Consider the following 60,948-nt stretch of genomic DNA (forward strand, 5'->3'; position numbering starts at 1 on the left):
ATTATTTTGCTATACTATGTATTTTGATATGTGGTGATTACTCAGCTTTTTGCTGACGTGTGTGTATTTTTGTTGTGCTACTTGTGTTTGCGGCCATGTCTTTTTCTTATGGTGGCCCTGCGACGATCTATTTTGGAATTTGTCCTTAATGGTGAGCAGTCAAGATTGTAACAGGTTGATCAAGTGATGATCGTAGCTACAGGAGCTCAAGTGTTTCGATTAGTTTGTTATAACGAGTTTATAAAGTTGTACAAATAGCTCACTTAGATTTATTGGGTTGTAATTATTGGAATTTTGTAAACCTTAACACTTGACAGGTTATCGAGTGTGGCGGTAATACCTCCGATTTAAGTGTATGCTTCCGCAATTTTATATTAAGGTTGTTTATTTTTCCTTTATTTATTGTTTACAATTGGTTAGTGAATCGGGGGTGTTACAGTTATTATAGGAGGTGGAAGGGCTAAAATTAAAGAGAGAATAGGAAAAGGTTGAATTAAAGGGGAGAGATGAAAATGAAGAGATGAAGTGTGTATGAAAGGTGAAAGTTTAATGAAAGAATTAAAAAAAAATGGGATGATAAAAAATTAATAGTGTAAGATGACATGTGGCACTATGGTTAAAGAAGTGTAATAGAATGGATGGGGACATGTGTCTTTCTTAGTTTCTTGGTTATACTTTTTAAATACTAATAACTAAGTATAGATATAGATATAGATGAGTCATTCTTTTTGGGATTGAAATAAGGCCAAATGGGTCGTTCTTTCGGGGACGGAGGTAGTAAAATTATATTGAAAATATAAATTTACATGGGGTTTAAAGAAAAATAGAGAGAGAAAGTATTAAAATTACATGGAAAATTAAATTTTAGTATGGGGAAGCTAATTTTGCACAAATATTGTTGCAAATTGGTGGGTGTTTTAATGCAAATGGTCATTCTTTTTGAGACTAAAATTAGGCCAAATGGGTCGTTCTTTCGGGGACGAAGGGAGTAATTATTACTATAGAGAGAAAGTGGACATTAATAAAATAGACGGACCATGAGAAGTAAATTAAATATATACGGAACACATATTAATTAATAATTGTTATATACTTGGAAAATAATTGTTGATTGGGAAGTAATATACTGCCTCCGTTTTTAAGTAATTGCTTCATTTTTATTTTTTGCACTATTCATTTGTTCTACTTTGACTAATGTTTGTGATTTATACATAAGAAAAAATATAGTCTTGTGGGTACTTGTTGGAATCATCTCAATGAATAGATTATTTATTTTTAATTGTTAGAATTTATACTTATTGATAATTAAAGATATTAGTGATCAAAGATTAGCATCGGCATGCGTGTCCAAGAAAATGGAACAAGTATTTAAAAACGGAGGGAGTAAATCCTTGCATGAGAAGCAGTGGCGGATCCAGGATTTTCGAACTGGTGAGTCGCCATCAATAACTGATCACTTGTTTCAATCCAAAAATTATATATATATATTTCACCAAAATGATTTCAATTCAAAAATAGGACATAAAAATCCATACTACAATGTATTTAAAAATTCAATCTTACAAGTCGAAAGTACGTACTCTAAATAAATAACATGTTACAAACAAATAGTACGTACTATGAAATTATTACATTAAATTAACTTTATGATTTTTTACTTAATTGATAAGGTTTGTGGGAAAATATTAAAATTGGTTGCGCAAATATAGTATAAATAGAAATAAGAATTATTAAAAAATTATACGAAGTACAAAAAAATAAAATAGTGAGATAACTTAAAGAGACCTGTTATTAAATATAACAGGTCTCTTTAATGAAAAAAAGAAATCAGCGCAACAAAGATTCATATTCAATGTCAGCAGAAAAGAGACCAGTTATCTAAATAACAGGTCTCTTTGTTATTTATAAAACTCTGACAAAGTGTTAGGCAGCAATAGCAGAAAAGAGACCGCCTATCTATAATAGGCGGTCTCTTTGATATTTTTTTTTTTAAAAAAAAATCAATTTTTTTTTTTTGCTGGTGAGTCACGTGACTCACCATGCACCTACATAGATCCGCCCCTGATGAGAAGTAAATAAAATATACAAAATACGTATTAATTATTTACTGCTATACTTAAAAATAAAATCTAATATATATATTTAAAGAGTTTATTGGAAAATAATAATGCATCCTTGCATGAGAAGTAAATTAGTTGAATAATAAGGTTGATAATTGTATGTTGTTAGAGCCACGTAAGAAACGTGGGGCAAGGGTGTGTAAAGGATTAAGGTTAATACTTTTGTTGGTTGCATAGTTTTAGCAAAATTTATTGTTTTTGTCTACTTGATTTAATGGTATTTTGTGACGACTTTGAATCACAATACCTAATGGTATATGAGAAGATATGGACTCTTTCTTGCTAAGTAAACAATGGGTTGTTTGTATAGTATACACTTTAGGAATTAAGACGTTGATAAATCAAACATTAATTTAATGATGATGTTGATGTTTATCTATTTATGATGATTTGAGGTTTGAATCTTTTTTTTTTTTTTTTTTTTTTGACAAAGGATTGAGGTTTGAATCTTATGGAATACTCTATACTCTATTGTTTTGTTATTCACAACAGCTATATGTTGCTGAATTGAAATAATTGATAATTTGCATTTTGTTTACAATATATATTTTCCTAATGACTAAATTATTATTTTCAACAAACTATGTAGTCTCACCGTGCAACTTTTGCATGAGATGAGATGGTTTCAAGCAAAATTGTAGGAGTTAAGTCATTAAAATGGTTGCATTATACGAAGTATTTTTTGTATTTATTTTCATAATTGCTTGATCTATCGATTTTCATAACCACCGAACAAATATGAGATTATAGGACAACCATTTGTCAAAATACATACGTTTGTTGTGATTAACCGACACTTACAGTTAAGGTCTTACGCTATATTAGCGGTCGAAAACATTAGATTTTAAGTTAAACGAAATAATGACATCTATGAATTGTCTTTAACAATGATTTGACAACAACAAATTTTTAAAAAATTATTGAAATTTGCCCACATTCATGGATTTGGCTATGTTACCTAATGAATTATTTTCAAAAATAAAAGACCTTTTAAAATCTTCATAGCCTTCTTTAACATAAAATTTTCTAATAATAAAGAAAAGGTAAGTAATTAAGTCAAATTAATTAAATAAGAATTGCCTTGCACAAGAAGTATATAAGCTGAATAATGATCGTACTTTTTTGTGGCCAGTATGGCCACGTAGGAAACGTGGGGCTGGTATTCAGTGGGTTTGCGACTTTGCGTTGTTCGTTTATTTTGAGCTATTTTTAGGGTTGATATATTATTAATGAAGGTTAGCTTTTACCTTTTCCGAAAACAAATAGGATTGCAAATCAAGTAATTTGACGTTTAAGAAAGCCAGTTAATCGTGTAACACAATTGGAGCCTTGGAGGAAAGATGCCAATAATATATTACTCTGCAGTCCGTATCAATCGTATCACAATTTATCAAAACATTTACATTTAAATACAAAGTATTGTTACAGAACCAATAAATATTATGACATTATTTAGTCTAACAATATCTAGCTGACTACTCCGTAGCTTGTAATTTAATACATACCCCGTATTGTAAATGAAATACGAGTAATATGTATTTACGATATGTGAATACTTGTCTCATATTGAAATAATAGAAGAATGATAGTGAAAGCTTACTATCTTATTGGACTACGTATACTACTCGTATTACCCATTGTTTTAGGATGATAACTGTATGGGGTTGTATACTTGTATGTGATTCGATGTTCTTTTGGCATGACCTTCATCACATAAGTTGTCAACTTCATAGATCAAAAAAAGGAAGGGTTAGCTGTGACTTAACTGTTGCAATTTGGAGTTTTTGTGCAATTGAGCCGTTGAAAATCCTATTTTAAAGAAGGATTAATAAGTATTAAGTGCTTTATCATGGCCCACATAATGTCTAGGTTTGTTGATTTAACATGGTAGTAGTTGACCTTACTTACAAGAAAAAAAGTTCAAAGTCCCATGTAGGTTTCGTGACATGGTGAAGTCACTTTGTTATATTATTTTTTAATCTTTATTTGTCATTTATTGATATAGTAGATTAGTAATTGATAGGCATGATAGCTAGGGCATAAAATATGTAAATCTGATACTTTCCAAGAGTAATCTTTGTTCTCGTATCATTTGTATCTTGTATGTATATGGTATGCAACTTATCTTATAATCTCTCCTTTTACCACCGACACAGTTACAACTGCAGTCACCGACACTGACACAGTCACTGTTACAGTCACCGTCTGATCACCGACACTAACACAATCACATTCACCGCCACTGAACCTTAATCCTTCTCAATCTCTATCTAGATTGCATGATATTTTGTTATACTTCAGATTACAATATGAATGAAGCTAGGAAGATTGAGAAACAAACTAATATAACACAAATTTCATTTTTTTTACATAAAAAAATATACACACTCGTAATTAATTGAGCATTGCTTCATATATATACTCGTACATATTCATTTCAAGTAAATTTTGATTGTTATACTGTACTCTGTAATATATAATTTTCCTTTTGAAATTTTTGAAAAAAGATTCAATTATGAAAATACTTCAAAACCCTATTCATATTAATTAATTTGATAGTTACTTCAATTTATAAAATAATGCAAGCAACTTTTATTGATTCTCGAGAAAAAAAATATACAAGCAACTTTTACTTATTTTTACGAATAAACTTTCATGCATAGTCATGAATGAAACAAACAAAGAGATAAACCAAAACGTTACCGCATGACTGCATGAGGGTCTTGCATTATTTGCCTCGATCCTTTTTATTGCAACAGCATTTTATCATATCATCACTTTGATTACGAATATGTCCACTGAACCATCCATCACATTATATCAAGATTTATAAGTCCATTGATCCTAGGAAATTAAGCCTTTAATCCAAATTTTAATTTATGACAAAATCACTTGCCAATATTAATGTTCAGCTTGCTCTTCCTAAATTAGACATCTTCCAAAACAAGTTATAACGTTCTGACTTTGCAATAAATTTCTCCCCTTAATTTCTCTAAATTAAAAGTGAACTAATCTTTTGCTAAAGCAAGCTTGATCAACCAAATTAAAGGTGGAAGGTAGGGGACAAGAAATTCCCAAGTGAAGTTAATTTCCGAAATGCAATGATCTGATATTCACCCTTTCTTATTTTTTTTTCTTCATTTAGATGGATGATTGTTGTTGCATACCAACCGTAACAAACAGTTACTGATTTAGGCTTGAGTGGACTTAAAAGGTCTAACATACAATCATAATATAGTATACTTCGTATATGCATTATTTCTTCTTACATCTATTTATTCTTATTTATTTTTTTTAGGATTATGATTAGATAATTTAATTAGCATCACTTTTTTCACCACTTAGAATTGTTAGCCATAGACTGTACAAGAAAAATATTATGTTGAATTGACTCACTAAATTTTAGTCAAGCTAGTACAATTATATTTTCAGGAAGAAACTAAAGCTCATAGAAACGGAGTAATAATAAGAAATGTAATGTAATAAGCTCGTTGAGGAAGATAAATTAATCTGATTTCTCTTTTCATAATTACTCCTTAGTAATTTTAGTAGGTTTAGATTATTATTCATGTCTAAATCTTAAACCTTTATCTTTACATTTTAAATAGGATTAAGGCTCTTACAAGCTTGTTCTGTAAGTGTTAAAAGTTTAAAACTATGTACTTTGTCCATACCTAATATCTTTGGTAGTCAAAGAACCTGATTATTCATATCACACAATTAATACTTTGAAAGTGACTTCATTTCCATAAATGTATGTATATCATATTAGGCCACAAACAATAAACTTCATTTTTTGATTCCAACATCCTATCAATAGTGATCGATAATGGTAGTATATGTATCAAATTTGTATCTAAAATATAATTTCACAATCTCTTAAGCAATGCGATTATGTTCCTTATTTTTTTATTTTATTTTTTTTTTTTGGAAAATTTCCATTAACATAACCTATTCATATTTACTGAACTGAGCTGAAGTGAAGTGAATTGATTGGAGCTAAACCGAACTAAACTGAAATGAAATAAAAATTCTACGAGAGAAGGAAGTTAGGAGCTGAACTGAACATAAATTAAACTGAAGTGAACAGGCTCGTAGTATAACCTATGAGAGAGAGAGAAAAAAAAAAGAATAAAAAAAAAACCATCTTAACATTATCATAAAACATTTCTTATCTTATAAAAATATTATGACCAATCAACTTATTATCTTTACCATAAATTATTATGACCTATCAACCAACCTCCAATCGTACCAAAATAATCAGAAATAATAACGAATTTGAAAAGCTTGTAAATATCGCAATTATTTATAGCCAAACCTAAGCCAAATGCGCTCATTGTTGGATTCTTAGGATGGTAAGAATTACAAAATAGACTTTATCAAAAGCCAAATGTAGGAGAAAGGAATAATAAAGGAACATCAAATCTTCATCCCCCTTTTATTTATTGTATGTGTTTCTTTAGACATTATAATAATTTTCATAGCCTTTTTCTTTCAAAACAAAATCTTTTTAATTGGTCAATATAATCTACTATTCATTGTTCTAGTGAGTTGGATACTTCACCATTAAGGTGTTTCCTACTACCATAAGCTTCATCCAAAAATATTCCAAACCCTCCTTTTTAATTTTCTTTTGCCAACTATATATATGTATAATATAAATGTATATATCATGATAACCATATAATTATTGAAGTATCTTATTCTCCAAGAATGTTGCAGCTCCAACCATCTAGAATCTTCCTTTTTATCATGGAAGATTCACATTTTTTATATGTACAGTATATTAGAGCGTCAAACTCACCGTTCATGAAGATCATTCGATACCAAAATGAAGAAGATAAAAGGGACGAATGTCCAATAAAGGTTATGTTATAAGTGGAGTTTAATTATGCAGTATTATAATGTCATTAACCAAATAAATATTTCTTTTAAATATTATTGGGTACTGGGAAGGTGAAGGCTGAATGAATATGACAGCTTAGCTTAACAAGTAAAATTAGGGCAGTTCATCCATCACGTACTACCTCCGTTACATATTATTTGCCACGATAATAATATGTAACGGAGGTAGTATTTTGCCTTTGATATCCTCTCAAAAAAAAAGTAACAAGTTACAAAAAAAGACAACATTCTTGAAGAAACTAACTTTTTATTATTATGCATTCATTTACATCTCAGATACAAGATTTGGACACAAAACTGAATGAGCCTCACTGTACAATTCTCAAACATGCGAGCACGGCACCTAGCTATACATATAGTCATGTACAGCCTCAATATGGACACATTTGCACAACAAAGGATATACAGAGAGAGGGAAAAAAAGAGAAGGGATAGGGCACAAGACCAACTATACAAAAAAATTATGAGGGCTAATTACTTGTTTCTTCACATCCATGCACCCCATCCAGGGAACATATTGCATAGCCTCTCTGGGTCGATCGCATCTTGTATCAGCTGTTGAACCTACAACACAAAGACAGGATGTTAAGATTCCTAATAGACATAACCATCTTAAATTGACCTAATAAGCTAATCTTTGATTTCTGTTAAGCATACAGGTTTCCAAACATATTCATTAAAATCTAATACAAGTAGCTTGTAAACAAAGCCATCTGCGGGTCAGGAATCACATAAATATAAACTACATTAACTGAGGCTTGAGCATAACGCATGATGCAATTTAACTTGTAGGTTTCTGATGAACTGTATCAATTTAGCAATACATTTGTCAGTGACAGTGAGCTAATGAATTCCTCTGATTAATTTCACACTTAGTTACAAAACATAAGATGGTATAATATTTATAAAAGCACAAAAATTCAAAAACAAAAATCCTGCTTGGTGATTGTTCTTGTACTAGCCTTTGTTTTGTTAGTGGTAGTTCAGCATTACGGATATAAAAATAATAAGATAATCAAAGGAATTTGACAGTGCTCTCAATCTCATTAATTGTTCCATCACATAGAATTATAGAAGAAAGACTGAGAAAATGGACAAAGGAAAGACTGAAAGATAGGGGCATAGGCTCGACAGAGGATGGATGTAAATATATACTTGATCGTCAATCTACAGAGTCAATTATTAATGGATCAAAAAACAGAGTCAATTATTACCAACTCAATTTACCTGTCCATGCACACTTCTCATTTCACCATCCTCATATCCATCTAGTTTTTGTTTAACACGCATCAGTGCACGTGCAGCATCCTTATTCCCTTCACATTCATCTTGTGAGTCTTCCCAGCTAGTCTCTAAATCTTCATCTGTTTCCTGTCAAAGGCAAAATATATGATGGATGAGCATCACTTTCACATTGTAAACACTGATGCACAAATTCTTCTCTAATTTATCAATATTTTACAGTTCTTTATACTTCAGCACATGCTTGCGCAAAGGGGAAAAATAAATATATAAAAGATAACATTATACAAAGTATAAAGGATTTCTACTTCACAATACGTTAAATTCACAAAAGATGATAACTTATGTTACATGTGGTCTCTGTCAGAGACTCTGAGTGTTAGCTAGACCAGAAATAGCAGCCAATTACCTCATGTCTATCCACTCGATATCAGGCATAATTCCCAGTTTCCCACCCAGGAGGCCAGAACCAGAACATTAGTCTAAGGTATTTAAGGAGTGGGCATCTATGATGAAAACTGTTGGCTGTGCGCATGATGCATTTCAGGTTGGGTGGGTGGGATGGGGGGTATTCTTAAAATGGTCTTTTTCCAGAGCCGGTGAAAATGACCCATGCACAATTACCCAATTTAAACTTTTGAATCACACCCAAAACAAATATAACCAGATTTTGACTTAAAACTGATACGATGGTTTTAATATGGCATAATCCTTATTAAAAGGCCTAATATTTTACTAATGTTTTACGATGGCAATAGAGTGGAATGTTTGATCATCCCAGATATGACCAGAATCAGATAAATTGAATTAAGCCCAGTATGACGACTCTGAAGTCTGAACGACCCTCTTGCCAGTTTGCCATAACTGCACTGGCAAGTGTGATCTTGATGAGGTCCACGAAATATCAATTGCACGTTTAAGTTAGCTGTGGAAAGTTAAAAGCTATTACATATTCCTCACTTGATTAGTTTTGGACTGCTTTCTTAATTTGCACAAGAGAAATTACCTTTTGCCTCTGTAGTGCCTTCAGTGGAGATAGAGCCCATTTATAAAGAGGATCATGAATGAAAACCTGCATGGAGATAAAAAGGTAACTACAAAATACTAAATTGCTTATTAAGATCCATGAAGACTAGAGACTTTATGAGTTGGCAGTACTTCAATGATAGTCAGGAGAGCTTCTTTATTTGTTCGCATCACAGCAAGTGTTTCCTCACAACATCTTCTGAAAACACCTTCAACACCGGTGACGCCCATCCCATCTATGATGTCTCGTGTAAGCCTGAATGGTACCTGGAAAAGATAGTTGAGCTCACACAATCAAGCAGAGAATATTAACACGGGGTACACCATAGTAATGAAAAAAAGCAACGAGTTCAAAGACAAACCCTCTCTGGTGTTTTAAGCATCAAGCCCTGTTCAAAAGCTACACCAAGATCAATATGAACAACTTCTGCAGTAGCCTGATCAATTAATATATTCATAGAATGTCGATCTCCCAGTCCAACAATGTAGCCTACCTACAAAAGACAGACTTTTTGAGCATGGAAATTCTCTAGAAGACAAAACTCACTGTTTGCAGCAGAAGCAAATAGCAGCCTAGATAGTTAAAAATACACTCAAGTACGTAAATGAAGAGAAAATGTAAGGTGCACTGCAGCACTTGCAGGGGAAATAATCTCCTTAATCTTTTAATTGGTCTAGTGGAAGTTTACCCTAAAAAGTACATAGAAATTTCACAACTAAAGGTATTTTGAAGCCAAACAGGTCAATGCAGTTAAGAGGTTGATTGAACATATAATAACCATTTTTATCAGCAACTCCACTGGTAGGGCCCAGGGTTAAAACAAAAATCTTGGTGCGTACATGTTTTCATCCAATGATGTCACCTTCATTTCAACTCTGTTAGAATCTTTTGAAAATTTTCCCATTTCAATTGATTTTCATTAAGGTTTGAAGCCAAGGGCCAACTAAAGATAGTTACTATGATGGCTTAAGTTATTTATACGGTAAAGATTTATGTGGATTAAAAAAGAGGTTAATTTTCTCTACTACAATCAGATGATCTGACAGAATTCATCTTCACTGATACAAAAGATCTGTAGACCCCCTTGTTGAAGAAGCAATAAAACACGACATGAAGGAGGGTATGAAGAATGTTTAGCAATGATTGTAGCTTTGCAATGATTGTAGCTTTGCAGAAAAGGAATTTTTTAATTTGATTTGATTGATATGTATTTATTAGATTATCTCTTGTTGATGTCCACGACTTTTTATCAACTAATCAATTTATTTAAATGTCGAAACGAGAAACTGGAACCTCAATTCCTCACCATTGAGCTGGCTGCCACACTTCGAGTGTAAGCCAATCTTTTCTCAAACCAATCAGCTGGCTGCAAAAATCTTTCAAGAAAGAAGAAATGCATGACAGGCCTGCAATAATAGTCACGTCAGCCAGATAGAGCCCCCAATTTCTAAGCGGATTATCTGAAGGTGACCAGTACCTGAAATTTTCAGACACTTCCTGAAATGCCTTGCGCTTATCTTTCACCTATAAGAATCAATTATATAGGTTTAATCAAGATGTTCAACTTTTGAAAGTTGAAACTAGAGGAAAACTTAGAAGAGGATGCAAAAAAGACTTACATTCATCATGTGGTCCCGACATTTAGAAAATGGCCAATCTCCTGCACCATAGCGCCCATGTGCACCTCCATTACGTGAGCTGACCAGCAATAAACATTTGAGATCTATCATATCTCAAAACATACATGGAGTAGGATTATCTATTGCACATCAAACTTACCTTCCTATAAGATATTCACCCAGGGGAAGAGTGCCATCTACCCACTCAATAATACCCGCACTAGGAGTAAAAGGGACAACCTGCAGAGCCCTCTCAATATTAGTCAAAGAGAACCTCATCTTAAACTTTTGCGCTTACAGATACCATTAGCCAGATACTTTGCCAACCACATTCAACTTTTAGTCATATTATGAGCTTAAATCACCTTCATGAAGAGACTCACTATGAAATCATTGATTTTGAGAAGAAGAAACAACCTTAGAATACCTTAGAACAGAAGTACAACCTTAGAATACCTTGTATGTGCGTACTCCTAATTTTCTTTTCCACGTGTCTTGATTATTATGTAAAAATGTGTTGACCAAGCCAAAAAATTGCTCCATGACCTGTTAGCCACAGAAAAAATGATGTCTAACAATAAAAAACCAAATAAAAATATAAAAACAGGAATAAGAATAGTAGCAAAGTAAATGATATCTGCAGCAGAAACTTCAGATTCCATGATTAGTATCAAAGATTGCTTCAGCTAAGGTTTGCCAATATGTTTCTGGAACTGAAAAACTTTCAAGACAAAATGCTCCTGATTAAACAGGAGATTGTTTTTATTCAAATTACAACATCGAAGAGGAGAGCTAAAAAGACATCTATACTATATATTAAAAGGCGTTCCTAAATAAGTTTAGGTGCCACGTGGCACCTTCCTCAATCAATCAAGTATTTCATTTTATGTGCTTACAAATATGGATTGAACAAGGTTTGAACACAAGACCTCAAGTTTAAAACTATATTGCTAGCCACTAAGCTATACCATATTAAATGTCATTTCATTAAAATTAAATATAATTAAGGATTTTTAATCATGAAATTAATGTAGTAACCCGAGGCATTGCCTGAGCCTTAAAAACTAGTTTAGTTATTATATATTATGTTCCTTTGATAGGAAATTATATACTTCGTATGTACTTGCCAAAAGCTCATTACAATTTTGCAAAATTAGAGAACACCCATACAATAAAGGACTACGAGCAATAACATAGTATTTCCTGAGGGAACCGAAAATTAACGATTTTCAGTCCAACATTATCTTCATCTTCATCTACACAAAATCACAAATTATTTTTTGAGACAATGTCAGGGAAAGCATATGCTAAATGCATAAGAAATGAGGACCAGAACATCATCACATATGCAAACAATTATGAACGAAAAAGAAAATTAAATAGACAAATCAAGACTTAAGAAGCAGATAAGATAACAAGAATTTACAAATGAAAGATGTACAAAAGATGAGATAAAGAACTGAAACATCAGGTTGAACAAAATACCGCATCTTGTCTCAAATCATCATTTCCAGATTTTGCCAATTGCCTATATATTTTACCATCAGAACCATAGCACTCAACCACTTTTGGAGCATTGATACCATTCATCACTCTACACAAGGCAAGTTCATCAACTTGACGATTATACACATTGCTCAAATACTGATCAGAAGTAACAGGAACAACAAACTTGAGATTTAAAGTTCATTGAACATACACAACAGAATCACCCAATCCTTTGAAGTAGGGAAACGTCCCTTCACTATATTGACAACTTCGGTCAACAGAGACATTGGATGTCAACACTGGTACCTGAAATTCAGCGTAGCAGATTTATTATTAAGCAAACTTATAATCACATAACGTGCTAAGACTATGATATTTACTGTGTGCAACCAAGAATTATGGTATTGGTATTGTTTCTTCTTCTTCAAAAAAAAAAAAAGGAATTATGGTGTTGAACATACAAGTTCAAGTTCCCGGACACTTCGAATATCTCTTGGAAGGCCAACCTTCCTGTTGGTATCCTGTAAACAAAATAAGATTCAGTAATCTTTCAAAAAGCTACCATTACAATTTATATTCAGATTGTTAGAGAGCTTAAAAAATTCAAGGGTTTAAATCCAGGATATCAAAGGGAAAGAAGAAGAACTAACCTCTCTCTTTGTCTCTAACTCGGCTAGTCTAATATAAATCTCCACCAGTTGTTTCATCTATATGACACATAAATAACCACATAAATCATCAAAAACAGCATGTCAATATTGGGGAACCCATACATATAGTGACCATCAACATAATTGTACTTTAATCAACTTTGGAGCTCAAACCAAACTGGCAACTTGAAAGGGTCAACAATAAAATGGTCGCCTACATTACTTAATTACAGTACATGTTTACCTGTCTAATAATGTTCCCATGATGTGCTAGTAACTCTTTCAAAAGATTTTCTGCGGCAACCTTTTTATCTACATCAACCACATACGAGTTTCTACTGCGTTGTTTGTCCTTTATCCGGTCACCATTTGCAAGAGCCAAAAGCTGATTCCAAGAGATAAATGATACAGTGGTGAGGTGAAGGGAAATAAACAAGGGATCACCTTAAGTGGAAATTATTGAACCTCCTCCCCCCCCCCCCCCCCCCCCCCAACACACACACACACACAAAAAAAAAAAGGTATAGTATACAAAATTCAGAATATGCTTTGAAATGGGAAGGCTGAAAACAACATTGCCCTTTTCCCTGAACCTAAATAATATTATTACAGAGAATACTGGATACAATATACCTGCAGTAAGGTGTGATATGGGTGCTCAATGGCCATTTTCTTCACTAGTGCAGCCAAAGCAAACTGCATGATGGATTAGGTAGTCAGTCAGCTATATTGTAAAAATTACTCTCACAACTAGAATTTATTAAGCCGACTTGTATTTGGTTGTTGAACAGAAGCATATACTTAGACTTAACTTGAACAAGGACTGTTCTAATGCTAAACAATGCTGCGCGGGAAGTGTAAGATAAGTGAAAATAGAATCTACAAATCTATTAATTTTTAAATTTATATGAAACTAAGAGCATAACAGTAGTTTCTATCAAATCACATCCACCATCGCCATAACTATTCCAAACTCTACCCTGTACTCTCTCTTCTGCAGATTTAAAAAAGCTAACATTATCCTCTTTTTAAATTTTTTTTATTTATTTTTATTTATTTTATTTTTATTGATTGAAACAAAAAGTAAGGGCCCATATACATACTGTAAGGTGGTGATTAACATACATACTATGTTTCTTGAGTTGACATTATACATATCTTCACAAGGAACACTCTCAAAATAGCACAATATTTAAGATCTATGCTAAAAGCTTATTCACAGTGAATGTGCCTAGTAATGGAGGGGTCAAAAAGAAGGAATCCATCATTTCCAAGTAAGCTTGGAAAGGGGAAACTGGTGGCATATAAAGACAGAAAAACATGAAGTTCTCATTCGGTCAGAGAAACAAAGAAGTTCAATATATTACTCAGAATGGTGGGCTGGGCAAGGGTGTGTTGCCATTTGCAGAATGGTGGTTAATTCTTGAAAATTATTCCGTATGTACATGAACGTTGGTCATAATTCAAAAGGTAATCAGGAGAAATAGACACTCTTGAACAAAGTTATCAGGAGAAAGACCAGCTACTTTAGAAAGAATGCAGGATGCTACTGCAAGAGTAGCATCACTAATAACATGCGGTAACCCAAAGATGCCATTTATGGAACCGACTCAAATGAGGCCTTTTCTGTGACTCAACTCAGCTGACTTTCTCTCCAAAGGTTGGATTGTTTCGTTTTGCAGAGAATAATTCTCTCCTTATGATGCTCAACCCTAGTACGGCGGGCATGGTTCAAGCTTACAAGTCTCTAGAGGTAATCAAGATGGGCCGGGATTTTGGCAGGCTATGGACATGCATCTTAAACATTTTTATTTAATACCTTTGGCTGGTCCAAAATAGCCCAAAAAGTCCGGTCTAAATTTATGGGTTTTGGGCAACCATTTTCAGCCCAAACCCTAGACCGGCCCAACATAGTGACACGATTTTTAATCCTCTGGCCTGCCCTTTGATCACCTCTACAAAGATGCTTTCCCTTAAAGTGTTCAAATCTCTAAATAAATCTAAGATATCATATATCCTTACATCGTAGGTCTCTCCAGGACTTTTGGCATCAATTATACAAAAATCTATCTGCAAAAGCCAGAAAACTAGTAGACAGTGTTGTTGCTGCTGAAGTATGCATTCTTGGTATACCTGAAAGCTATGGGGACCTTGAACTTCTTTTGTGCTGCCCATCCTAGATGCAATCTGGTAGACAAGTGGTATAAATTTGTACGACTGAACCTACAAAGATGAATTTCAAAATTAACAAATATGATTGCAAAATTATGACAGATTAAAATTACACTGAAATACAAAATAAAAAAGCTAGCAGTCAATCACAATGCACATGTATCATGACAAGAATGATCCACAACGACGCAAAATGAAAATGTCTTTCTTTATATCACTTTCACGCCATGTAGGCTTTCTGCCTCCAGGTAGCAATGAGTATAGGGGATGGGATGATTTCAGTTGGGCATAAAATACAGGATAAGGCTTTTAGGATTCACTTGCAGATGAAGCAAAGGAGCTAGAGATTAGGTAATAAGAGAATATATTTTATGAGAAAGCCAATAAACCATCATGATTTGAAGCAATCCATTTTACAGACAAGCAGCCATCTCAGATCATTTTTGTATTTGTTCCCTCTAATTTTCTATGGGTTAATTAATATTTACCTTGACAGCCTATCGATAGATAATAAAATGAAAACTAATGATTCTAATACATTTTAAATTAACCTTTTGAGTTTGAGATATTCATTGGAGAATTCTAAATTGTTTCAGAAAAGAACTAGCAAAGCACGTCTAAATCCCTCATGATTACACTATTTGCAGGCCTTGGAACTTAGGAAGAGAAAGCACAAATTATAATACCAGACCGAAGAAATGATTAGAAGTCAAACAATCAAACATTCACTTGTATAGTATTGAGCTTTTAAGCACTGACATATGACTAATACACTAATATTGCTTTGCAATAACATTTACATACCTCATTAACAGTGTTAACCATTGCTTTAATAACATTTTGCCTAGAAGAGAGGCCAAACCAGATTGAAACAAGTCGGAATACCTGAAATAATGATAAAAACTAGATAAATTACTGCTAACATAAGAGTCAATCAGGCATACGAGAAAAAACTAAAGTGTGTGCCTCAACACAACATGCCAGCAACTACATAAATAATTTGTAATAATTTTGAATTATTTGTATCTTTAAATTCATTTAGCAGATATAATTTCTACAACATATATCATTGATTCATTTGAAATGTATTTAGAAACATAATTTATTTATGGTATATTTACTTAACAGATCTAAATTACAGGATCAAACTTTCAAAAGAATAGAAAAATAATGATGTGTTCATTTCTTACTTTGCACGAGAAATAAGGAAAAGAAAGATCCCTTTGTTTGCATTTATGACAAGTACATGTGCTACTGCTTTCGCATTTAGTGAGAGAGAGTGATGACACTGAATAAATGGGAAAATGTGCAATGGTGCAAAAATCCAAAAACATGTCAGCATCTTTGTTATAGTACAATTTTTGGTACAAAAAGGTAGGACAAGATTTACAAGGGTATAATTGTCTAAAACCACATGACAAAAATGGAATGATTCACAAATGGGCACAAATTTTTGGGACACCTAAAAAGGAGTACATTGACATCTTTATGGGACAGAGGGAGTATCATTTACTTCCTCCGTTCTATTAATATTGCAACAAGGAAGAAATTACGCATCCAAATGCACATTTTATATGCTAAATATCTATAATTGAGTTAAAGTAAAAATTATAAAAAGTTGATATTGTGAAAGTATTTTTTGAGATGAATCCAACAAGATCCCACAAGACTATATTTTGCTTAATGTATAAATCATATAATATGGTCAAACAAAAGTGATGAATAGTGCAAAAAGTCCATTGTTGTAATATTAACAAAAAGGAGGAAGTATAATATAAAAATGATATAGATAGCATTTAAGAAAGTATATTTATAAACAAATTGTCCCTATCTTTTGTTCTAATTGCATCACTTTGATTGACACATTTGCCCAAGACACAACATTGACAATTGATAGCTTTAATAGTCTATTAATAAAATACAAAAAAGTTGAAATCATGAAAATAACTATCGTGAATAATCAAACAATAGTATATGACTAGTAGACTAGTAAAAGCATGCATTTGCAAGAAAACAAAGGAATGCATAAACAAATAAAAATACATGATTATAGTAAGTAATACTCCCTTAAATTCAAACTAATTGCTACGTCGATTTATTTAGTCAAAGTCCATAAGATTGGACCATATATATTCACCAAAATACATAAGAAAAGCCATTATCTTCCTCACTGAGAGAATATTCACCTAAACTTTCTTAGTTAATCCTCATCACATGGGATTTTGTCATATTGTTCTAAAGTGTATTACTTTATCAGTTTTTGATGAATTGCATTAAAATAAATTAAACAAAAAAAAACGAATTATGGTGGAATTCATAGCAAAGGCGTCATATTTTTCTCACTGTCCCGTTGTCTCTTTCTCCCGTTTCTCCCAACTTTCTGTGCAGAAGAAATTCAGAAACCATCTCTCATCAACAATTTAAAAAGCATCACATATTTTCAGCTTATTCCCCCCACCCCCCTTTCTTACCCTCTCTCTACAACTAAAGACATGACAATAAACTGGCAAGCTCCAGCATCAGAAGTTCCTCTAGGGTTTGATGTGTACATAGAAACGTCCAAGCATTAAATACCAGAGCACAACAAATTGAAAACTAACCACTCTGACATCGTATTTTTCCCCTAAGATGAGGCAATGTTTATATCCATCAAGTGCCAGGTTCAAAAATTTATCTCTGTCATCCTGAAACATAAAACAAAAACGTCTCAGAAGCTGGACATTGAGAATGAATCACACTTTCTATACAAAAGTTTATGCTTATAAAGGCAGAAACAAAATTACTACAGAAGATCAAATGGTGGAATTCATAGTTACAACCACCTGTTATATGGCTGATTAAGTAAAACAGTGAAAATATTTGAAGCAGAACTTTCACATTAGACAAGCAGTAAAACTACTTATGTAATTTTCCTTTCATCTCATTGCTATTGTCAATACATCCCTTTTTTCTGCCCAGTACATCATCAAAATTGCACTTAACAAGAGTGTTTGATGTGCTCTAATGGAAAGTAATTTTAGCTCCAAATGAGTTGTTAATCACATTCAGCATTAACTTCCATATATCCTTAAGCTCTGACTATAAGCATGGGATGCAGGAAATACTACAGTGCATCTCAACCATCACCTTCCCTGCAAGCACAAGTAGGCAGCCCATACCGCCAGATATACCGAACATCAACTTAAAGTGCAGATATAATCCAGCATGCACATGTTATGCCAGCATACAGCATTTAGTGACAAAGAAGAAACAAAAATCTGAAAATTTCCGGTTACAAATTACCTGTAATTTTTCAGCAACCTCAGTGTCCAAAGCAAGTTGCTTTTGCAAATCCTGTATTTTTAGTGAATAGTCTGTTTTCTCCCCCTATACAGCAGAAAAAATAAGCGTTGAGGAAAGGGATGAGGAACGAATATACTCTATATTTATCATATATATGTACAGTAGACCAGTAAATAGTGCTAACTTGCCTTTGTTGAACTCCTGAATCTCTTAATGAGAGCCTCCAATTCCATTTTCTGCATTAAAATAAATTTCATGAAAATAAATTTCATGAGTTAATTCACTTTGCTTGGTATAATGCATCTAAGTTCTAACAAGATTAAATTAGTACCTTGTGTTTCCTCAAACGTAAACCAGCTTGCCATTCGCTGGAATTCAGCCTTTCTTCATGACTTCTAAATAGTGCATCTGCATAATGTGCAAGATGGAAATGTGCCTGGCATTTTTTGTCCACAGATTGCCTGTTGACAGCTTTGAGCTCCTCAGCAAATGTCACAGCACGCTTCAAATACTTTTCCAATATAGTCCTCGAGCTGCATCCAGTTCAACTATAAGATGCCTACAGAATAGAAAATGTTCATATAAAGGAGACACATGCATGATATTATGACCGACTTGCTAGATCGAGTTTCTGCAAGCCACTTGCCAACCAAACGATGTACATCTGATGCATCTTCATTTGATTGGTTCTCTTCTGCAATATATTTTGCAAGGTTGATAGCCATCTCTTGCCGACCTTGTGCTCTCAGAAGTTTGGCCTCTTCAAGCTGCAAACACAATTGTAGGTAATGACCTTTCAGGTTTCAATGACACTTTAGATTTTTGGTATCAGACTCCACACTGTTCTCGAATGTAACATTGTGACATTGTATCACATTTTAAATCACATTTTACACTTCAGTTTAACAAAGAGTAAATTAAACTTTTTACCCTGCCATGCCAGTACAAACTTGTATTTTGGCCACCCAATTCCATGCACATGAATTTGAATTCATGTAAAGATGCAGCAGCTTGAGAGAACATAGTACCCTATCAATAAATAAATCATTAATAAACAAATTGACAAAAAATCCTAACAAGAAAACATGGTATTTTATTTTAAGAGTAAAACCTTGCGAAGAACAGATGAAGATTGCAGAAGATGCTGAACTGTACAATCCTTACAACCCAAAATTTGGAGCAGGACTTTTCTGAATGCTACAAATGGCTCTAACAAGTTCATGTGCAGTTGTGTCTGCTTCACAATGTACTTCCACTGTGCATTCAGACTTGATAGCTACATTACAAGAAAGAAAAGTGTGATCACCAGTTTTATGACCATATATATGACTACAGCCCAGTAGAAAAACGATCCCCCTTTTCTTACAAAGAAATTATGAAAGTTAAAAAACCTCCTCCAAAAGTATGCTACTCCCTCCGCCAGTTTTCATTCTTTACGCCTTAACTAATATCACTTTGACTTTAATAATTCACTATAATAAATATCAAAATTATATCATGTGGGATCTTGTTAGATATGGCTTGAAATGAATTTCCTAAATATCAAATTTTCAGAATTTTTACTCATATCATATTGAATAAATACGCGTCAAAGATGAGCATTAGAGACCACAGACTCCAAAGCGTGAAGAATAAAAAGTTACGGGGAGAATAGTTCACACTGAGTGTCCTAATATGAAGGCATTGTTTCATAGTAGCTAATGATGCTATGAGGATGAAGAGTGGGGGTATAGAGGAGAAAGAACCTAGGTGATGTTACAAGGCAAAACATTATATTTACTGGAAATATGTTTGAATGCAAATGAAGATTTTGTAATCCATCCAAATCTATTGCAGATGCATCCTTATTGATTCTTTCATTCACAATTCTCATGGATAGGCGAGAAGCTATAATAACAATTGTCTTCAGGAATATCTTACTACAAAGAACTGACGGAGAGTGTAACACATACATTAACCCTTTTGTCTGAGAGAAAACCAAAAAAGAACAATAAGATAGCCTCAAGTACCTCATCCAACACTGGAAAAGTGGGTTCAGAAAGCACATTACACTTATCTTGCCAGGAACTTGTACTGTTACACATTGGTCTCCATCTCAAATCCCATGTCATGCTCAGATGATCAAGGATCTGCATAGTATGAATAGGTAATACATATATTAGGGTTTATCCAATTGTCCTCTTCAACTACTTCTGATAAAAAAAAATATGGAATTTTAACTCTGCGATGTACACAACATAGTTGAAGGTTCACAATAATACGAGGCTAAACCTTTGAAGCAACATTGGGTTAAGGGGAAGATATACAGCAGTGGAACTATTGTAACTGCTTTTCTATGATGTGCAGATCTTAAATCAGTAAATTAACTTTACCAGAGCATATACCTGTAGTTTAACTATTGTCGAGTAAATGTACTCTGTGCTCTCCTCACTTGCATGATAAAGAGACAATGCAAGCTCCTAAACACATAAAATCGTAAGTGAGTTGCCTATGTTCCTATATTACATTAATATGCTGCCTGTGATAACAGAAAATCAGACATAATTATGACCTGTTTGGAATCCTTCAGTTCTTTATAATATTCACGGGAATCCCCTTCTTGCAATGCCCTTAAACAGCTGATCATATAAAGCAGAGGCACAATATTAATCAAGAGAATGAAAACTCTTACTCTTTGTTTGCAAAGTCAGGTCACCCCATCAGTGTAAATAGGATACGGTTGTGCAAATCTTACATTCCAGAGTCTGTTGGGTTAAAATGTAGCTACAACAAACACATGTACATCGAATAGAATAATTGAGTGGCAAGTGGGTGTGTATGTACAGTGATGAGTGTGTGCATGTGTGGGAGGGTGCACAACTGAATACATCAAAAAGAGAAATCCATTTGGCATGCATTGATGAGCAGAAAGATAGTTGAAATTTAAATAATAATAAAAAAAAAGGAATCAAACCATTTCAAATATTCATCAACTTTTTAGTTAGGTGGAAAGAACCAAAGTAGTAAAAAAAAAAAAAAAAAATAAATAAATAAACAAACAAACAAACAAACAAACAAAAAAAAAAAAATCTTAAGATAATAAATATTTATACCTAGAACTTTATCAGAAATAATATGTGCTTATAGAGGGGCCTGAGTTAGGTTTTTAGAGAGTACTGCCTAGACGAATCCTTGTACCAAAAAAAAAGTCTCACATGGAACTCTACATGGTACCTCTCTAGTTTTGGCAATTCTATTTTGTAACTGAAATACATTGTTCTCATGGTACCCCTTTGAACTGTTCATCTTTCCCTAAACAAAGTTCAATTGCTCACGGAGCGCTTCTCTTTCATCCATCAGCCCATCAATTATTTAGGACTGCTCAGTCATGTACTTATCGGACGATGCTAAGTTGCAGTGCAAGAAGATTGAAGACAGACACAGGGGCAGAGTTCAAGTAGGAACTCAAATACACAATTATACCCAGAGAATAGAGACTTTGTTGCTTGGATGAAGTTGTGAGAGATCTGCCAAAAGGGCACTGTTAGCTACTATGTGAATGAATATTCAGCAATAATGTTGGCCATCCAATACATAATGAGGACTGTTTGTTCAACTTTATTAACAGTTTGAAAAATAGGTGCAACAAGAGACTTTGAGTACCAGCAAAACATGGTGAAGCCCAAATCCAAGTGTACCATGTGAAAAGTAATAATCATTGGGTGTCAATTAGCCAAAACTAGACAAATGTCATATAGAATATTCAAGTACCTTCACATTCATTGTCAGGTTTGTTGAAGAGTAGTTACCTATGCAGGTTTTGATTGAAACGGTCACTTCTAGTAAACTGGTTTGAAGCTATTGAAGTGTCTCCTATGTTAAACATAGAGAAGTCCCAGTTGCCAGAACGCCAAGCAGCCTCATACTACATATAATTAAAAGAAGCAAATCAATTGAAAGAATTAGCATTAATAAGCAAAATGAGATAACAACTTTAAAAACAATCTCAAAGCTCATCAAGTTTCTTCATATAATCAGACAAACCTGCAGTTCCACAAACTCCAAATCATGTTGGAACTCCCCTCTACAAGAAGCCAACCCTTGACAATACAAATCAAGTGTATGGGCACACCCGATTTGTTGCAGAGATTTAATGACCCCTTTGTATGGCTTTCTTCGCTTCACCCCTAATTCTGCTTCCGATAAAGACGCACAAGAAGTTGCCCGACAGCTTTCATCAGTTGAGTACTTTGGATAATTCTCCAACGATTCTAACCTCACTTGTAAATCATAATATTTGAGAGCCTTGCTCCAGTTGCCCTCATGTTCGAAGGTCAGAATTTGAGAGGTCAGCTTCACAAAATCCCACAACAGGAAATATTAATCAGTTCTAAATATGAGCTAATTGCACTCTTTCATCAGTATTTGAAATTTACATTGAAGGCAGGGTGGTAGAGATTTAACTAGAATTCAGATAATCAAAAAGAATTTCATCATAGCAATTTCTTCAATTTCTACCACTATATATCTTGGATTCTTGGTTAAAGGGAAGGCCAAAGTTTTGTGAGAATTGTGACAAAGCTCATTATAAAGAAAATGAGCATTCTCCTCCTTTTTATTTTAGAATAGATGCATACGTTGAGCAATATACTCCATTCAGTTGAAGATAAGTGCACTTTTAGGATTACTGCACAATCTAAGACATAATATGAGAGGTTGGAAAGGACATATTTCCCTAATTCAATCAGGTCAGTTTTGTGTGTGTGTGTGTGTGTGGGTGGGGGGGGGGGGGAGGGGGGGAGATCATGCTATGAGATTGTGTTTGAGGTTAAAAACGTAAATCTCTTAGAAAATATGAACTAATTTAAACAAAAGAAAAAGATCCTAAAACACAGGCCCTGTACTCTTCAACTTAATAATATCACTGCAGTAAAAAAAAAAAAAAGTTTCAATCAGTAAGTTTAAGTTTTTATCAGCAATAATCAGTTTGGTTGGTATAAGAAAGTCTTGATCAAATCAGTTTGGAATCAGTAAAGCAGTACATGTCATACAGTTGTAGATCAGTTAAATTTAGTTCTACTCTATGAAACCCAGTTCTATTCAGCAGAAATCAGTTTTTTTCAGTTCAGTATAAATCAGGTGAAGAGAACAGAGCCTTACATCTGAATGGAAGAAATAATGTATAGCATACCTTTTAGTATGTATGAGCTATATTATATACTAACACAATAAGCAAAAGAGGCACTAGCCATATAATATAAATTATAATTTTGACAAATGGATGAAGAATTTTGCACTAAAGATTAGTGGAAGATCATCAGTTGCCTCCAACGATTCGCTTGTAAACCTATAATCTAGCATGATACTAATACAGCTCAAGCTATTTAATTATTAACGATGCTCTAAACAAACGGCCACACTATTTGCAGTACAAACATTTTCAGAATTAACAAGCTCAATTATAAAAGTTTCCAAAATAAATAAATAAATAAAAAACAATCAAAGGCTGCAGCATGCTGTGCTTCCTTCAAACCAAATACAACTCAAAGACAGAGACTTTATGCAACCATATAGTTTGTTGACAGACCTTGTGGGATTGAATAATTCCATATAAACCGTCAGGTTCATTTATCCGTGTGAGAGCTGAGAGAAGTAATTCAATATGCTTGGGCAACTGCATGTCAAAATATTAAAGAGGTTAACATTAAAGAATTCTTCCTCATCCCTTTTTTTATATCTAATTCCTGCATTTCACAACAAAACTGAAAGCAGTATCTGAATAATATTCACTCACCGTTTCAACATGGGAAAAGTCAGGCTTTCCAAGTGTAAGGTTCTTGAAATGGTCTTCACACCAGTGTTCAACATAAAGCATAGCGGTAAAGTAAGATCCGCAGAGCTGTTTTTTATCAGCAATATTAGCTAGGAGAACAGTTAAAAATAAAAATAAAAAAGGAAACTGAAAAGGCTTCTGTAAATTGTTGTATTGGTACTCACAATTGCTGACTTCGCCACAGTAAGGTAATCAACATTGAGCCAGTATACCTACCAATATCAAGAACAATACTTCTCAACACGGAATCAAGGGAATGACGTACATAATAACCATCTAACATGATCACTTTCCCCACTTTTTCTTATTTTCTTCTATTATTCAAATTGAAATACAACATTATCGATAATATTTGTTTCTACCATAACCATTATTACAAGTATTGGTTTAGTAATTTTAATCAGATAAACAATTATCCACAAATACACAATGCACCAGTGGATACATCAGTTCTTCAGTAAACCAATATGAATTTTCTAAGGCCATTACGTATCAGTTACCAATAGTCAATAGGATCCATAAGAAGCCAAAACAGACGTTTTCATCCTTCACCCGGTCTTTCTCTGAAGTATCCAAGCCCTATCATCTGTACTTAAAGTTCCTAGCTTTCCGGATATTAGAAACCATAAGACTAATTAAAAATGCATGCCATGTCGGGTTGTCCACTGCAGTCTTATCAAACTATATAAAAATAGACTACACATTTTCAATGGGAAAATATTACAGCAATCATGGTCTCCTCAGGACCTTCCCAAATTCTGTCATGACCAGAACAGAATCCATTCAGGAGAGGGAGGGGTTTCTTTGACCATTCTTACCAGAAAGGCAAACGACACTTTAGTTTAAATTGTAATTTATAATTCTGAAAAAATCTTGGTTAAAGCTAAGTCAATTGACTCACAATGTCCATCAACATGTATGTCGTACCTTGTGCCACAATGCAGTAGATGATCCTTGGGCCTTCATAGATGCCCGCGATTTTGCACCTTGTGCAGAAGAAGACCGAGAAGCCTGCATGACATCAAATACTTGCTACATTAAGATGCCAAAATTAAACACTCAAACATATTCTCCTTTACCACCCTCCTTTGATGGTCGTCCACTAAAAAATGTGTGTGTGTGTGTGTGTGGGGTGGGGTGGGGGGGGGGGTGTTAAATAAACAAAGAGTCAAAAAGTTTACCTTTGAATTTTCTTGTTTATTAGATATTGAACCTGTACTGGCTCTCTCCATAACATGACACAGTCGTAATTCATTTAATACTTCCAACATCACCTGAATAGACTTGGTCAGCTTATTCGTCTCAACAAGTATATGCTGCTCTACCTGCATGTTCAATGGGAGATTATTGTAATCCAAACAATGTACAGATATGGAGAGGCCTAGCGCTATTGGGTTAGAAGTGGCCTTTAACACAAAAACATGCTTTAGTGAATGAATAGGAAACCTTGACAGAGATAAGATAGCAGAAATCAGTTGCCAAATCCTTTCTTCCAGCAAGATTGATCATTATACTTGGCAGTAAAAGTTCAGCAATTTCAGCCTTCAGCAACACAATATCTTGACATAACCTGCCAGCAATCAACTCATAGAAAATGACTTAAAGCCAAATATACAGTACCACAGGTCAATGTTTTGGGTAAATTCAAGCCTTAAACATTGAAGGCCCAGAAAATTACCTAAGGGTGATATCACTGCAGTGACCAATCAGTGAGTAAACAAGTGGACATATCCAGGATTCAAACGTTTTGTCACTTGTCTTCCATAGTGATGACTCTTCTAATGATTTTCCTTCAGCTAGTAATTTCACATAACAAACAAGCTTTAGAGTGCAAATTAATAAATAAAATAGTATCATAGAAAAAAAAATAGTATCATAGAACAAAATATATGGTGCTAACTATAATCTACCAGGTTCTAACATATGCAGCAGCACAGCAGAAAGTGCAAATAATAAGAAACGCAACCTAATCCATCGTCACTACTCACTGTTCAATAAGGAGGCTGGGGATCTTAAAAATTACTCAATTGGGAGGCTCAAAGAAATTGGGAAAATCTGTAACAGCTTGTCCTCGTTCTATATACTTCTCTTTTCCGCCAATAGTATCTATTCTTTTTTTTAAAAAAAAAAAAAGTAAAAGAAGACCCGCCAAGAGTGAAGCATACAAGTAAAGAACACGTAACCACACAGCCAGAAAATAAATGATAACATATTTCGTTTTCTAGGTTAATATTTAGATGCATCAGATAATCAATCAATAAATTTAGCACAATCCCTATGCATTCATTAACAATCTACAAGTAGATATTTAAGAGGTATATGTTTCATAGGAGGAACTTAGATCAAAACCAACCAGTAAACTTCTTTTGCAGATCCAATAATATGCTTTCTACCAGCTGCATATTGAATCCCTTCGAATGAACCTACAGCCCAATATAACAAAATATAATCATCGTAAGCTCTGTTATACTATTATCTGACATATGAACTTAATCAGCGATTTAACTTAAGACCAGAGTCCATATAAACTAGTACAAATGTAATCAGACATTAAACCAAACAAGTTTTAGCTCTGCACTAACCTCAATAAGAGACCTTTCATAAGACTCGAAAGAACCTAAAATTCTATTGCCTCTTTCCGTCGAAAGTAAACCCTGAATAAAAAAAATAAAAAAAAAAAAGAAAAAGAACCAGAAAAAGAACTTAATAAACTTGTAAGATTCAAGTGGACAAACAATACATCTTGTAAACAATCAATTACCGGATCAAAACTTGGAGGGCAAGTGAAAAGGATGAACAAAAAATTATATTCAGAGAAACCCTATGTCAACCAAGAGACGACTGATAAACTTACACGGAGAGTTCTAGATGATAAATCAACTATTTTCACTGAATCATCCATCAAGTATTTCTTCAAATTCCTTATTAGAGCAATCAACAGTTCTTCAGATGTGACAGCATCCAACTCAAAATTCATCACAGTGGCATAGTTTCCATCAGATGCTCCACAAACATGTACATGGCGTAAGTTACCAGGTAGATGGAAAACCACGGAACGTGGATCCCCAATTCCTACCTAAAAGCGGGGAAAAAAATAAAACGATAAAATCCAGATCAGCTTAAAAAACAGTATGAAGCTACACCAACCAGAATACCTTAGAAATCAGATCAGACACCAATGCCCGAGCATCTGCATCCTGTGAACCGCATATCCGAACAAGTGACCAGACAGCTTGTACAATCTCTATGTCAGATTGCCAACAATTATCTATAGATTTACTTCCAGCATTTTCCTCGACACAGAAACTCTCCCCACCTAGTAGCTTCCTGTGAAATGCTTGGAGACTACAAGTATTTCAAACAATTTGAAATTAGCACAGGATTGCATTGTAACTAACTCCACTGTTATTTCCCTTTCTTTAACTCCCCCTACCATCAACTATATATATCAATCAAGCAACAAACAAAACTCATTCCTAATCAGACACAGGGATCTCAAACTTGGCTGTAACTCAGATTAATTACGGAGTATTTCAAACACGACATTACAATCTTTCCTCTGGACATAATTCATGTCACAACATCTGATAACATATTGAAGAATCTTAGGAGAGTCAAAACAGAACAGATGATGTCAATCTAACAACAGACATGGCTAAAGAACCAATTAGACCAACATGTTACTAGAATACAATATTCTGCCAAATAAGTTAACGGAAAATTTGTGGAAAAAGAAATGCATAGTATTTCCATACACGTATAGTACAGCCTCGTGATTTACCATTTCAGATCACAAGCCTTTGTTATTTGAGATACAGTGCTCACCAACATTGTACATTGCACCAATATTCTAAACATAGTTTGAAATGCTCATGATAATGAAGGTTAACTGCAGTGCTTTTATTCAAATTTCATCATTAGTAAAATACTAAAGAGTGTTTTTCAGAAATTTCACAAGATTTCACACAGATAATGAGTTGAAGCAGTGCGTAAAAATGCAAGAATCTGAATTATACTAAACATACAAGCCAATTCTTTATATGATTCTCTAACAATCCTAAAAAAAACTAAATACTATATAGATAAACATACTGATGAGATAGTTTAGATTTTCTTGTTTTCTAAAAGTTATGGGGTTCAACAAAAATAATGGCTATCCACTAAACTCTACACTTTATCTCAAGTACCAGCATCAAATTTTCAGACTCCAACATTAGTATGGACACTCAGCACCTTATTCTGGGCCAATCTTTAAAAGTTTAAATTATCAAAATTGCCAATTTCGTAGCCTTTGCTAATAGAAAGAGGATGTTTATCATCTCATACATTTGAGTCCTTGGGTTAAATCTCTTTGGCAGTTTCCTCTTATTTTTAAATGTAGAAGCTGGAGAAGTCTATCACTTTGACATGCACGCACACATACACACACATGACAGCTAAAGAAAAGCCAATATATACAAGATAAAGCATACCTCCATTGAAGTAATCTAGGGGGGAGATGGCAAGATCTCTTTACAAACTGCAATAAAATCCGTCACATCAGCGAGTAGTAATCCAAGAAGTTGAATGCATGAGCATGAAGAAAATCATAGAGACCAACATAGCAGAAGGCAGATTTTACCTTCAAAAAGTGATCTCTTGGTGAGTAATCTTTGCATAATTCGAGATGGAAAATCCTAATCCTGTCAAAGATCTCTAGCTCGGGGAATGGTTCAAATTCCTAGAAAGATGGGAGGGGGGAGACCAAAACCATAAAGTTAAAGGGAATACATTTTAATTATATGTTCATTAAAGGAGAAGAAAAGACACAGAATACACAATCATAATTCAGTACTTGGCCATGCTATAAAGTCCTCATAAATAACAATACACAATACGAAAGCAGGGGGCATCATGGTATTAGATCTCAGCCGCATCACCTCATTGTTAAGTACTTTTAATAACACTGCAAGTCTGCAACTGACAGTTAAGCTGCAAGGCCTGCAACATCGGCATTCAATCCACATTGCCCACGAAAGTGGTTACGTGACTGTTACCGTGTTTGCGACCACATCCGAGATTTAAAACCATGAGGATTATAATTCACAACAACAATGATATATAATCATAGATGTTTAAGCCAAGAGCTTTCTACCTCCCTACCTTATGGCAGGCCACTGCCCTCCATCGAAAGATAGAGAAACAGAAAACATGCCATGAACAACAAGTTTACAAGAGACACAAATTTCACATCCTTGCTCCCTAAGTCCTTAGTGTAAAGATATAAACTCTGTCAGAATACTCTTCATGTTTTTTGGACACTTTTTTCCAAAGAGTACCAAATAGCCAAAGATCACAAACACCAGCTATTTACAGGCACCCCAGTTAACCATCAGATTATCACAGTTACTCCCCCCCCCCCCCCCCAACCCAACACCCCTACCAGCAGAAAGCATTTAAAAAATTATCAAAGGCGAAGAGGAAAACACCAAATAAAGCTACAATGTTGGGGGGGGAGGGGGGGGGGGGCGGGGGAAGCCTTACTCTAATGTAATCATGCAGAGATGGATCAGAATCCACTGTCAGAAGGTGAAGCAACGACAAAACTTGGGATGAAGGAGTACAGGAATTATCTGTATTAGAACCCAAGGGTATGCAACAGGCAACCAATTTTGACACCAGAAACTGCAGAGAACCAAGAGATGCATCAAGCTACATAAGCTAAAATGACATAACCACTAGAATTTGGGTTAAGCTATGCAATATATTGAATATATATTAAAATAAATAAATAAAATTAAATAAATAAACAATCTTCAAGAAGTTAAAATGACAAAGCCCAATTGAGAATTTGTATTAAACATTACCACGAATAAACCAATGAACAATCATAACATTAATCTCCCTTCACCTCATTTGGTCTTATACCTCCAGGATATTTATGACTGTGAGTATCAATTAGCATACATATTTTTGCCATTAGTTTCTAATCCTACAGAATTCCTTGTCCTCATGTGATGTACAGATATAGTTTCTAGGAGAAGGATGAGTCAGATTTATTACAAATCTTTAAAAAGTAAACCATACATTAATGCGCAAGCAACACGACCTGAACTCATTTATATTTGAAACAAAAAATACAACCTAACTTGGAATGTGACTCCAAGACCGAACCTATGTTATTTGGACTCTTAATTTAACTTAAGTACCCGTGTCGGAACCTCATTGATACTCAGACATGGATAGGACACTTGGACACTTTATTCTGAGCTAAAATCAAAGAATTGTTTCATAAGATAACCGGGTCAGCCAATTGGACACATATTTGGGTTGGACATGGGTATGGGTATCCAATTCCAAGCAACATAGGTCCAAGCGATATGAATTCTAAAGATCTGAAAGTGATTTTAAACAAAATGATGCACAATACTCTCTAAAGGCTTATTCCTCTTATTCCATTTTAATCCTTGGACAAAACATGCAACCCAGACAAGTCAAGACACCAACCTAACACATGAACACGACAATAACCCTGGTACTGAGGACATCAGTTTTAACAAGCTTCTGTAAAGAAGCCATCGAAATAAACGATTTTGACATCAAAGACCCGATCTCTCCACATGAACACGGCAAAGAGCCTAGTCCGTAACTTTGTTTCAGGCTTTCAAATCATAAAGCAATTTAACATGAATAAAGGCTTATGTGTTAAACTTCTTGCTTCTGGAAACAAGTCAAACATATTAATAAAATTATAATAATAAAAAAATGGAACCTGCAGCTGTTCACCAAGAATGTGAGTAGTCTCTCTGGAGGGATTAGTCTCAAACATTTTGAGCAAAATGGAAATCATATGACAACATTGATCTTGTAAAGCTGGAGAACTGATTAATTGACCCACCAAATTAAACATGTAACTGAAATATCAAAAGCAAAACAAGATTTGTCAGACAAATTCCAGAAGGGGAAATTCTAAATCAGGATTCTAACAGATAAATTGAATATAAAAAAATGATAAGGTCCATAAGAACTTGCCATGATGTGCTCGGAACTGCTACTCTATGGCCAAGGATACTAATGAGCACCTCAATTCCAGCTAAACGGTGTGACCTATGTCTTTCATGAACTGCTGCAGTTACTTTGTAATGCAACTCAACCAAAAGCTGCAAATTCGGCAATAGCAGTCAGACAGAAAAGCCTTATTACCTGGATATATTGTACTTGTCTGAAGTGTGTTAAGTAAACATTAACCAACAGATGCATCTCTTACCATCAAATAAAGGGAACTTTCAAAATAGAAAATGAAAGAGGAAATACCATGAATACTCTATCAGGACGAAAAACATTAATCTTATCAACAACACCCTCAATTGAAGAATGATTGTCACTGCAATAACCAGATATGTTTTTACTTAGAAGGGAAGTTTTAAAAAAAAAAAAAAAAAAAAAAAAAAAAACTAACTCAGATAGGATATCTTACAGCTCCATAAAACCATCAACTACTGTCCGTACTGCAAGTTCAACAATCTTTCTGGAAAACAGAGGAACCATAGTGTCTGATGCAGAGGAAGCAAGACTGAGGATTTGACAAACTATAGTAACCTGTAGGTATAAGTTTAGGAGCACTTTAAAACATCAATATTTTATTTATTTCAAATTTTCAATTATTACTATCATATTACAAAAATGAAGTAGAAAAGAAATACTTCCTCCGTTTCAAATTAGATGACACGTTTTGACTTTTGACACTATTCATAAACTTTGCTTTGACTAACATTTGTGATTTACAGAAACACAAAAAACATAGTCATGCTCAATCTTGTTAGATTTGCTTTAATGTGTACTTAATTAAAATTCAATTTTTAGTATTTTTACAATAGTATAATTAAAGATACTTTTGATTGAATTTTTGCATTGGCAAACATGATAAAAGAAAAGTGTCATCTAATTTTGGAACGGAGATAGTATGTATTTATGATAAAAAAAGACTACTATACTACTACTACAGCAGCAGCAACAACAACACAAAGCCTTAGTCCCAAAAGGTAGTTTTATTTTTTAAGAAAATGAAGCTTAAAAAAGACAAAAACAAAGTACTCCCTCCTTCCCACATTAGTTCTAAAACTTATCATGGCACATGGTTTTAGATAAGCAGTGGTTGTTTAATCATCAATTGTTATTTTACTGGAAAAGTAGATGTGAAAGAAGATAGTGGTCTATTATTTTCATGAAAAAGTAAACGCGGTAAAGGATAGTAGGTATTTTTATACTGAATGAGCGAGTGTTTGGCCCTAACTTTTTGGAAAAAAGAGGTATTAATATACTATTGGGCTCTTGCCATAAAATAGAATTGTAAAAACTAATTTGGGACGCAAGGAGTAAATTTTTCCAAAAACATTTTAGTAGTTAGGTCTCCACAAATATTCCTAATATGTGGCTGGAAAATAGGTTTACGACTTAAGTGAAATAAATGCATTTTGCAATATAAGAGTTACTGATCAAAGCTAATTTTGAAACATACAATCGTTTTAGGCAAGTGACCTTTTCTAATTCTTGAGTTTTCCTAGGATAAGTGTTTACCTAATATTTAGCATGGTTACACCATCACAATGAAGCTGAAGGCCAAAGAAGGTTCATCTATATATACAAAGCATCTTGATAATTTAAATTTCCATTTTAAAAAAATAAATAATTTGGTTTTGAACAGAAAGACTAACGACCCATTAGGTAGCCGGTAATAAATTGCAGTAATGAGAATGAATTTAAAGTGTAATTTAGCATGGAAAACAACTTATAATCTCCATGGGAACTCAATCTCATCCAAAGCATGTGTTTTCTTCATATATTTTCATTACTATCCATTACCACTTGAGAGGTGCTATTAGGTGGAAATGGAAAATTTAGATGAAAAATAGACAATTTAGGGGTAATCTTGAGTGATGATGGGAATGAACATAAAGTTTCTTTTTAAAATTACATTTAATTTAATTCATTCCCATTACCATTGTTTATAATTAGTTACCAAACGGGGCATAAGAGTAATAACTAATGCAGTGATCAAAACTACAAGTATGGCAAAACAATTCAAATCACTAAAAATCCAAGATAAGCAAACTTGCAAAAGCAAAATTCAAACCATGTGTTTCTTAATAAGCATGTCTCTCTCATCCTCAGAAATCTCAGCAAAGTGCAGAATTTTGCTCTGAAGTGCAGCTGACCCCTTTTCCCAGCCAGCCATTTTGCTACAATACAACACCATACAGATAGAAAAAACTGGGACAAAGTGACTTCTAACCAATACAGGTACAGATTGCCTGGTAAGCTGCTTACACAAAGAAAGCGATGTTAGACAAAGAAGCAAATAAATATCACAAAAATAATATTATATTCTAATCAAACAAAGCCAACCCTAAAAAACAAGGGAAGGGATGGAAAGCATCAGAAGCTCAAAGGATAGTTTCATCATGATTTTTTTAAAGCTTTTGGAAGCAAAGGAGGTGCCCCAGACTAACAGAAAAGAAATGTGTACCACAAGGAAAAAAGGGTTAGGGATAGGTTAGTTACCTCAGCTAAACATTGTAGGTTGGCGCTATCACCATGCAAGACAAGGGCAGGTAGAAGCCACGGACAACAAAAAAGTAGAAAATGATTTTGCTCAACATCTAAACCAAAAAGATCCATTATCTGCAAACAAAGATTTTTAAGGTTAGATTGTTGCGAAAAGGCAAAGCACTTATCTTCTAATTAAAATTATGGCAACACTCAACAAACATATAATAGAAAAGGCCTTTGTGGTTACCATTTTTTTTTCCCCTTTCTAATCATACTTTATCCTTATTTTCTTTGTTAGATGAAAGATGACCTATACTCAATAAAATACTTACATCTCACATAAAAGTACTGATACACTGAATGATGAAAAGAAGATAAGAGTTTATTGTTCACCTGTACAAATGCAAATAAGCTCATGCCACAGGCAACCCAGCTAAATAAGATAGGACCCATAAGTTCTTCCAGGTACTGCAGGAAAGCAGAAATTAATCTATGAAATACACATTTAAAAAGATGAAGAGCCAGCTTAATGCAAGCCTAAATATTATAATTTGTCAAAGCAAGTAACTGACAAACTATTGATAAGGGGAAATTAAACATTAATGTGCACTGATACCATGCAAAAAAAAGAAATAAATAAATTTTTTTTAAGAAAAAATAAAAATAAATAAAACATAAAAAAACAGAAAACCACTAGCAGAAATTATTACTAGGGCAAAGACAATCATTACCTTTGACCGACATGCATAATGTAGCTTTCTTGCAAGATTATCTAACACTGTTTTGACCAATTGCCTGAATTTAAATTGTAGTCATAAAATTGCCCACTTATACTTCATGTAAAATTAAAGAAGGTAGCAATAAGTACCTTTGACAACAACCAATTGCAGAAATCACACATATCATGAAAACTGCCTGCATTTATCATGATTATTTAAGGCAAAATAAAATATAAAAATTCCAAAAAAAATTGTATACGTAAGTGTTGCATTATAATTACCTCTGATTCTACTTTCTCACTATGAAAGGCAGCATGCATGAGAGTAATGACAATGGTTTCCATAATAGGATGAGAAGCATAATCATCAGGCCCAACCTCCTTTTCAGTAACAATTTTCTCTTTTGAACACATAATCAATTTCGGACCAAAGTTGGAGCTACCAGGAAAACCAAGAAAATATAAAAAAAAAAAAAATGTCTTAGTAAACCCGTCAAAAAAGCCAACAAATAAGAATTGTGATAGAAGCATTTGACAAAGGAAATAGCAAGGAAAAAAAAAAAAGCTACAACTATACTCCCTACATATTTCAGATTGACTTTATTGAATTTATATTAGGATATTCCCTACATTTTTCAGTTTATATTCGGATATACCCTGCATTTTTCATTTTCCAGAGAGTGGATACTCTGAAAGGTAAGTGAATGATAAAAACCAGATTGACTTTTTTGAAACAAATATACTCCCTAGGTTAATTTATCCACAAAATCTGTTTGACACGCTCCAGCTTCTAATATGATGTCTGCTTGCTAAAATTCTTAAAGTAGTTCAAAAATTACTATGCTTATTTATTTAATTTTCTGTATTGGCCTTGATTTTTTGTCAAAAGATTGATTTGACACAATCAAACTATACGGATGCAATACTTTAAGTGCAAACACTTTTATATGTATAACAGGATATTCCTAACAACTTACAAGACAAAGTGATTCTAACAGTTTGTGTAAGACACTAGCAATAGCTAAAGATTTTATTATACATTATATCACCACTGATGTATCTATATAGTTGATTTACTAACATAAACTTACTAAATTACCATTGTGAGAAAGACCATTGCAAAATTTTGGAATGCACCACTAAATCAATTCCACATAATGCAATCTCACAACTAAAAAAATAAAATAAAATAAAAATCTAAGCATTAATCAACCAGAAGAAAGAAAGCAAACCCACCAGATATCCTGAAAAAGCACATCATGACCATCCCATGTGAGGAAAAGAATACCAATTCTTCTAGCCAATATAAATCTCACTCGATAATCAGGATCCTTCAGCAATATAAACAACCTTTGGATCATGGTCTGTTAAAAAAAGAGACAAGTTTGAGGTTAATGGCAATTTAAAGTCAGACAACTGCCTAAAAGGACCTAAGCACAAAATGTTCCCTGGTATCAACAATTTTCTTTACCTTTAAAAGCAAAGTGTCTGTCTTTTTTTAAGGTAAATGCGTTCATATCGGTCAAATCATATTATAGGAAGCTAAAATACACAGAATAATACAGTCAGGAAACTAAAACAATAAATTTATTTATTATTAGAAATCAAAAGTATTTTGAGATTAGATTTCATAATATATTTCCCAAACATTAATTTAGATGATTAAAATTTAGGTTTTTCCAAGAACAAACATACTTCATCCAATCCATAAAAATTGCAGCACTTTGAATTTTAGGGGGAACTTAGATATATTGACCGCATAAGCTCACTAATGTATAAGAAAAAAGCATGTTTTCAAAATATGATTTTTTACAACTATTACTAATACATAAGTAAAACTATTTATGGTCGATATGGTGCCTTGGAGATAATGAAAATTGAAAGGTTGATACATTATCATTCAATGTATCATCTTTACCATAAAATAGTATCCCATGCATAACAAAGGTCATCATACTAGTACAAAACATATAGGAGAGAACTAAAAAGCAAATAAATGGCATCCCCTTATTAGCAACATACATTCCCAATCTTCCTTAGTTCAGCTATTTTAACATATGTGATGAAAATGTTAATTACCTGACCAATCAAAGGATTTAGACGAATAAAATCACAAATGCAATCAACCAGCTTTCGACGTCCAAACCAATCAAGCAAATTAGACTCGGCAACTTTGTTCAACAAATCTCCAAGTGGCAACAAGCTCTGCAATCACAATGAATGAATAATTCATATTAACGAATCTCCTGTCCTAACAGAATCATTCAAAAAAGGAAAACAGAGCATATAGAATTTGTAGATGTTTTATGACTTTTTATTAATAAATTAATATTATCACTGAAAAAATAAATAAAATAAAGAGATGCCAGCATATGTAAAATAATTCAATTTGCTTCTTAGGCCCTGTTCTCTTCAACTTATAAAAAAAATAAAAAAATTAAAAAATTAAAAAAAAAAATTGTATTTAGTAAAAATAATTTTAAATTATGTTGATATCAGTAAATTAAGTTATCTTCACCTTCTCATCAAATCTTTCCCTCATAGACTGAAATCCATCTTCATCTTTCCCATTGCAACGCAAATATAGCAAGGTTGCTAATAAGCAACATATTGTAGTTAGGACATCAACGCAAGGAAGCCTCAGGCTCAGTTTCAGCTCAAGAATTTCATCCACCAAGGCAACCTGACCCAAAAAGTTTATAAGAAACAATAAGCGATCCTTCTCTCTCAAGATAAAGGTTGCACTTTTCGCTTTCATAAAAAGTAATTACAATGTTATCTAGTTCACAAGGATTCTTTATTTCGAAGACTGAGATATGAAGGCACATATATCCTCTAATTTACAATGTATTGTTACAATAAAGATAATGAGGAGAATAGATTACCAAGTTTTTTAGCTTCGCCAAAGAAGACCAGTGAGGACTCTGGCAAAGGCTGTACAAAATCCTTTCACATACCTGCCCAAAACATACAGAATAACAGGAATATTATTTTAGCATAGACCGTTAAGGGTTGAGGGGGAGTTTCCTCAGTATTTGAAATGAATACTGTGTAAAAACAAAATACCTTGGAATCTCTTTCGGAGCTTAGAATGTCAAACAAAATATCCCATGTAGCCATAGGCAAAACTGAAAAACAACTAGCCATTAACAATAATGTGTCCACTTTCAACTTTGATCCAGTAAGAAAATTTCCAGCCCCAGTTGTCCCATCAATAACAACATCACTAGACTCATCAGCCACATCCAACTCCATGTCTATTAGCCTGCTTTTACTTCCCTCCAATGAGAAGGGTTTATCACCAGAGGAGCTAAAACTGGAAACCTCCGGGGAGAAAGTTTCACTTTGTAGGTTTTGGTCACCATTAGAAAATTCTAGGTACAAATTAGAAAAGGCCTTTAAAAGCCTTTCAATACAAAGAACAATCGAACTACGGAATACAGGATCAACTGCAATTTCTTTTCCAACATCACTGAAAATTGGGCAGCTGAGAAAGCTCTTGAAGCAGACAACAGAAGAAGTTCCATCAATACTGGGATTTGAACTCCGGAAACAATGAGTTTTGACATCCGTTACTGATCCTTGAGCTATTGCAACAGCTGATTCAATCAGCTCTGACAGGCAGTTGCCAAGTTTTGCACGGAAAGGGGATATCTCGTCTCTTTGTCTGCATTAGTATATACCAATCAGATTTACCCACAGGTTAAGTAATTCCACATACATTCAAAGAAAATGTAGTCAAAACAAAGAATGACAATACTCAACAATAGATTTGATAGAATAGGAACAACTTGAAAATAAATAGGAAGATTAAAGTGAATTTGAAACCTTTGTGATATGCTGTATTACAATTACAAAGCACCTAAATAGCTAACTCCTAGCAATATATGGAAACTTTTATGTTCTTACTCTTTTTTTTTGTAGTTACGAGCATAGAGGTATTTCCATAGTCCATAGGTATAATGAGAAATTATGCAAGGGAACAAAATGCGCTTTACAATAAGAATGTCTAATTCAAAGAATCTAAATTACGTCCTTAAGGGGTCAGAATGTGCATATTAATATTCAAAAAAAAAAAAAAAAAAATTTACGTCCTTAATTCTTTAAATCCACACACAAAACTTGGACCATAAATAACTTGATTGTCTATCAAAATAATTACAATGTACAAAATTAGATACCTTATACTCCCTCCGACCCCTTTTGATAGTCCCTTATGGACAAATTTTAGTCCCAAAATGTTCACCCCATTTGCTTTTTTCAACAACCATTAATATTAAATTTTTACCAAAATTCCCTCCAATTTGCAACAATATTTGTGCAGATTTAACTTTCCCATGTAAATTTTATTTTCCCATGTACTTTTATTACTTTCTCTCTCTACTTTTTTGCATACCCAATGTCAATTTACATTTTCAATGTACTTTTATTATTCTTATTTGTGTTTATTAATTCCCGTGAAAAATGCCCATTAGGGACTATCAAAAGGGGACGGAGGGAGTATATAAACATTGAGTTTAATCCAACAACATGTCACAAACATAGATTATATGTACCTCACACTTTAGTAAAAATATGTAGTTAAAGTTAACATAAAGCAAAAGTCAAATGTAATAAATAAATAAATAAGGAATACAAAACAAAGTGTGTGGACATATAATTGTATATTATGAAGGTATGCCAAAAAGAAAAAAAAAATATATATATATAAAGCAAAGACGTTTATAAACTTTCTTTATAAAGCAAAGACGTTTATAAAGAAAATGTAGGCATACTAAAAAGAATATGCAAGGGATACGGATGTCCTAGGCCCATAATATAAGAATTGAAACTCAACATTATCTTAAGTTAAAAAAAAATGCACAACATGAAAAAGTAAAGAAAGAAGAATTTGAAATACTTGGACTATGACACATTACAATAACATCAAATAGGAGATAAACAGCTGATTTTTTACAGCACATGGAAATTTATTTCTAGAAATAGCAGAAGCGAGTAAAAAGCGGTACACACAGTTAAGTATGAAAGAGACCGACCTTGTTAAAACAGAGCCATAAAGGATATTAGACAAAAGCGAACAACGAAGAAAGATGTCAGACAGATTCTTTTCTGTCTTTTTATCCAGCAGACCATAAAGAATGCAGTTCTCCATCTCATTCAGTAATGGATCTCTTAGCTGACGTGGGAGGCGCACACCTCGAGAGTTACAAGATGATAGCACCTATAAACAGAGAATCACTAATAAAATTACTTCTACTGCACTTGTGTCAACTAAAACAGCCTAGTTCATTTAGTGATGATACAATCACGTCCTTTTATCAGCCAGCTCCCACTGGTAGGTAATTCTAGACCCCCAACACCCCCATACTGCACGATATTCTAAGAATTAAATTTTGTCCAATTTAACAAAGGAGTTTAATGGGTTACATTCAGTAAAACTTGCTGCAGCAGTTTAAAGTTCAGACATCAAAATTTGTGAAATTAGCCTAGCCAGACAATGTTTGAGTACAAGTTGTACCTGAACATTGTAGTCTAAGTCGGAATACTTCCTCTAGATAATTATAGGTGTATTAAAAGTAGGCGTTATAAGGGTGGGCATAAAAACTTTCATGGGAGTTGCTCGATTTCAAAAATGATCATTTAGCTTATCAAGCTATGATGGGACCTTTTGTTATATCTAGCATCAGCTTGGAAATTAGTAGAAATTTATGGAAATAGTCCAACCATTATCACTAAGGTAGCAGAACATGCCGTTTAATGCAGTAAATCACTGTTGTTAGGCCGAACCCTACAAGAAATATAATTTTTCTGATCCATCTCACAGCCCATGCCACTAGGATGTTTCTTAATATCTAAGTTAGTGTTTTAGATTAGAAATAGGACCTAACCTGTATGGTGTTTGTGTTCCACTGTTGTGTTTTGTGAATCCAAATTATATTTGAATTATGTTGAACATTTACTACAAAAAGTGTCAAGGTCCTAGTGATCAACTGATCAATGCATACCAAACAGGCAAACCGCATAGATAATTTACGAACACCTAGAGAACTCAAACAGTAGCCAAAGTAATATTCAGATACCTTGTCCTGGTGCTCAAAATTGATTTCTGCAAGGGTATGGACAAAACAATCAAAACATTCATCAGATTCCTCATGCTTTTGTTGATCTCCCTACACAAATGATCATCATTCAAGGATCACTCAACAAATCAAATGGAATCCATCATAGCAACTTTAGAGATTAATTGCCATAAACAATGAAATTTTTTCAATATGTTCATTCCAGACAGATATGACAATGGTGACATGAAAGCCTACATGAAAGAAACTCCCAAATATTATTTTATAGCACCAAAAGACTTCAACTATTTAGCATACCCAGCCAAGAGTGCATTTCACTTATTAAATTTTCAAAATAAAAAGGTTGCAATCACATTTATTGAATGATAATATATTGAGGGGAAGAATTTTAACAATCAGTATCAGAAAAATTCTGTCTAACTTTTTTTTTGGTAGATATACACTTACATAGATTAGTCTAAGCCAGTCAACTTCCTTTCCAGCAGCTTCATCATCACAATAAGATAGAAACCCTCCACGATGATCCTTGATTATAGAAACTCCCACACATATTGCATACAGTGCTGCTGGCAATAATATAACCACATGCTCATCCAATATGAGAGTCTCCTGCATCTCAAGATAAATTAAAACTCCATTATAGCTTTAATAAGTTTACGTGACAAAATACTAAACAGATTGCTTATACTGATTCAAACTCATTGAAATTTAGCTATTAGGATGTCACTAACCCTTGTGTTGATAATACTTATAACTCCTCTCAAAATATTTTGTCTGAGATATAAGTTGTCACGTAGATCACCCTGCAAAAAAGATGACACATTACAAAATGCTCACGAGTCAACTTGTTACCACCAAAGTAATGTATTCATCCAATGAAGCTTATTTTTAAGTACATATTACTTCTGGTATCCATTGCAAGTTCTCTACCTCAATTAGGTAATAACAGCTGAGGTATGCATACAATTTATGTGTTAACAACCTAAAGAAGAGCACATCACCTCATTTTACACAGAACTATCCAGGGTAGATCTTCTAGCAAATTGAAATTAGAAAGTGAAAACTAACTAATGTTGTTAATAATGTCACCATCGCCAATACAAAAGATTTTTGAGCTTGCAATAGAATACCAAACCCAGTGAAGGCATTACAAGATTAAAGTAATTTGACAAACAGAGAAGGGAATAGCAAAAAAAGCAGAATACACCAACTGCTGACAGATGCATGGCATAATGCCCATAAAAGAACACGTGAATCAGGAAAAAAAATAATAAGAACCATGAAAACATGGAGACTATTGGAGAACAAGCTTACTTGAGAACCTTTTCTGGAGAAATAACAAGAAATGAAGTACAGAGCAGACCTGTAATAAATTTATATATTAAATAAAATCAGCAAATAAGATTGCATAGAAAGAGAAGGGTGGTGAGGGGAAGAGTGCAGCACAAAGATAAGCTATGTCATTAACATATGCTTAATTTCTAACGCCACTAATAACTTGCATTACACTACTCAGGAATAGGTTTTATACACTGACTTCACAGTGTATTCACTTGATTCCTTACAAAACACGCTCAACTTCATCTCTCAAAAGTTTTACTTTTTAATATAAATACATGCTAAAAACAAAAGAAAGATTAGGAGACAAAAAGGAAAAAAGTACACCAAAACTAAATTATGCCCGTAAGAGACAAGCCAGGGGAAGCCCCATGAGTTTGACTCTAAGAAAGGCTAATTATTGAGGGTAGAGCCCTAATGACAACGTTAGGCTAGCTTAAGTATGAAAGATGTTCCCCTCACGATCTGGTAGTGCACTAGGAAATAAAGAGCTAATGGATTATCAAGGGTAGAGCTCCCCCTCGTCCAGGTTCAGCACCCTTTTTTTAGCTTTTTCAATAGGAGTCATGTAATTATATACTACTTCATAGTAGATTAGAGGGTTGAGGGTAGCAGTGCAAATCTTATTAAAAAGTAAAAAAGCTTACGGAGATGAGATACATCTGAAACATTGGAGGTCCCAAACATCCTGCGGTACTTCTGTCATATTCAGCATATCCTGGAAAATTGATAAATAGCAGCTTACTTAAATAGTTTAATAGTTAAGATTACCAAATTCCCATTAACAACCAATAGCAGAATGCTGACTCTCAAAAGTAATGTTAAGGTAATATAAATGCAGACACACATGTGAGACCAAATATCCAAGCAGTCTGAACGCAGCGTCTGCCTGCACATCATCAGAGTAAGTCCTGAAGGGGTTAGTGAAAGGGGTACTTATTTAAATGTTACAAAGAGCAATGCTAAAAAGAAACCAAGAGTTCTAATCTATAACATTTAAGAGAAAATAGGTACTTACCTATAGACTACTATAGAAGGGGAAAAAAAACAGTTTATTGGTCCGTAACTTCAATAGGACTTTTGACAACTAAGCTTTATCTTTTGTAGTGCACATTTAAAACTCCTCAAAGTATAGAACGCATTATTTATAATAAAAAAAAAAAAGAAATTTGCTTCATCAGCATGCATTTAGTAACTATTCTAGCATAATTAACTACACACCAAAATCATGTGTTTTCTATCTCTACAAATTTTTTTTCTAATGAAATTAACCTTAGAATTAAAGGTAACTGTTAAAGTAGTCTGTTACATTACAAAAAAGTACTTACAACAGAAGTGATGCTGCTGAGCTTTGGGAAACCATGAACAAGGCAGCTCCAAACTGTTTGCCAACCTCGGAAAATCTGCCAAATTGAATGCAACCAATATCACCATTTTCCAACAATGAATATAGACTAGATAATTGAAGTGAAATATTCATATGGACTAAACAATGGCTTTTGTTTGAATTTTTCCAAAATCACAGTGTCTTTTATGAGTTAAGAGCTCAAAATATAATATCACGGTAAAAACAGATAACAGAAATGGCCACTCAGCTAATTTGATTCATAGCCTCATAGGTAAGCCAGCATACAATGTAAACTTGCACCTATCTCCTTTTGGAAAATAGTTTGTGATTATAGGAAAGAATAAGAGGAAATACAGCCAAAAGAAAAGAATTACTCACATAAGACACCTATCTACAAATCTGCATATCTACTAAGAAAAACTCCTAGAAGTCACAGCAGTATGCTCCAGCAACACCTCTTAACCCTCCTCATTTCCAATTGACATGCAACACAGCCGATCTATAGAAGCTAAACCAGTTCCATCTTGAGGCTCTTTTTAAGACCCCAATGCATTCTTGTTGAGCAATAGATTATGTAGCAAATGAACCACTTATAAACTAAACTAGAAGCAGGCCATCATCATTGAACCACTCATAGAACAATCATCACTTTAATAGCAAGTATTAAATCCATTAGCATCTTTTTTTTTTCTTTTTTTGATCAAGATCGAAGAGCTTAGGGATTATCAAGAAAAATTTCCCATAAAATTATTTATTTCACTTGGTGTTCTCAATGCGTCATGACCAAAGGACCATGTAGGCATGTAATGTAGCTCATACACAATACAGCCCTTTGTAAAGCCCTATCTTCATTAAGTATCTGATAAAAAAGAATACATACATATCGAGGATTCACTTTCAATTCTGATTGTACAATTATAGAGAATTCACTTTCACTTCTTACACCACAATATTACGCATAATTATTTGTTGAAAATTTGGACACAAAGAGGTAAGCCTTTATTCATGTAACAAAGGCTCTCTTTCGAACAGAGGAAAAAATAATTTATATGAGACTGAACCAGTTGATTATACCCAGAATGGGAATTGTTATCATAACAATATTAGTATACCTTGTTTGAGATTGAAGACGACTCCAGCAGGTCCTTTTCCACAGACAGTAGGGGCAGAAGCACAATTGAGAGGTGATGTAAGCTCCTTCATGCATGGGATAAATTAAAGAAATTGTAATCAAACAAATAAAGAAGATATGTTGCAAAAATTGTAAAAAGAATTCTTAAATTTAAGCTAAGAAAAAGTTGATAGAATTATTCCAGGTTTAAACTTGACAAGATCACAGAGCTAAATGATATTTTTATGTTCAGCATACCGTAGTGCCCACAGCAGACCGTCATAAGAATGCTCCACATTAGCATCAGACAGGATTCTACAACATAACACATGTCACAATGACCAGATAAACAAAGAATTAGTCAACACGGAAGGCATAAATAAAAAATCAAAAGGCAATTGACAACTGCAACTACTCAAGTTTATCCCTGAGATAGGGAGGCCAACTATTTGTTACTTTACCTTTAAATTATGATAAAAATTGCAACAAATCAAACATGAATACATCCATTCCATTGATTGGATCTGAGTGGGCCAAATAACTGCAGTTTTAACTCTAACCAACTAGCCCAAAAAAGACATTGAAAAAGCAATAATGTATTATTATTATTATTATTAGCGTTAAGCGTGCCTATGCGTGTAGACCTGGTTATTGGGCGGGTCGGGTCGGGGTCAAAGAGGGTCACATTTTATAGGGTCAATATAGAGTCGGGTCAATGCGGGTCGCAAGTCGATAATGGGCGGGCCTACAAAATATCAATCAAAATAAATATTGGACAAAGCCATTATTAAATACATATGAATACAAATTAATCTATATAATTATTTTTACATTATGTATTTTCTTTATCAACTAAATTGGAAAAACATGTTGGCCCTATATGGACCCTACCCAATAAGGGCTCTGTCCATTAATAGCCGTGTCCATTAAAAGCCCTATAAGCTTGGCCCTGACCCTATTATCATTGGGCTACCCTGTCCAATAACCTCCTCTATATGCGTGTTTCCTAGGAGAGGCGCATTTAACGAGGCGCGCACGAGGTGCGTACCTTAATCACTTATTCACTCTAGCGCTCAGCTATTTTGTACATTGAATACAATGATATTATATAAGATGTATAATAACAAAAAGAAAATAGCTTCTACTAAGATACACCCCTTAGCCAATATCCTGATAGGCTGATACAATGATTTGAAGAAAAATATAGAAGATAAATGAGAAGATGATTATTCAAAAAGAGAAAAGATACACCCAGGCATTTCAGAAGTTGGAACAAACAAGAATCAGGTTAAGTCTAACAGTACACAGCCAACCCTTACAGTGGGGAAATAATCAAGAGATTATAGGGCATTGAGCTTGCTGAAGTCCACGACAAAACAAGAGCTCAAGATCAGGCAGCCAGCTTATTGCAATACATCATATATGGTATTGGATAGGGAAAAGTATGGGGAGAAATTCTACGTAGAAGACATATCAGACTTTCAATATAAATACTTAGTTTTTGTACCTAAACTCATTTGCAAATTTTACTTAATTCCTTTTTTAAGTTTTTCTCAAGCTGTTTGGTGTTTTTACGCGCATGTTTTTCCTCTCTTATTTATCTCCCCTAACCCCTTCTATAAAACTTTCTCAAATTTATTTTAAATATTCACTTAACTCCGCCCCCATTTTTTGCTCGCTGTGTTATTTCTTGTTTTTCTTCCTCTTTCATTGTATCTTTTTTCTATCTTTATTACATTTTATGCGGACAGTTCCTTATGAAGATTCATGTTAGCCAACCTCATGTCACTTTGGGACAATGGCTTTGTTGTTCTTTTGAATGTGGCTATGCCGGTGAAGGGAGGAATCTTGACAAATCCACCTAGTGAAAACAGCAAGGGCTTAGTCAGCCAACAACAATGCAAGTGGGCTGACACTGAAGTACCACATCAGAAAGCATCAGCAAGAAGAAAAACAGGGTTGATGGTGGCATTCTTATGCAGTCAATCTTCCATTTTTTCATAACAAAGATTTGACCATTTCTGGAAGGGGCAGGGGGGGGTTCACAATTAAAAACCGTTGAATTATCCTGTCCAGTGATCAAGATTCTAAGTTCTCAAATGGGAGAGCAGGAGGGGGTAAGGAGAGGGATATATAAAGAGCAAGAAAGAGAATCAAGAAAAAATATACCTCTCCAAACTGGAGCATATGCCGTCAAACCAATATGCAAAAAGTTCCTTAGGTAAGCGAGATTGGTGGCTGTGGCATAGATGACAAAAGACAGCATGCCTGTTGTAAATCCCCGTTAGATATATGAATTTCATATTTCAGATTGTACACTCAGAATATAAGAATTACAAGAACACATTACTCATCAAAACAAACATCATAAGCATATACTAGTACTAGAAACCAATCCTACCTCAAAAAATTTACAAACCATCCTATTCTTCAAATCTCTGCAATTAATTAGATTCATTAATAAAAGTTCACCCACCTTGACACATGATTACCACGAATGGGTCCGGCAATTGAATCGGTCATGTTGGATACAGAGATTAAAGACTGATTCAACTTTGGAACTGTTTCATTTATTTGGGTCCAAGTTATCAGATCACAAGTTAAAATGTGCTAGACCTTGAGCTTGAACTTCCATATAAAATTAACTCTATAAGGTATAAGTATATTGAGCCATTCATTCTGGATCAATACAACAAGTCTTACTATTAAATGTATTAGGCAAAACTTTACTTAAAATAAGTCATTGTAAGAAGATATTCATTTTTTATATATACTAGTACAAAAATTTAACCAACAAGAATGACATAGCAAAGCAGTGTTATTAGGCAATATAAAATTCCTTATTAGCAAGCAGCACAAAACGTGACTAATCTAATCAAAACACAAAGCAAAGATAAACTTAGAAAATATATTGCAACAAAATCACTTAGTCAAATAACTGAACTTAAAGGTCCTATGCAAGAGATATTGCTTAAACTAAACCCATGTCAACAAATCGCGATATAGAGAAAACAAATGACTAAATTATGTTTATGTAACTTAGTAATAAAATGTAGAAAACTGACAAGATGGCAGTCATCTTTAAGTTGATTAACTTGAGTGGTCAATTAGTTATAGGTTCGTAACTATCATAGTCCCACTATTTGTGCTCGAGTTTACAAAGTATATGCAAGCTTAAGTAGACTATTTAATTATCTTGTGGATAGAGAACTTTAATTAACTTAGGACACTCAGGATTTGTTTGATTCAACTTTTAATCAAAATAATTTATTAAAAAAAAAATAAAAAAAGGTTGAACAGAAGTGGGCCTTAAAGGTAACCCAACTGGCTGAACTTTAATAAATTTACTACAGGGTAACATCAATCTTTTGACAATATTTACTTAACTATATAAATCAACACACGTAGTATATAGTAAAGAGGGAGTAGATTTATACGAGGTAACAACAACCACTTCCCCTGCATGTCATTGCTTTCAGTTATCATCTTACAAGTCAAATAGTCAACAACTTAGCCCCTTAAAAAAAAAATTAAAAAAAAATTAAAAAAAATAATATTCAATATTAACTCAATTAAGCATAAATAAATTTAGTATTCAAGCTTACCACAGCCATTTTCCTCTAGTCAACTGTTCATGCAAGTAGGCTGCAGCATTTTCCCTCCTTGCTCGTTTTTCAGCCACTGGTCTTTTATTTACACCAACACATGCCTGCAAAGAAGAGCAAACAATATAGTACTGGCATGATTACAAGCCTGTCTCAAAGTAAATATTGAATAAAATAGCAGGGATGAAAATGTCTAAAAAATATTTTCTACTAGTCCAGTGAGGCAGCAATCAAATTGACATGATATAAGAGAGCTTTATTTTTTCCCTAAATCCTTTGAAACATGAGGGTTTGCTGGGCTACATTTCCTTCTAAATTGGCTCATTTGCTAGTTGCCTATGTATAGTTAGGAAAGGAATAATGAGCAATTAATTCAAGTATCTTTGGATATCAGAATGCCCCGCTACACTTTTAATTTTTCTGCAATGGATGGACGAGATGTGATTTTTTGCAGGACAGAGTACTTTACCTTACTTGACCAGGTTAATACTTGGGCCTTTTCTAAGATGATGACTTGTGTGGTTGGTGCACTAATTTCAAATATTAGATTCTTTAAACAGGATACCTTGATCCCTAAGGTTTACATTCTCCTAACAAAAATTTCAGTAATGGGAAAAAGAAACTATAAATGATTTCAAAGGTTCATCTCCCACGTCTCCCTAATACTCAATGATGAGTCTAAGCACAATGGAATGAGGCTGACAGCACTTGAACAACAAATTGACAATTACATAATTATGAATGAGGAAGAGCACAATGTCAATTTTCTCACTTCAAGAGAGAGAGAGTGGGTACAATATTGTCCATGAGCATGCTCAATATATACAGTGAAATTCATCAAAAGTTCTACCTTATCTAGAAACAATTTGTCACCATGACAGAATCATTTAAACAAGTGGAAGCAATATCAATACAGCGTAGTGTGACATAAGAGAGAGCTTCAGGATAACTACCCGGTAGAAAACAAGTGCTGCTAGCTCCAGTAGACTGCGATGAGAGCTAGCTAACATTCCAAACTTTTCATCTTTTGATGTGTCAGACCTGAGATTGACAATAAACCATTATTCTTTTGTTGCTAAAGCAGCATTGTTTCTGTGGTTAGGTTGCATGATGAAATTTTCACTCCTGTTTCAAAAGAAAAGCAAACACTATTTTCTTAATTCTAAAATCAATCCTAGACATAATACATGAGTGGGTATCCCTTCCAAGGTGACTAAGAAAATTGTTCTTTCCACGACAAGGAAATGTGGAAAAGCAACAAATAATGTCAAAATGTTATTTTGTTAACAAAAAGTAATGTTTTGTTAGATAACATCTAGAGATTCTAGACTGTATCTAGCCAGAATTTTTCTGGAGGCTTTGCATGTCCATGGCAAATCCAGATATCAAGCTCCACTAAGAAACTAATAGCCTATAACAAACAAGACCATCTACCCTCTTGATTTCTAACAAGCACTTCCATATACCTCAAAATACTAAAGCAACTAGAATCAGGAGGAATAGGGATACGAATTACTGAAATCTCACCGTGATGCAGAAACACTGGGGATACTGTATTGATCTAGCTCCTTACTGAGTAGCTCTAAAAGTTGTTCTACTAAAGGGATGCCATCTTTATCTTTATCTTTATCTTCTTCATCTTCATTAACTCTCATTAAATGTAGCTGTAACTTCATGTACAAAATAAAACCATCCTACAAAATAGATAAAGTCTATTAGTTGAATTGGCAGTTATAAGGAAATCACATGTAATAAGTTAATTAGTTTGAGACCTTGAGATCACGATCAGCAATATGCCAATTATCAAATACAAATCGCTTCACAGATTTATGAACATCCAGGGACTGACGGCCTAGATTTGGACCATCTTTTAGCAAATACGAATTCAGACACTCAATTAGCTTGCGTGAAATCCTCCCAACCTCCCTGCAAATTTCAGTTAAGGTAAAAGAACTACATTCTGGGAGACACTAGCAAAATAAGATAAAGCAACAAATACAATATGAAGCATTTTTGTAGGACTGAGTGATGTACCTCATTGATTTAAAGATCTCGATAAAGAACTCAACTACTTTTTGTCTTAGATGATCAGGAAAATCACCGGGAGGATTTTCAATTAGAGAATGCAGTGTCAAGATACAGCGGAAGACTTCTTCTTTGGGATTATTGGAATGACAAGAATCCTCCTCCATTACACTTGGTTCAACTTTTTCCATGTACAGACGCACAAGCCCTTCCAGTAGATAGTAGATAACAAAAATCAGATACCCTAGAGAAACAAGGCCACATCTTTTTGAAGAGAGGCACAGATGTCAAATAAAGATACAAAAGCAACTCACCAGAATAGACACGATTTCTCATGTGAAAACAATAATCATGTACTGCCAGAATATGCCGCAGGATAATAGAGTATTCAGAGTGAAAGCTTGGAACATCTTTTAAAACATCCCAAATGTGATTATAGAGAGACTTCACAGCTGCAATAAGTGGCAGATTGTTTCCTAGCAAGTGTAGAAGCAAGTAAAAATTCTAATATTGTGTGTTTGTGATTAGGTAAAAAAAAAAGTATTAAAATTAGACTATAATCCCCTTTTTTCTATATTCTACTATTAAAGGTAAAGACCTGCATGTTTATATACATACATACATGCTAGAAATGCATCCTAGAGTTATTGGTGTTCCTCATATATACTGCAAGTTTTTATACCATAACAATAAAGAATATTCTGTTACAAGAGACCGGAAAAAAAATAAATAAATAAAATAAAATAAAAATAAAAAAAAAGTAAATTGGTGAACTAATCATGCAATAGCATACATAATAACCACCCACCATGAGCACACATCATTAGAAGCCTTGAGCATTCTGTGTCAACTACTTCCACACTGAATACACAATGATTGTCCCTCCCAAAGAACACATAAACAAAATCTTGAAGAGGAACAAGTCTAAAATTTTACTTCCACAGCAAAGCACCACATACATAGACTACTTAACAAAATAAAAGTAGAGACACACAGGTCAAGCCCTCGGACTAGGATGTTCTGTAAAATTTACAGTTTCTCACATTCAAGGAATATGACAAGTCTCCGCTTGCAATAAGTACCACAGTCATATAATATTAGAAGGACAATTTGGCAAAGAGTTCATCAAAATCTTAAAGCTAAAACAACGTGAACAGCACTTCATTTGTTGGTGCATATATTTTACAATTTCTACACAAATCCACAAATAAACACAATGAGTATCCAAAACAGCAGATTAATTCCCTCCTTCTGCGTACCATGTCAATTGTCAAAGCTTACCGTTGCTCCACACAATAAAACATATTTTCCTAACAATGTGTATCAAGGATGATTTAACGCAATTCCACTAACCAACGGTCTATAATTCCAAAATTCACAAACATGATCGTAAATTCATCACATTTTAATGATACACTACAAACATGACAGAAATATTATACTTCCATCCAGAATCTTACCATAACTCTTACTATCATGTGCCCGTTGCACAACAATCCTAAGAGTTTTAGCAAACATCAACTTCGGCAACCGCCTCTTACTCGCCAATATCTCCTTGTTTGTACAATCAATCAACAAAGTAACAAGAAACGGCCAAGTTTCAGCTGCATATACACCATAAAAAATTCAAAAACTGCTTTAAAAAACCTTAAGCATTCAAAAACACAACACGACACGAACTCGAAAGACGAAAAATGAAACTTACGGCCAGGAATTTCATCTGGTCTAAGCATCGCAGTCTTACGACTGAGAAATCGACAGAAATTAATCGACCTTTCGCCTCCTAACCATGTATTCAACAATTTCATTCCCTCCTAAAATCATCCGATCATCAAATTGAAACCAGAAACATCAAATTGAAAGCATAATCAAGCAATAATAAGGAAAATTCAAGGAATAATTAGGTTTTACATACTTCTCGAACTTTTGCTTTATCGGAAGAGAGTTTGGAGACAATCTCGTGTATGTCTCTTGAGCTAACTTTCGCCATGGTTGCATCAATGGCGATTGAGAGAAGGAGGAAGAAGAAGTTTGAAAACTGCAATTCTGCAAAAGATAGAGAAATGGCGGGAATTTGAAGGAAGGAAGGGTTTAGTGAGGGTTTTAGAGTGAGAAAGTGGAGAACATTCCTTACATTCCTTTCTCAGTTTTTTTTTTTTTTTTTTTTTTTTTTGAAGTTACATCCCTTTCTCAGTTGAATATTGCAAAATGGAGGTCATGCGGTGGGTCCCAACTCCCAAGTCCACCATAATTTCTCCTTTTATTGCCTTTGGGTAAATGAGTAATTTGCCACTGGTATGCATGGCCCGAACCAGGCTTGGCTTTGGAATAAGGCTAGTCTGGTTTCAGGCAGGGGATTGGTCGGGTTAGGTCAGGTCAAAATTTTATCATCTTGTATGATTTAATCTGATTTAACCAATTTGATTAAACTGTTACTGCATTATAATACTAATTTATAAAAAATAAAAAAATAAAAACATTATCAATATGGATCTTGTTAGATTCGTTTTATTATAAACTTAAATTGATAATCAAAAGTTTTGATCTTGTTTAACTTGAATTTTTCTGATTTTGGTCTTATCTAATTTGAATTTATTAAGAAATAAATAATATATACCTGAAATAAGTTGAAGAGAACCAGTTCTATAATAGAATCTTCAAAAAAAAAAAAAAAAAAAAGTTCTATATAGAATGGGCTTGTCAGTTTGGGCCATATTTTGGCCTAAAACTATGTTAATGGACCATCTAAAGACCCGCTTATAATTTGGTAATCCTGCTTGAAGATTGGTTTCTCTTTCGAGTATCAATATTTACTTTTGATGTGGTATGCAATTGAAAAGCACATGAAATACTTACAAATATTCCAAAGTAATGTGTTACTATTCATATTATTAAGCATGCAACACTTATTTCATACGGAGTACTTTGTTACTCCGTATCAATAAATGTTTTTCCTAACACTGCTTAGATTGAGTTAGAAGCATAGTTCACCCGATGGAGTTGAATGTGATTGTGGTGCACTAGGCTTCAACATGGTGAGCTAAAACTAGTGGTGTTCATTATTCAAATTAAAACTAAAGTTCAATCCAATGTAAAACAAAATTCGGATTGGATTTGAACTTTAAATCGAGTCGGATCGAATTGAATATCTAAAAATTTGGATTTTTTTATCGACTCGAATTGATATTGTTTTAATCCAAAATACAATTATGAAATTGTGATTTCAAAAATAAAGATTATTAATATTAATCATGTACAAGCGTATGTACAACTATGCTTTCAAGACTTGAAATTTTATAATCATTTTTTTATTATATCGCATTAAACCCTCAAAACTTGCAACGTATTTTAATTCAAATTTTTGAATTGTTTCCAAACAACATCATTTTAATTTGGATTATATTTGACGAGAGATTTGAATCGGATTGGGTTTAAAAACTAAAACCAAATTTATATTTGGAACGGGTTAGATTTAGCCTAAATCCAAGCCAAAGATTGAATGGAAACCCATTGTTGAGACATTGATTACCATGGTGTTCTGCATCATATAATAAATTATGGATAGAGCTAAAATTCTTGTTGCGTAAAACTGATTAGAGTCCTTGATTGCACCACACAACAAAAATGAATTTGATTTAGGATTAGTTTAATTCGAGATCAACTTAGGACATGTAGCAGTCTTAACGCCGATGTTTGGTTCACATGGGAAATACTTTCCTTTTGTAACCCCCTTGAAATTAGGCTAATATTGTTTGTTTGACATTGTAGGAAATTTAATTTCCCATGAAGTCTAGCTATTTTACTTACTTTTCACCATCCTTTTTTAAAAATATTTTGAGGGTATTATCGTCATTTCTGTGAAAATTTAACACAAGAAAATTAACTCATCATGCTTTGTTTCCAGTGCAAGGAGTAAGAAAAATTAATCTATTCTTACCATTAAACAACGATCAAAATATTATAAATACAAAATTATTATTAAATTACTACAATGTATTTTGTTATGAAAATTAGGAAATCATTCCGACAATCTTTTTTTTTTTTTACACGGTAAACTACGGGGAGAGGCCCTCTTCCTGTCACAGGAAAGGGGCTATGAGGAATCGAACCCCCATCACATAGGGGGGAGAGGGAGGGACTAACCATCACTCCGTCTCCTCATTCCTCAATCCTTCCGGCAAAATGGGTTAGCCAAACAAGACCAAATTTTGGAGCCCAAAGATTTGCACACTTATCTAAACTCCCAAGTCCTAATCCATACTAGGAGAATCTTTTGGAAAAGATTTAACGTAGTCTATTTCCTTAAATAGTCAATCTTCTCTCCTTCTCCTAGTCAACCTAGTCTTCTATGTTTCCTAATATTTCTCCTTCCATATCAATATATACTCCGTATCATCTTCTCCCAAATTCATAACACCTCCATAATAATTAAGAAAAAATAAGTAAAACGGACCGCCTCCTCTCACTCTCGCTTCTCCATTGAAGCGAATTCTGATACTTGCATTCCGCATTCAAGCAGGTTCGAGGTAATTTGTTGCTTCCTTATGTCAATTTCACAATTTAGGGTTTATCGGTCGTCTAATTTAATTTTATTAGGGTTTGAATATAATTACTAAGGTTTTATGAAAGATCTATGCTTTTAGAAAAGAAAAATACGAGCCTAATTTGATAATTGAATCAAATATGCCTTTCCTTTCTAAAATTTTTATGTGATAATTGCATCAGATTTGGTTGCTAATGTGTTGCAGAGCCTTTAATGTTAGAATTGAATTGTGTGTTGTTTATCATCGAGAGAAAAAACGGTTTTTGTTAATGTGTTGCAGAACCCTTTATTTACGAAAATGCCACGTGATAAACAACGGGTTTTTGTTAATCATTGAGAGAAACTTGTATTTTCCGGAAATTTTATAGGTCGTAGTAATAGTTGCATAATCGATTTTGATGACATACAAGGTGATTTTGTTAGCTAATTTGATGAATTGGTTTTGACAGGTTGTGAAGAATTGTGGTATAATTGAGTAATTTTGAGAATGGGAGGAGGATTCAGAGTATTGCATTTGGTGCGACCGTTTCTTTCGTTTCTTCCTGAAGTGCAAACAGCAGACAAGAAGGTACCCTTTAGAGAAAAAGTGATCTACACTGTTATCTCGTTGTTTGTATTTCTGGTGTGCAGTCAGCTTCCGCTTTATGGAATTCACTCCACCACCGGGGCTGACCCGTTCTATTGGATGCGTGTCATCCTTGCTTCCAACCGCGGTACTGTCATGGAGCTTGGTATCACACCCATTGTCACGTCTGGGTTGGTGATGCAACTCTTGGCAGGGTCTAAGATTATTGAAGTTGATAACAATGTCCGAGAGGACCGTGCACTTTTGTAAGTATAATAGTCTGCTTTTGTATACTTTGTTGAATGCTCTGGTTTGTGTCTGTGTTTATTTTAGAATTCTGAAGTTTCATATTAAGTCATCTACGTGTAAGTATCAATAACTGATTTGTTTATACTACCTCCGTTACATATTATTTGCAACGATTTGACATAAAGTAGAGAGGGAAAATGTCTAACCGTTGCAAATAATATGTAACGGAGTTAGTAATATGTGAACTTGGTGAAGACAGTACAGCAGGAATGTGTTGTTTATCTTGCATATGCAATTAGCTTCCTGTATCTTGATCGCAGATTGTGTGGCTGTCTTTAGTTATGTGACTGTTATTTTGCTCGAGTTGTACTGAATACTTCATCAGGAATGTATTGTTTTTGTTAAAATATAATAGCCTTTAGCTCCAGGAGCTTGTAGATTGCATGAGTTTTGTATTTTAGTCGTGAGTTATGCTTTGTTTTTTTTTTTTTCGTTGGAGCTGTATAAATTTCTTATCTTTATAATGTTTTATTCAAACTTAGGAATGGTGCACAAAAGTTGTTGGGTATTCTGATTGCTGTTGGTGAGGCTGTAGCATATGTTCTTTCTGGGATGTATGGAAGTGTTGGACAACTTGGTGTTGGCAACGCAATTCTTATCATTCTTCAACTATGCTTTGCTGGTATTATAGTGATCTGCCTTGATGAACTTCTTCAGAAGGGTTATGGTCTAGGTTCTGGCATTTCACTTTTCATTGCAACCAACATCTGGTGAGCTTTAATCTTCATTGTGTCGTGGTATTCTATCTCATTATGGTGTAGAGTATTTTTGCTAAAACATTTTGTTTTCTTGATTTGTAGTGAGAACATCATCTGGAAAGCATTCAGCCCAACCACCATCAATTCTGGCCGTGGATCTGAGTTTGAGGGTGCTTTAATTGCTTTGTTCCATCTCTTAATTACCAGAACTGACAAAGTTAGGGCCCTTCGAGAGGCATTTTTTCGACAGAACCTTCCCAATGTAACCAACTTGCTCGCAACTGTTTTGGTCTTTCTTATTGTCATCTACATCCAAGGATATCGTGTTGTCTTGCCTGTGCGCTCAAAGAGCGCTCGTGGCCAACAGGGCTCATATCCCATCAAGTTGTTTTACACCTCTAACATGCCCATCATTCTTTTATCTGCTCGTGTCCAACCTTTACTTTTTATCACAGGTACTGGAGTTAGCAATTGATTATGTTCTCACTGGTTATCTTATGATTTATTCCCAGGATTATAAATGTTTGCGGATTTGTGCAGTTGCTGTACAGGAAATATGGCGGGAACTTCTTTGTAAATTTGTTGGGCATGTGGAAGGTGTCTGAATACAGTGGTCAATCAATCCCAATTGGTGGACTTGCTTACTATGTTACTGCCCCAACCAGGTGTGTATCGCTCTTAGCTTAGTTTGATACGTTTCAACTTTCAAGGTTGCCAGTTGTTTGATTAGATGTTTCTCATTATTCATGTTTGGACTTGCAGCTTGGCGGACATGGCAGCACATCCTTTCCATGCTCTATTCTATATAATTTTCACGCTTTCCGCATGTGCTCTGTTCTCAAAGACATGGATTGAGGTTTCTGGATCATCTGCTAGGGATGTGGCTAAGCAACTCAAGGTAACATATAGAATAACAATGAAATTTGTTTCTTGATTCACTCCTTTTTTTTTTTGGAGAGGAGACTGTTAAAAGCAGTCTGGTTGGTTGAAAGATATCTCATGGTATATCGTGTGATTGTGAGATGATCCATTGACCTTACAATATTCTAACATTTTCCAGCAATGTGTTATTAATTTGAGTTTTGTGACTTTGCAGGATCAAGGTATGGTTATGCCTGGACACCGTGATTCAAACTTGCAGAAGGAACTCAACCGTTACATTCCCACTGCTGCCGCCTTTGGAGGCATGTGCATTGGTGCATTGACAATCTTGGCAGATCTCATGGGTGCCATTGGCTCAGGAACTGGAATCTTGCTCGCTGTGACCATCATTTATCAATATTTTGAGACATTTGAGAAAGAGCGAGCAAGTGAACTGGGATTTCTTGGACTTTGAAGGTTTCAAAATTAATTATTTTAAATACCTAAACGTATGTATAATGGAAAAGCATGTTAAAGATGGTATGAAAATAAATATATTAATTCCAAATATGAGAGGATGAACCAAGAAAGTTGGGTTGGTATGTGTTAGATTGATTAAATTTTTATCATGGAACATCAATACTAATGGGAATTATAAAACAATAACAAATTGATTGAAAATTTAGAATTATGTGTTGTTTTGTTAATTATATAGACAAAATAAATAACGTACTCCCTTCGTTTTTATTCAAAGGCCTTTGTTTGACTTTGACAATATTTACGTGCGCCACTTTGACCAATATATATATGCTTTATGCAAAAGATAAAATATAACCAATGAATACTTGTTAACATTGTATCAAAGCATAGTTTTCAATTATCAACTTTTATAATTTACACTTTATTATTATCAAAAGTTGTGCGTTGGCAAATGAAGTGTGCCGGTTAAACTTGGGCACTTAAATTAAAATTGAGGGAGTAATTTAAGTAGGTTTTTATCATACATAAGTAAATGATGTATTCTTTCATTAATCAAGCAATGTAGCTTGATTGAATAGCGTTGCTTAATCTAGTTACATCACTCTTTGACTCTTTTCACTCCAATGATAAGCTAAGGCCCTGTTCTTCAGAGTTATTCTGTTATGCTCTACTTTGCTAAAATCTGCTCTACTATACTCCGCAGAGTATGGAAGCCTTGCTCTGCTCTGCTCAGAAGCTCAAAAGAATAGGACCTTAGTCACGTTTTTGCAATTTCAAGGTGATTTACAAACAAGTCCATTTTGCGTACTATTGGAGATACCCTCAAAATCATACAAGACTGTGATAAGATTTTCCAAGCTAAAAAAAAACTGTGCCTACAAATTACAGTAAATGGATAACAAGGGATCAAAATGGTTCTTAAAGTAGAAGGAAAGTATCTTGAATTCACACAAGTAATATAAATAATCCGTAATAATTAAGGTGAGTGTAGACATAAAGCACATTCTTTGATGCATAGAAGCTTGCTAATCACACCTGTCCTACAATCTACGGACTAATGGACGATATAGTCCAATTCCAAGCCACTACTACTACAACACTAGCCTTAATTTAATGTGGGCCCACTTAAAAGAGTGTTGGACCCGGGCCCTAAATATGGGTCCCAATTATAAAGACATAAAAGCTAGAATGCTGCATAAAGTGAAGAAGAGATTTGTACAGTACACAACTGTATGTGTGAAATCCAAAATTCGAATGCAAAGCAATTGTTCATGGTAACAATAACAATGTTTCCCTACTTGTACACGTTGCATGCATATACGACCAAAATTGTTGGTAGTCAAGACTCAAGATGTTTATGTTTATGCTGTTTTTAGTTATTGTAGTACTGTATTAGAGAATTATTACATCATAAAATAAATACTCGTAATTTTTTTTTTTTTTGAAAAAATAAATACTCGTAATTGACTAACTAGGATTCATTGTACTTAGCTTTCATCATTTTACACGCTTACATATTGTTGGCATTTAGTTGTATATGGTTTCGTTCTCATTGGTACGGTGTTAGACTAATTAAAACTCATTTACATGTTAGACAATAATTACACATTTACAGTACATTTTACTTGTATTGTATACAATGGAAAAAAAAAAAAAAAAAAAAAAAAAAAAAACGGAATTGAAATCATGGGTATAAATTGTTATGTTCATACGTAATCGTATAAACCAAGGTAGGAAGGAGGAACAACTAGCTAATGGAGTACTAAAGTGAAACTCACATAATGTGATTGTTGTTATTACTTAAATGGGCTAGATTTGTAAGAGAGAGAATGCATTTCTAAACTATTATGGTTAGACCAAAATCAAACAGAGTTCTATGACTTTACTCACAACATTATACTCCGTATTATGCCTTACACTACAAGGAGGCAATAACATACTGTAAATAGACAAAATTTCAATACAATGTTTAAATATCTTATTATACCCGTACAGGTTTACCCAATCATTCATCTACTTTCTCTAATCATTTTCTCAAAGAACATGTCAATGTGTCATATAATTTGTACAGTATAAGACAATAATATTGCGAGTAAAATTTTACTCCGTAGTAATTAAGAAGCTAGCACTTATTAATAAGAGGGTATGAGCCGAGTAACTAAATGTACTTGATCTATCATTATCTGTAAGATAGTTAAATTCGAAGTACTTGATCTATCATTACCGGACCAAAAAAACCGTGAGGGTTAAGATTCGGTCAGGATCTTTTTCCTTACCTTTAAAAAAAAAATAAAAAAAAATATTTTTAGTAAGATAGTTTCGGTTATTAAACCACCAAATGATTAAACAAATTTCTAGAGCTTAAATAATTTTTGGTAGTAATTAAATTATTCCATACATAACAATGCCAACACATGTGTATAGCTCTCATTTGTTTCATTAGTACATCGTATATATTGACTGCGTGTATATCTGTGCTAGAAAGAATATTACTTTCCCAACAAGTTACTTACAGTTGAATTTTACCGACTTTGCGGACCTCTGTAAAAATAAAGTTGATAATTTGCTGAAAATAACTCTGATTATAGAATATGGATAGATGTAATGTGATTAAGAAGCTATAGGTTGATAACTTTAATTTCTTTACATCAAATGCCCTTTTCTCTCTTTTGATCCATGTCTTTTAACTTAAAAATCTTTGGTAAATTACATGCATAATAAGACAGATTTTATTTTCAAAATATTACGTATTTTATACATGTTCTATTACTCCATCCCCTTTTTACAATTTACTTTGATCTTTTTCTTTTTGTTATGATCTCAAAATTTTATGTACTTTATAACAATTTATAAATTTCAAAAGGAGGAAAAAAAAAGAAATTAATACAGTAGTGATGAGTATATAATACATTAATACGTAGTATATGCCAGTATCAACAAATTAAATGCAAAGATGATGCCTTTATTAGATGCATATATAATGCAGCTTTTAATGGTTTAGCGGGAGTATTTTTTTTTTTTACAAACTATTAACAAATTATTAATTTAAACGCTCTCTTCATCCATAGTTACAATACTCTATATATATGCATATCGAACATATACATATATAATTATATACTTCGTATTATATATGGATATTAAAATAAAACATAATCGTAAATATAATCAACAAAAGAAGCATATGGAGAGACGAATATCAGAGTGTATATATGTTAAAAGGTCTTTATTTATTATTGTAACTTGTAATACTCGTAATAACTAAAACTTAGAATAATTGTGAAATTATGTTACATACCATGATTGATTTCTAATTAAAGGGGTCAATTATAATTAAAGATTTAAACATTGGATCTAATGAAGCTATTACCTAGAGCAAGACTATATTAACCTTTATGCATGCTAGCTCAAGTGATTGG

The 60,948-nt window shown here is 33.7% G+C and overlaps 1 protein-coding gene and 1 pseudogene across 2 annotated transcripts; one reads left to right on the forward strand and one right to left on the reverse strand.

Moving 5' to 3' along the window:
* Window positions 1-7,293: 7,293 nt before the first annotated feature.
* Window positions 7,294-52,211, reverse strand: LOC145597484 (serine/threonine-protein kinase ATM-like). Its single transcript, XM_081653665.1, has 79 exons — window positions 51,989-52,211; window positions 51,779-51,887; window positions 51,534-51,677; window positions 50,388-50,549; window positions 50,083-50,281; window positions 49,821-49,974; window positions 49,576-49,742; window positions 49,002-49,089; window positions 48,049-48,152; window positions 46,613-46,711; window positions 44,702-44,758; window positions 44,445-44,529; window positions 43,313-43,387; window positions 42,832-42,873; window positions 42,632-42,702; window positions 41,961-42,009; window positions 41,378-41,449; window positions 41,094-41,255; window positions 40,647-40,736; window positions 39,603-39,787; window positions 37,633-38,233; window positions 37,452-37,523; window positions 37,085-37,249; window positions 36,646-36,771; window positions 35,803-35,930; window positions 34,849-35,005; window positions 34,717-34,763; window positions 34,580-34,643; window positions 34,242-34,316; window positions 33,861-33,980; window positions 33,433-33,618; window positions 31,777-31,898; window positions 31,614-31,683; window positions 31,332-31,459; window positions 31,072-31,213; window positions 29,844-29,984; window positions 28,942-29,040; window positions 28,793-28,839; window positions 27,476-27,665; window positions 27,175-27,396; window positions 26,903-26,974; window positions 26,674-26,743; window positions 25,999-26,116; window positions 25,767-25,890; window positions 25,502-25,645; window positions 25,248-25,331; window positions 24,485-24,532; window positions 24,282-24,386; window positions 24,075-24,161; window positions 22,532-22,840; window positions 22,297-22,412; window positions 21,060-21,126; window positions 20,893-20,967; window positions 20,518-20,637; window positions 19,620-19,784; window positions 19,439-19,537; window positions 19,124-19,275; window positions 18,840-19,041; window positions 18,697-18,744; window positions 18,509-18,592; window positions 17,827-17,910; window positions 16,031-16,111; window positions 15,188-15,277; window positions 13,688-13,750; window positions 13,299-13,439; window positions 13,055-13,111; window positions 12,866-12,925; window positions 12,616-12,710; window positions 12,402-12,510; window positions 11,373-11,462; window positions 11,077-11,156; window positions 10,917-10,995; window positions 10,775-10,821; window positions 10,604-10,703; window positions 9,659-9,790; window positions 9,429-9,563; window positions 9,277-9,342; window positions 8,256-8,399; window positions 7,294-7,592 (listed from the first exon to the last, which is right to left on the reverse strand). Exons 1-79 carry the CDS (start codon window positions 52,061-52,063, stop codon window positions 7,515-7,517), a joined length of 9,111 nt encoding a protein of 3,036 aa, XP_081509791.1. The 5' UTR covers window positions 52,064-52,211; the 3' UTR covers window positions 7,294-7,514.
* Window positions 52,212-54,429: 2,218 nt separating this feature from the next.
* LOC145597587 (uncharacterized) lies at window positions 54,430-57,693 on the forward strand (annotated as a pseudogene). Its single transcript, XR_014103375.1, has 7 exons — window positions 54,430-54,599; window positions 55,066-55,447; window positions 55,973-56,200; window positions 56,291-56,643; window positions 56,729-56,853; window positions 56,951-57,086; window positions 57,285-57,693. The product of XR_014103375.1 is annotated as an uncharacterized LOC145597587 (transcript).
* Window positions 57,694-60,948: the final 3,255 nt, after the last annotated feature.

Source organism: Chenopodium album, chromosome 20, assembly GCF_948465745.1.
Source record: "Chenopodium album chromosome 20, dcCheAlbu1.1, whole genome shotgun sequence".
Classification (NCBI taxonomy): Eukaryota; Viridiplantae; Streptophyta; class Magnoliopsida; order Caryophyllales; family Amaranthaceae; genus Chenopodium; species Chenopodium album.

What these genes read in the sequence shown, in the direction of transcription:
- LOC145597484 (XM_081653665.1), bottom strand. Translation starts at nt 52,063, where the DNA reads ATGGCGAAAGTTAGCTCAAGAGACATACACGAGATTGTCTCCAAACTC. An exon ending in TATCATCTAGAACTCTCCGT is followed by an intron (nt 26,975 to 27,174) that starts GTAAGTTTATCA and finishes TTTTTTATTCAG; the next exon opens with GGTTTACTTTCGACGGAAAG. An exon ending in ATGGGAACATTATTAGACAG is followed by an intron (nt 13,112 to 13,298) that starts GTAAACATGTAC and finishes TGTGTCATATAG; the next exon opens with ATGAAACAACTGGTGGAGAT.